Source organism: Gobius niger (assembly GCF_951799975.1).
Source record: "Gobius niger genome assembly, chromosome: 3".
Taxonomy (NCBI): Eukaryota; Metazoa; Chordata; class Actinopteri; order Gobiiformes; family Gobiidae; genus Gobius; species Gobius niger.
This window is the reverse complement of record NC_136854.1, coordinates 9554537-9626625: the sequence shown is the minus strand read 5'-3', so window position 1 is coordinate 9626625 and position 72089 is coordinate 9554537. Positions and strand designations below refer to the sequence as shown.

General features: G+C 43.0%; 1 protein-coding gene across 1 annotated transcript; it reads right to left on the bottom strand.

Moving 5' to 3' along the window:
• Positions 1-23745: 23745 nt before the first annotated feature.
• Positions 23746-67727, bottom strand: LOC306960258 (QRFP-like peptide receptor). Its single transcript, XM_079552634.1, has 3 exons — positions 67129-67727; positions 50544-50800; positions 23746-24780 (listed from the first exon to the last, which is right to left on the bottom strand). Exons 1-3 carry the CDS (start codon positions 67621-67623, stop codon positions 23838-23840), a joined length of 1695 nt encoding a protein of 564 aa, XP_079408760.1. The 5' UTR covers positions 67624-67727; the 3' UTR covers positions 23746-23837.
• Between the last annotated feature and the right edge of the window lie 4362 nt (positions 67728-72089).

The following is a 72089-nucleotide window of genomic DNA, read 5'->3' as shown; positions in this document are numbered from 1 at the left end:
TGACCAATGAAAATCTTGGTCGAGTACAACTGCATCGACCAATTAGTCAACTAAACGACGAAGTTGGCAGCCCTACAATTGGATGAAAAGCAGGCAAAAAGTCTAAGTACCGCACCTGCTGCGCCACCGTGCCGCCCTTGTTCCGTAAACCTGCCTATTATCCGTGTCAGTTTGGTACAAAGCTGTACAGTGGACCGTGATTCTCCGCCCACACTGGTCAGAAGTCCCATCCAGACATCTCCACTTTCCCTGCTCCAAAATAACTGCCTCTCCACCACAAACACAAGCCTGACATTTGAAGGAGTGGCACACAATAACGCATTAGCCGCTCGACACCGGGAAAACAAAAGATGGTAAACAAAAAGCTCATTACGGCCCTTGCTCCCGCTGTGTAAGTGTTTTCTTTCTGCCTCCCGCTCTGGAGAGTTAAAGCCGGAGCAGTCGTGCATGACAAGTGACAGCTCCAAAAAAACACGACATCCACAAGGGTTTGCAACGACTTCATTCACAATATTAATGTTGTTTTGAGAGGATCTGACACCCCCCCTCCTGCTGTTGATATTATTTGGTTATTCGGTTTAGAATAATGAGTAAACAGAGGCACTTAGAGTGACAGCATATTGACGTATTTTTTTTACAAAAGAAGCTGAAAATATTGACCTAATAATGCAGCTGATGGATTGGGGATGGATGGCAAGCATTATCTACTTTGGTCAATCTTAATAATCACGGTTTCTTTGGCAAAAACAGCACCTAGATTGAAGATTTTTGTGAGTTAAATCAAAGGGGAGGAAAGTATTCGTTTGTGTTTGAGCTGAAGTCTGTATAAAAGGTCTGTCCACGTTCATGAACCGGCTACATTACATCAGTAGAGCGATCAATATGTGATTCTGATATGTGATTTGAAATAAATGGGAGCAACTTTCAGGAACTTTTGCTAAGTAAGTCCTCCCTTTTGGTAGAAGAGTTAAAAATGACATTAATGTGTGTGGGAGAACGGGGATCATTTCTCATTCTGGGGATAGAATATTCCAAGCCCGTATAAGAACCACAGGAAAATGGACGTTCTTGATACGGACGCATCAACTCACTGTCAGAAGACGCTCGGAAGATTTTTTATTTTGCGTGGAAAATTATACAATAAAAATAATAATAATTAGACATTATTCATTCACTCGATATTCAGTGGTGGTAAGCTGTTGAAGCCACAGCTGCCCTGGGGTAAACTGACGGAAGCGAGGCAACCGGTCTGTGCCATCGGCCCCTCTGTGGTAGGGTTCTAGAGGAAACCTACGCAGACACAGGGAGAACATGCAAAACTCCACACAGAAAGGTCCTGTCCAGGTGGGAATCGAACCCAGGACCTCATTATTGGGGAAATAGCTCCACCTGTAGTTATTGAACGTGCTCAGCGAAACGGGATTAAAACACACATTGACGTCAGCAATAGCCGCTAGTAGATTAGCTGCTGAATGAACCATGTACCATTTGCTCTCATAAGCTACAAACTCAATGGGCGAGGAACGCGCTTCTGGTACTTATGGTGGGGGCCAGCGGCGACTCCAAGAGACACTTTCAAACGTCCCAATAACGACCCAACCCATGAGTGCAGGGCTTCCCGCCTTTTTGCCCTTTTATGGACCAGGCTGCGTAGGAGGAGACAGAGCGGCCATTAAGGTTCACACGCACGACTCTGGAACCTTTTTCAATGAATGAGGCAGAATGGGACCTGCTCATCTTTATTATATTATATCTATGTACAAACTATATCGTCGGCTGTTTGATTTTAATTTAATGACTATATAAATGGGACAGACTAAAAGCTGAAGCGTCCCACGACACTGGGAGGCACGGTAGTACAGTGGTTAGCACTCGCGCTACACAGTTAGAAGACCCAGGTTTGATTTTATGTTCTCCCCGTGTCTGCATAGGCTTCCTCCGGGTTCTTTGGTTTCCCTTACCACTAAAAACATGTACAATAGGTCAGGATGAATGAGAGGGTCTAAAAACGTTTTTCATTTGTACATTAGAAGTTCTCAGACGATCTCTGCCCATTCATGTCAAAGGTACAAATCTGCTGTTTTGACCCAAAGGGGGCGCTAACCTTTTGAGTGATGCAGATGTCGCTCCCATCAATGTCTCTTTTTTCTCTTTTTTCGTGTTAGCCATATTAGCATTTTTTTATGTGTTAGCATTCACTGTATCACTGTCCCATGTTCAGTAAATATTGGTCATGTCGTGTTAAAAAGAACAGGTAGGAAACAATTGTTATATTTGATATAAATAGAAGTGAATGATTTGAAGTGTTTGACAGAGGGAAATCCATGAACAAATGGAGCCAAAGTCTGTGCCTCCTATAAAACTGTATTGTTTATTGTTTGTTTATTTATTTAGATCCCCATTAGCTACTAAATAAAGCAGCTATTCTTCCTGGGGTCTTAACAATTTTAAACAAATATTAACATCAAGGCTGTGCAACAATGAAGACAAATACAGAAGTGCACACAAAACACATACCCCCCCCCCCCACACACACACACACACACAGCGAAACACAACGAAACATAACACATATATACTGAACATTAGGGCTGCAACTAACGGTCATTTTGATAGTCGATCAATCCATCAGTTATTTACACAACTAATTGACTGGCTGTAAATAGAGTATTAGGATGGTAAATGTTTTTTCTTTTTTTTTCTCTCTCTCTTTTCTTTTTCTTCTTTTTCTTTTCCTTTTTTTTTCTTTTTTCTTTTTTTCTCTCTTCTTTTTCTTTCCTTTTTAGTTAATTTTCTTTCATTTTTCCTTCTTTTCTCTTCCCTTTTTTTTTTTTTACAAATTTTTAACAGTAGTTGTCACCTATTTCAATAATCGATTATTAGTCGACCGATCGATTAGCTGTTTCAGCCCTACTGAACATGACAATATAACAACATAAGCTCTTCTATGATAACAAATATTACCACACTCGGGGTATCATATCAAATATAACAAAAACATATCAGCTGACATAGCTCATTGTAAAGTCATTACATAGATGATCCAGTTACTCCAAAGTAAGTGCATACAATCTAAGTCGTTTGGAAAAACTAACATTGTGAATCCCAGAAACCAGGAATTGTGGGAGTGAATTCCATGCCACCATTGCTCTATAACACGATGTTCTCTGAAGTTGATTTGTTCGACAGGCAGGTAGCAGAAAACGCCCTTCACTTGATTGGCGAGTGGAATAAGTATGAACATCACTGAAGAGAGTCAGTCTATTATAAATAATTTCAGGTGCTTTTGTGATAATTATATTTTTATAAAACTATTGATTCCACCAAAGTTTTTCGTATGCGAGTCGGTATGCATTTTCTGCAATGCCGAACTGCGGCCATACTCCTACCCATTTTATTCACTAATTGTTTTATGTGAGCGTTCCAGTTCAGCCTGCTGTCCAGAGTCACACCAAGCAGTTTGACCTCAGCCACTTGTTCAATGATCGACCCACCAACAAACAAATTCAGAACAGGGGACTCTTTTAAAAGATGATTAGATCCCAATATCATACATTTGCTTTTCGCAACATTAATAATTAACTTATTTTCTTTGATCCAATTTTCAATTAGTTTTAGTTCATTATTTAATGAAGTATTAAGTCTGGTAGAGTCATAATCCGACACATAAACAGTTAAGTCATCTGCATATAGGGCAATAGTGGCACACTCCAAAATAAAAGACAAATCGTTAGTAAAAATAGAAAATAACAGTGGTCCAAGGCAACTCCCTTGAGGCACCCCACAACACAGAACCTTTGTCTCAGAATAACTACCATTAAACAGTACATTAAACTCCCTGTTAGTAAGATAGCTGTAGATCCATTGTATTGCACCCTTCTGAAATCCATAACAACTAAGTTTTCCCAATAATAAATCATAATCAATTAAATCAAATGCTGCACTCAGGTCTAGCATTGCAGCTCCAACTAATTTTCTATCATCAATTTCATGCAACCAATCATCCGTCATTTGAACTAAGGCTGTCATTGTGGAATGTCCTTTCTTATAAGCATGTTGATAGGGTGAATTCAAGCCATTTTTAGAGAAATACAGATTAATTTGATCATAAACTATTTTCTCTGTGATCTTACTCAAAATTGGCAGAATACTTATAGGTCTGCTATTTTTCCCAGAGAAGTTATCCTTTTTGTTTTTAGGAAGAGGCACAATTTTAGCTTTTTTCCAGATAGCAGGAAAAACACATTTTTCTAAACTTAAATTAATAATATAGCATATAGGCATAGTAATCACATCAGCAACAATCTTTAAGAACTTGACATCAAGCTCATCAGAACCAGAAGGTTTATCTTTCATTGACTGTAATATGTTTTTTACTGTAGTCAGACTTACTTTATCAAATTTAAATGTACACGATTTATTCAGCATAATTGTGTTTTTAATTGTATTGAAAGATAAATCAGGGTTTGACTGTGAAATCATGTCTTTTTGTAAATTCAGAACTTTCTTAGTGAAGTAATCTCCTAAATAATTCGCTATATCAGCAGGTTTAGTCAGAAAAGTGTCACCTACATCTAAAAATGTCGGTACAGATTTATCTCTCCGCCCTGTTAATTGGTTTAATGTATTCCATAATTTATTCTTGTCTAATTTTACGTTCTCAAATTTATATTCATAATAGCTTCTCTTTTTTGTTCTGTTTAATTTTGTAACAAGATTTCTAAGTTGTTTGTACCTTTCCCATAATGCGTTATCCCCTGAGGAGATTGCTTCTGACTTTAATTTATTTCTTTCCCTCATATATTCTTTAAGTTCAGCATCTAACCATGGAGAAGCAATGTTTCTCACTGTCATTCGTCTTAATGGGGCATGTTTGTCAACAATTGGCAAAGCAAGATCAGGATCTACTTCCCGTAGTACCTGCGACCAGTCAATATTTCTTATATCGCTACAAAAACTAGTCTCATTGAAATGTTTAAAAATCCGTTTTATTATTATCTTCTGGCCCGGTTTGGGGACTTTAGTTTTTCTGTTAATTGCGATTAAATTATGATCACTAAAGCCAACACAAATTGAAATTGCTTTTGAACACAAGTCAGTTGCATTGGTAAAAATTAGATCTATGCATGTTTCCGTTTTTGTCCCAACATCATTATAAACAATTCTTGTTGGATTTGTGACCACTTGTGATAGATTGCAAGTGTCAGCTATAGATTGCAACTTATTTTTCATTGAACCATTGTTCAAACTCCAATCAATATTTAGGTCACCTAGAAAATAAATCTCCTTATTTAAATCACAGACTTTATCCAACATGTAACAGATTCGATCTAAATAGACTATTGGTGCATTGGGTGGCCGATAGCAGCAACCAACAAGAATGGGCTTTAAGTGTGGTAACTGCACTTCCAACCACAGCGCCTCAACCCCAATACAACCCAGGTCCTGTCTAATCTTCACTGGTATTTGATCCTGAACATAAAAAGCCACTCCTCCACCATTTATATTTCTGTCACATCTATATAATAGGTAACCATTTACGTGCAAAAGGGAGTCGTCTATAGTTGCATCTAAATGCGTTTCAGATATTGCCAAAATGTGCAAATTATTTCCTAGAATCCCAGTAATATCCTGAATCTTATTTCGCAAACTACAGACATTCAAATGAGCTATTTTTAATCCTTTATTTGAGAGTATTTTATCCATCACCATTTTTTATTTTACACAGATAGTAACTTCTGATTAAACACATTGAAGAGCTATCAAATAAACAAATTAGACAAAAAAGACACACAACACACAAAGACATACATACACACACATTCACACATATGCACCCCCATTTTGCCAACATTTGTCAACGACAACTAATAGGATGTTACGCCAACTCAGACAAACTTATATTTTACACATAACTTCTGTGGTCATTAAATCATAATCATAAATCAAGCCAACCACTTAGTCCCACTATTAGCATTTGAACTGATAATTCAATAATAATTTAAACAGGGATACTGAAAGCATGTACGTTGTATTTCGAGCTTCAGAAGCAGTCTTAAATATATCCGTAGACTAGGCTACATGCGCAAAGTCCATACCTGTGCTTTGCCATCAGTTCGTGCTTTGCATCTCCGGTTCAACCACAGTCTTATAGAATGTCTCTGCAGCTCGGTGGTCAGTAAACTTCATGGTCTCTTCTTTAAAAGTCAAAATCAAAGTAGCTGGGTGAATGATCCCGTGCTTCACTCCTGCGCTCCACAGTTTGTTCCTCACCTCACGGAAACGCGCCCTGGCCCTCGCCGTCTCCTCAGTGAGGTCGGGGAAAATGCGCAGCTTCATTCCACGAATCTCAAACAGCTTTTCCTTCTTGGCTAAACGTAGAATCGCATCCCTCGTTTCAAGCCTGTGCATTCTTGCAATCATTGCGCGCTGTCCAGATTTAGCCACGGGTCCGATGCGGTGGGCATTTTCCACTTCAGGTGCGCGAGGGAGTCTGTCCTTGAACAGCTCGTTAAGCAAAGCGGACACGAAACTTGTTGGATTTCCCTTCTCGGTATCTCGAACCAAGCCGAGAATACGGATGTTATGTTTCCGACTGTGATTCTCCAAGCGATCGGCTTTCTCTTTCAAGTCCGTGTTCTCTTTACGCAGACTTTCGTTTGCAGACTCCAGCGCCGTAACTCTGATCTCCATGCAGTTCAGCGCTTCCTCCATAGCGGCAACTTTGATGGAACACTCAGTCAAATCTTTTTTAACGACATCAAGTTGCGGTTGGAGTTTATCAACCGCTGCATTGATTTCTTCCCTAATTATGGTTCGGATCAGCTCAGACAGCTCCTGCGTGTTGATATCCTTTCCTGCCATGTCAATCTCAGGCACCTGTTCAGCGAGGCCGAGTCCAATTTGCTTTGTTTGCGACCTTGTTTTCTTCTTAGACATATCACAGCTTGCTCACCAGATCAAGTCCACCTTCATACTTGACTGGCCGTCATTATAAATCAGAAAGATCTTTAATTACCACAGTATTTTCGTGTTTTGTCCGCGTCTGGCGTTCTCCCGATATGCTCAGCCTTGACGCATGCGCAGTGTCCAATAAAAAAAAAGACAAAAAAAACATTTGAAAAACTGTAAACATTTTATTTTCTTGCCAGATTTGACATAAGGTCAGTCACAATTATCAAAGAGTCATGAAATAACTCAAAATAGATCAAGGAAATAAGTGGTGTTTCCATTTAATCTGCTCTGGGTAATGGGCTCGACACACGGGGAGCGACAGGCGAAATTCATGGCCTCTGAGATGGAACCCAACACACGGGACACGGTAAAACAGCGCCATAGGCAGCGTCACGCATCGCGCTGTTGATTCCAGGATTGATTCCAAGGAAGCACCTGCAAATAACAGTACAAGCTTAGACAGGCAAGGAATTTATTCTATTGATTTATCACTTAACTAACCTTTAGAGATAGATAGAGACAGAGAGACAGAGAGAGATAAAGAGGGAGGGAAAGAGAGAGACAGAGAAAAAGAGAGTGAGAGACATAGAGAGAGAAAAAGAGTGTGATAGAAAGAGACAGAGATAGAGGGAAAGAGAAAGAAAGTAAGAGAGAGACAGAGAGAAAAGGAGAGAAAGAGACACAGAGAGAGAATGAGAGATAGACAGAGAGAGAGACACAAACAGAGAAAGAGAGAGACAGAGAGAAAGAGAGATAGAGATTTTTTATTTTTAACCAAACCTTTATTTAGTCAGAAAAAAGGCTTCCATGTTCACATTTACACCTCGTGCTAATTACAAAAATGTACAACACATAGAGAGTACACACAAAATTATTTTTTTTAAAAAGGTCCAAAACAAAGCTGTTCAGCCCTGACTGAGGCTAGGACCCCCCCCAAGCCCCCAACCGTCCCCGAACTCCTCCAGCCTCATGGCCATCTGGGCGACCCCAAACTCCAGCAGGAGCCGAGCCTGCACCATCTTCACAAACAGCACCTCAGAGCTGACCTGACTCTGCACCTGCCTCTTCCTGCGCTGAGACACGGCCATCTTAGCTTGCCCAGGAGGAAATTCAGGACCCGCCCCTTCCTCTTCACTCTGCCACTAGCCAAGACCCCCCCCCCCCCCCAACATAAGTCAACGCATTAAACCATATCCGCACCTCCTATCCTGCCTTAAGCAGATCAAACAGCTGTGTCAGCCTCCCACACTCCCAGAAACAGTGAAAGACTGACTCCCTGACTCCACAGAAAGGACACCCCTCCCCCACTGTACAGTCTACTTTGCAAACAAAAGCGTTGACGGCTATCGCCCCATGAAGCAGTCTCCACTGCAGATCTCCATGCCTCATAGTCTGTGGTGGTTTGTAGAGGTGACCCCAGGCCAGACTGTCCTCAGTCTTCAAGATGGGGGCCGGACAGTCTTTGGTGGTTCAGGGCCTGCACCATCAGTCTGTAGAAGGTTTTTCCAGGGGAACAATCCAGTGAGGTGGAGACAGGGCTGGACAACAAGAGGCCTGAGGAGCTTTCCTGGTTAGGTCCAGGGGACAGCTCGCCGGAACTGAAACTCCTCAAAAGGGCCCAGTCTTGTCCTGTAAGTCTCTGTCTCCAATGGGTTAGAAGAGAGACAGTCCCCTGCCCCCAGCTCGCTCAAAGATGGAAACAGCAAATGGCCTCCACACCAGCTCCTCCAGACCTGCCACCAGCTGCTGGAGGAACTGCAGCCTGAAGGCAGCCCTTCGACTGGCCAGATGGATCAGTCCCTGTCCTCCTTGCTCCCTGGGAAGGAACAGCACCGCCTGCGGCACCCAGTGCAGTCCATCCCAGAAGAAATCCACCAAGATCCTCTGTGGACAGTAGAGAAGGAGGAGGGTCTATAGATAGAGAGAAAGAGATAGAGACAGAGAGAGCTAAAGAGAGAGAGGGAGAAAGAGAGACACAGAGAGAAAGAGAGATACTTTGACTTTGCACATTCATTTATTGTCATGTTCTTACTCAACACCTCATAAAACCCCCCAACTGCCCACAGTTCCTCAAAGTCCGCCAGCTCCCCCACCAAAGAGCTGTACAGGAACTCCACCCTCAGTCTCGCCGTCACCAGCCTCTGAAGCAGCAGTTTGGGGTCTGTGCATCCAGAACCCGCCATTTCGTTCCTTCTGCTCAGCCAGATTCCAATTTTGGCCTGACCCAGGACATGGTTCACTAGACCCACTTTCCTACGCTGCGTTACGGAGAACTTATGGGCATAGATAAAAGGTTCCCTGGTCAGAGTCTGTCCTAAGCGCTCCATCCAGTCCTTCAGGAGTGTGAACATGACGGTGAGGCGAGGGCAGGACAGCCACAGGTGTTCCAGTGTCTCCGGTGCACAGTGGCTGTTGGACCTTGGTTCAAAGTGGGCCACATGTCTGTTAGTGGCCACGGCCCCATGCACCTCTCTCCACTGGAGATCCGCACAGCGTTTCTCAATCAGAGGCCGGTACCTTTGGGAGAAGACCCTGGGGCCAACACACCTGACCACCTGGACTCTGGGGAGGCAGCCAGCTCAGCTCTGTGGTGGACTTTGGTCTGTGATGTACGGATCCTTCTTCGCCACTGTAGCCATTGTTGGCAAGATGGGGAAGTTCCGGCTGTTCCTTGCTGTGCTCCTACTGCCCACACCGACAGTGGAGGGAAGGGCAAAGGATGCACAGCTGGACTGACTCTGTACATCCCTAAGGCTTCTCTGGAGCGTGAGGGGGCCCCCGCTCTGGACCTCCTGCAGCAGCCTCCCAATCACACGCTCAGCTGGGCAGCACTCTTCCAACCCCTCTCAGTCCACAGGTCGGTCAGCCCGGTCACCCCTGCAGACACAAAAGCCCGTCTCACCTGAGCAGAGTCCAGAACGTCATTCCACAAGATTGTGGAAAAGTGGCTCTTCTCCTGCACGACCGTAAGGCTCCTCTCGGGAGAACGACAGCACTGAGCTCCACGCTTTCAGCACAGAGCGATAGAAACCCGTGCTGCCTGTCAAATCCAAGCCTTAAAGGTCCAAGAGGAACAGGTGTTTGTCATTGTCCAGGCCCCCACTCCATGAAGTAAGACGGCCGCTAACTCTGCCTCCAAGTAGAGAGGACATTCCCTTTCAAGTCGGGGAGCTGCAACTGTAGACTTGACATATATATATACTTGACATTTTGTCGATGGAGAGTTCCAACACACGTAGCACTGAGATACTGAGATATCAGTAAGTTGTTTAAAGTGACTGTAAAGACCTTTTCTGAGTGAAGAGGTCGGGCCACTTGCTTTTTCACTCTGGGGGAGCATTTATGCAGGTTCTCTGTAAATGGAAAGTTGTGCAAAGGCTGCTGAAATCACTTGGGGCATCACACTGTGTGCATAAGATTAGGTTAATGTAAACACCATCTCCTCCTCATCCTGGTCAAGTTCCACTGCTGTCCCGCTTGTTAAAATAGGGTTCAAGGAAGGACATGATGTTGTACCTCCATAGCCTCTGATCACCACCCGCTGAGCCACTTTTTATTTCTAAGTGCCTCTGAGATTTTTTTTTTACCTGTGAAAAACAAAAATGTAAATATATCATTGCCATGCACACACACAGATGTATAATATGAACATTAGACAAGAAGATCATTTCAATTTGGGTCAATCAGCATTTGTTACTGTGCCAAAATTGTTTGTATTTATTTCCTTCACGTTCCTTGCAACAGGAGATTCCTTTGCCACTAATGGGTTCAACTACCGTGTGGGAAACTCAACAACTGGAAAGTTCATGCCGGAGCCAACAACGAAACACACGTGTGCTTGAAAGAACAAAGAAAAACGTTTGGCTTTCTCATATCCGTCAAAACTAAGAAGTAGAGAGAGGGATAGCATAGTGTGAAAACATGAGAGATGCTGGATTGATGCTGCCTCTTTGCTTGAGTTGTTTGAGCCAGTTTCAATTCACCAGTTGGCAAGGTGCCATTGTTGCGGCGAAGTTCCCGTCACCCCCCTTCCTCTACGGAGCCCAGGCGGAACAAATTCTGCAATCAGCAGATCCTGCCCGGGCTGCGTTAAATGATGCACCCATCCACCTGTGGTGTCATGCACGGGGAGCAACAGGGACACCACGGCAGCTTAAGGCCAGCAAACTGCTGCCTAAACAAGGGACAGAAACGACTTTCAATCCTCTAAAACGCAGTGCAGGACAGGGCACTCGGGAAAGAGACTCTGGAGAGACAGCCGGTAAGAATCTGTTTGTGTACGCTCGAGCTTTGTCAATGCGTTCTGTGCTAAGCTGCTGTGCTGTTTACTTCCTCTTGTACACGGTTTTTGGGCACACATGTTTATTTGCTACTCTTAACATACACTGCGTTCCAAATTATTATGCAAATGACATTTTTCTCTGATTTTCTAAACTGTCAACTCAAATGAGAGTCAGCATCATTTTCAAGTCTTTAACTGGTAGAGGATCATTTAAATGTGGTTGAAAAAATATCCCAGTGATAACAGTATTTATTTCAAAAATAAATATAGTAAAAAACTCAATCTACTGCTCCAAATTATTATGCAACTCGTTTCAATACATTTGAAAGCTTGTAATTAACTAACTTAAATTAATTTGTAGCATTGCAACAGGTCAAGTGTAGGAGCCCTTCTTTGGTAGGAGCTTCAGACTTCTTAAATACATTAAACTTGTGAGTTTTTTGAGAGTTTCTGCTTGGATTTCTTTGCAGGATGTCAGAATAGCCTCCCAGAGCTGCTGTTGGAATGAAAACTGCTCACCCTCAAGGTGCGTACAGACCAAACGCTTTCCGGGCGTCAAAAACGCACCTACACTGCGTTCCAAATTATTATGCAAATTGTATTTTTGTGTCAAAAAGGTAAAAAAAATAAAAAAAATAATGAAACTTGTGGATGGTATCGTGTCTCGGGGCTCTATGAATCACTGACATTAATCCCAGAGACCTGGGATAATTAGTTGTCAGGTTAAGACCAGTTAAGGGAAAAACTACTGAAAAAGGGTGTTCCACTTTATTATGCAGATCATCATTTTCAAGCAATATGGTTAAGAAAAATGGACTCTCTGCTGATGAAAAGCTTGAAATAGTTGAATGCCTTGGTCTAGGTATGAAAACCTTCGATATTTCATGAAAGATTATGCGTAATTATCGTACTGATAAGAGATTTGTGGATGATTCAGACACACTCGGGTTTATGCAGATAAAGGCACAATATGGACGGTTTCTGCCAGACAAACACATCAGATTATTAGAACAGATGCTACAAAGCAGCATACAGGTATTTGAAGCTGTTAGGTGCCTCTGGAGTCCCCCGAACATCAAGGTGTAGGACCCTCCAGAAGCTGCAGTTGTGCATAAACCTTCTATCCGGGCCTCCCCTAAACTGGTAATTGAATGCTGATGAACAGAAACGGCTGTAACGGGCTCAGAAATACATGAGGACACATTTTCAAACAGTCTTGTTCACTGATGAGGCTGTGTAACCCTGGATGGTCAAATCAATTGAGTAGTGGATAGTTGGTGAATGGCCACAATGTCCCAACAAGGCTGTGACGTCAGTAAGGAGGTGGCGGAGTCATGTTTTGGGCCAGAATCATGAGGAGAGAGCTGGTCGGCTCCTTTAGGCCCTTTTAGGCTCCCTGAAGGTGTGAAAATTACCTTTGAAAAATATGTGAAGTTTCTGACTGACAACTGTCTTCTATGCTACAAAATGAAGAGCCGTGTTTTCCCTAACAAAATCCTCTTCATGCATGACAACGCACCATATCCTGCTGCAAAGAAAACCTCTGCATCACTGGCTGTTATGGGCATAAAAGGAGAGAAACTCATGATGTGGACCCCATCCTTTCCTGACCTCAACACTGTTGAGAGCCTTTGGAGCCTCAACAAAAAAAACTTCTATGATGGTGGGAGGCAGTTTTCATCCAAACAGCAGCTCTGGGAGGCTATTCTGACATCATGCAAAGAAATGCAAAGAAGCAAGCAGAAACAGTCCAAAAACTCACAAGTTTAATGGATTTAAGAATTTTGAAGCTGCTATCACACAAGGGCTCCTATGGTAAAATATAACTTGACCTGTTAATATTTTTTTGATTGAAATAGCTTCTGATTTCAGTAAATATGACCTCCTAGTGCTACAAATACAACAAATGACCATTTTCAGTTAATTATAAGCTTTAAAATGAATTGAAACGATGAGTTGCATAATAATTTGGAACAGTGGATTTTGAGGTTTTTACAATATTTATTTTTGAAAAAAATACCGTTATCACTAGGAAATTTTTTCCACCACATTTATTTGATCCTCTACCAGCTAAAGACTTGAAAATTATGCTGACTCTCATTTGAGTTGACAATTTAGAAAATCTTAGAAAAATGTCATTTGCATAATAATTTGGAACACAGTGTACATAAATCCCGTAGTTAGACGCTTGTGCTCACCTGAAGTCAGACGCTAGTCACAAATGTCACTGAGCGTCAAGACACTCTGGCCGCACGTCAGCGTGTGTTCGTAGCTACAACAGGCATCCTCGAGGCCCAAACTCATTCCCAGCGCAGATTCAGCCACTGGAATAAGTTTTTTTCTTGTCGCCGCTTTTAATCCTGGGTGTTTAAATAAAGAAACACTGAAGTGTGTCGGTGTAAAAGTCCCAGAGCTCAAAATGCGCCGCACAGGAGGCGCGTGACTCGCTGCGGGATGTTTTGACGCTCCCTGACGCGCGTCCTCCATGTATTTTAAATGTAAACCTGACGCTTGGCTGCGTTTGGTGTGAACGCACCTTCACATATATTTTGCTTGGGGCTCCAGATGTTCTCTATAGGGTTGAGGTCAGGGGAGGAGGGGGTCCACATCATGAGTTTCTCTCCTTTTATGCCCATAGCAGCCAGTGATGCAGAGGTATTCTTTACAACAGGACATGGTGCGTTGTCATGCATGAAGAGGATCTTGTTCGGGAAAGCACGGCTCTTCTTTTTGTACCATAGAAGAAAGTTGTCTGAACTGACCAGCTCTCTCCCCATGATTCTGGCCCAAAACATGACTCCGCCCCCTCTTTATTGACATCAGAGCCTTGTTGGGACCAATGGCCGCTGGCTGCCCTGCTTTTTGACCACAAACGTGGGGGCCGCCATTGCTCCGCCGTTGCTGCAGTACCTCCATATCGCCGCTAGGCCCCCATTGAAAAGCATTGGACTTTAGACACGTTAAAAACTACTTTAAAGCCTGGTTTCAATTGTTTCAACGCTAGACTAGGCTAGATCTTCCTCCTGAGATAACGCTGGGTTAATAACAATATATGAAACCAGGCTGGTTTTCGTAATATGATTTTTTGAAATCTCGTATTTAACGAGGCTCGGACTGTTAGCATTGGAGCAGCGCGAGCTACACGTCACGCAAGGGCCGAGTCTACGGTGAAAATCCCGCCCGTATGTCCTTTTTAGGAACATGCTTCGTCAGAGCTGGGGAGGGGGAGCCTGTAAATCCGCCATGAATTGCCCCACGGCCGTGGTCATTCTGGTAAACGGGGAGGAGTGAGCATAAGACGTCCATTATTTTCTACAGTCTATGGTTGGGACATGGTGGACATTCACCAACCATGGTGCCAACAATTTCCCAAGTTGCTGCTTTTTTGTTTACATTCCTAAAATCCTTGCGTAAATTATCAAAAAGAATCATAAAATCGGACACAGCTAAAATGATCTGCTCCTCCATGTTGATCGACGGTCAGCAGCACCACAGTAGAACAAGCTCCAGACTCATTGGTCAGTCAAACCCTCGCTGATTGGTTTGTTGGGGAGGGCAGGCGATTTTTGTCTGGTGCAAGCTCCATAGGAATTAATAAAAAAGGAGCAACCACCCGTGTGTCAGAAGGGCCAGGAACAAGATGGCCGCCAGAACTGCCATTTGATCCAACGTATTTCTACGGCCATGTCCTATCTAGAGATTTATTAAAGATCTTTGTCTTAACTGTCTAACACGCCCCCTCTCCTTCTCTCCATCTCTCTCTCTGATGATGTGCAGGTCATTATTAGTAAATATATTAATTCATTATTAGCTCTTCATGAGCATATTTGATGTGCAGACTATGTTTCTTCATCTTCAGCGAGTGCAGAGTCCCGTGTGCGTTTGGTCTGGTGTGGGGCAGAGTGCGGAGCCGGTCAGAGTGTCCTGAAGACAAACACTGCTCTGCGATGGATGAACCTGCCCAGTCAGCAGCTCCTCTCCACATGCAGCCCAGTGTCAGGGCCTCTCTCTGCCCGAGGGTGGGACCGGACTAATCTGCTCACTCCGCACATCAATTCATCCGCAGACTGCTATGAGGGGCAGAAAACCTCGGATACACCGCACAAAGACAGGGCCGCACGAAACCTGATAATAAATAGTCATTCAGATTTTGAAGTGAAAAAAAAAAAAAAGGTGTTTCTCATGAATCTGCTCAACACATTTACAGCTTGGAGTATAAGTATACTGATTCCGACATTTTTATTCACAGGAAGTGAAAGCATCGACAAGACTTGGTTCTAGCCGCTCTATAGCAGTATAGCGAGGCAATCTGGAGACTATCAAGTAGTGGACCTTGCAAAGACCAACATGTGCAACAGTTATGGAAATCTTTGTTGACTTGGATCAAAGTGACCCAGAGACTTTAGCTGAACCACTTAAAGCCTTGGTGTCCTCCTATGCCAACACAAAGTCACCTTGTCTTGGCCTTGCACACAGGTGCTGCCCTGTCCGCACACAGTATTTCTAAAACAGTATGAACAGTATTTGCGTCTCAGTTTTATTAATGCAGTTGACAAAAATGCAGCCCAGTATTCAATGAGATAAGGAGTGAGTAAGTAAGTAAAGTTTCTTTGCACAAGAGAATAGGTAAAACAATATAAAATGTATATGTAAAATTAAAGTGACAGTAGTGAAAACCCATCCACCAAAAGCTTTCTTAAATAAACGTGTCTTCAGATCCTTTTGAAAACAATCCACAGAGTCTGTCGGACGCAGGGACAGGACATTCCACAGTGTGAAAAGACATGTCCCTCAGGTCTTATACTGAGTCTTAGAGACTACAAGCAGGTTCTGGCCAGAGGACTGAAGAGTGTGGGCAGAGGAGTACGGGCTCAAAAGGTCCAGGATGTTCTGTGGGGCCTGACCATTTAAAGGGATATTTTAGGATTCGACATAGGGCCTCATTTCCTAGTTGTCCAGAGTGTTGTTGATTTCTGGAGATCTTTTTTTCTTAAATTCATGCAGTTCTTATATTTGAAGAACTTAGTGGCACTAGGCTTGTGCAAGGCTAGTGCATTTCTATGGTATCAGCGAGCCTCCATTAAAAACAGTCTGACCCGCTCCACAGTGCACCTGAGGCAAATCACTTATAACACCAGACTAGCCATATAAATGTCTATGTTAATAGAATCATGTTTGAAACATAACTGACCTTGCATCACATGAATTTCCACATTTTGAGGGACTATTTTCGAGCAGATCCCTCCGCCACTGCATAGCTTATACAACCACGAAGCTGATGCTGCAAATATAAGGTATTTTAAATGCTATTTTAAATAAAAATAGTTATTATGATTCTATTAACACAGACATGTATATGGTTAGTCTGGCGTTATAAGTGATTTGCCTCAGGTGCACTGTGGTGGGTCAGACGGTTTTTAATGCAGGCTAGCTGATACCATAGAAATGCACTAGCCTAACGCCACTAAGCTCTTCAAATATAAGAACTGCATGAATTTAAGAAAAAAATATCTCCAGAAATCAACAACACTCTGGATATCTAGGAAATGAGGCCCTATGTCAAAAATCCCTTTAAGGCTCTGAAAGTCAGCACTAAAATCTTAAAATCAATCCTGAATTTCACAGGAGAAACAGGAGTAAAAGAAATATGGGCCAACTCGGCCAGCAGTCAGGGCAGAGCTCATGCACAGGCATCGTCCATCTGTTCATTCATCAGGCAAAACATAAAACCATCAGCAAATATAAGTTCAGACGGCCAAACAGAAAGTTGGCGCCCTGTAGTGTCTGGAGCCGGTCACAGCGGAGACGGAAGGAAGGTGGCGGGGGAGGGGAAAGGACCCTTTATAAATAACTTTTAACACTATTGACCAATGATCACCAACTCAATTCTGCACCATCACAAACAGCGCCGAGGGGATGACAAGCCGCGGGTCGGGACATCAGTTGTGCGAGGTAGGTCCTACAGCTGTCTCTGTCCTGAGAGAGGGAGTGAACACGGAATGAAGCCGACTGTGCCCACCCAGGCATTTTTGCAAGTTTTAGCAGTATTTGTGGGAAGTATTCGATGTGCGAAATGTGAAAGACTAAAATAGGCTTCACTAATCAACTCAAGTGAAAGTAAATTTTACAAATGTGCGGGAGATGTCTGTAAATTTCATCAAAAACTCCGGCTCCGTTCATCCTCGTCCTCGTGTGGTCTCTCACTGAAACTAATAGTCGTGGTTGACCCTACAAGTTCACACCAGACCAATGTCCCCCATGGCTCCTCCAGCAAACAAAGCCTCTTGTTTATGCATGAATTGTAGCTAATATGCATTTGTCATCCCGACCTCCAGCACCGGGCATGTCCGGTCAATGGACGAATGACACTAACGGCTCTTTCCCACACGTATTACATGAAGACTCAAGCTGTCTGAGCGGTCGATGTGAGGAGAGAGGGGGATGATGTCAGACAGCTGGGAAATCTTAGGTAGAATGGTCAAATATTATACCCGCTTCAGATGCATAGGGGGAAACATTTAAATGTAGAAATATCAAATTGAAACTCTTGCTGAAAATTACTGATTTTGTTCATGTATTTGTAACAAAGCTTTTTCCTGAGGTTATCTACAAAAAAATTCAATTTTGTCTTGTTTTTAGGGGGTTCAAAGCTCAACAAATAAGGCTGGGAAGTAGATATTAAAAAATCTCTCTGAAAGATTCTGTCGGAGCTACTAAAGCGGAGATATTGTTGCAATTTGGATAACACTATTTTACACTACCCTTGATACACTGTACCTACCACACTTAGTACAATGTATTAGTTTATGTAACAATGTGTAATAACATGTACCTACACAATGGAATAACCTGGAAAACTGTATCAGTGTTTATTAGGTACATAGTGTAATAACGCAATCTTGTTACACATGTTCTAAACAGATTGTAAGTACATTATGTACAAAGGCATTATTGATACACAAGTAATTACACAACTATAAGTACATCTAGCAGCCATTAGAAACATGTACTGCCTACTTTGATACTGTGTAAGTACCTTAAATACAAAGTACAGATACTTAAGTTTTAAGATTAAGGATTAAAAGTAAAAAGTCTTTAGGAAAATACTCTAGTACAGATACTTAAGAACTTAAGTACACTTAGTACAAATACTTTTTCTTCCCACTTCTGTTTTGTTTTGAGTCAATGTATTTTAAAGTCACTCTACTTTTACTTGAGTAAATACCTCTCCCCTTGACTGAGGATTTTTTTGTCATTCCAGTAAAAAAATAAATAAATAATCAAAACCCCATAGGCGCCTTGTTTTGGTTGTTATCGCATCGCCAGATAGTTGAAGGTGAAACAAATGCTTGAGCAGCTGTGTTAATGCAGTTTTTAGTCACATGTGCACCTTCTCCTGATTATGAAAATCACCCATGTTAGACCGAAGTCCTTCACACACCTTCACTCTACTGGACCTGCCCAAATCTAAAGCAGTCCACAAGATAAAAGTAAAAACTACATTACTTATAAATTAAGCAAAACATTTTTGACAGAACATTTAAAACGGTGGTCTTACAAAAACTACATGAGAACATGACAAAAATAAACATTACAACTTCTGAAAAATATAAGGCGACATTTATCGATATATAGGCCCGATTGGCAACAATTTACCAGCTGTGCGTGGATCGGGAAGTCTTTATGAGGGGCAGGTGCTCAGCCAAGACAAAAGGGCACAACCGCCGGGGGAAAAAAAGTGATTTTTCTGTAACTAGTGACACTAACAGACCATTGATTAAGACAGTATAACATGTCCAATTATGTGGACCTAATAAAAAACTAGATGTTCTTTAGAGGACGATGTAAGACTATCACAAGGCTCTGCGCTTAAATCTAGCACACATACAAATAAATGATGCAAAGGTACTAAAGCCTAGACTTAAAACATCTGGTTTGTCAAAATCATTGCTTTGTCCATGTCAAAAATACCTTAAACAACAATAATCCTGGGCTGTTCATGTTCCTGTACTCCTCCCACTGACAACAGTGCCCAGAACCCAGGCACCTGTTCTCCCTTCTGTCTCCTCAGCTCAGCTCACACTGCTCTGACCCTGGTCTACGCTCAGCCCTGACTTAGTCCGAGTAATAGAGCTCATTTTCAGAACATTTTATAGCGCGACAAAACAGAACCGCTAAAGTGAGTGAATTCTTACCGCTGACGGTCTCGACACGCGGCGCTGACAGTCTCGCCCCGACGGCCCTTTCGTTTCCTTTCCCCTTAATAATCCAGTCATGTCGCGCTGGCTCATTCATAAAGTTATCGAATTTACAGTTTACTTTACTCCCGCGTGGTGGTGCAAAACTTCAATCAGGAACCTGGAATTCCTCAATATCTACATGCTTCCAGATTCTCCTGGCTTCTTTATCTTTCTTTTCAGCCATTTACTTTCTTTGTGACTGGAGGTGACAGAGGATCCACATAGGGTGTTCTTTCCTTTTATCTTCCTCTTAGCAGATGTGCTTGTTGAGGGCATCTCCTCCTCATCCGATTCAGTGGAAGGTTCGTTAATTATTTCTGCTTGTTTGGGCAGATAATCAGGATCCCCTATTATGTCATCATCATCATCATCATCATCATCATCACTCAGATCAGCCTCAGAGTCTTCTCATCTCTTCTCATCTTCTGGTACAAGAGCCAGAAAATTCCATGGCCTTGAACCATACAATGATTTAGTATCCATCGTTTACTTCTAAACCACAGAGATACAAGGGGGGAATAAGAAAATGATGCACTATTAAATATAAATGTCAGCATGTGACAAAAATCACACACATTAAACCAAGTTACAACTGCAACATATTGGTAACAATGCATGAACAGCACTGTTTTTATTCCATGGAAAATAATGCATTTTTGACATGTTTCTGTTTTGAATTAATTTACATTATTCTGTTAAGTAACATATTAGACGATATAAAATGTTGACAAAATGAACTTAACTTACTTGAAATTACAGCCAAAAATAGTCCACGTCAGGGGTGATTTTTCAGTTTTAAACTTGCTAGCAGCAGGATGAGTGAAAAGCTCTGCTGTCAAAAAATAGAGTGACCTCAAGTGGATGTTTGATAGCATGCCTCAACCAAGTAGTAGAGATGACCCAATCAGCTTGAGTTCAGTTCCACACATTTTTCAAGATATAGTGACTCAAAAGTGATCTACCAAATGGTTGAGCAGAACATTAAAGGGTTATGCTGAACCATAAAAATGGTGTGTTGTACTCTAAAAATCAGAGTGAGAAACGGAACGCGAAACCCCAATAAAACCACAATCTTACCTTGTTACTCGATCTTTCCTGGAGAACTGAATTTGCTTAACACGCTGGCGAGGGAGGGAAACGTGTGACTAGGCCTCTGCAGGTACGAAGAAACAGCATGTGGCGTGACCTCAGCTTAACGATACGATAAAACTTTGGTCATAGCGACGATTGTCTCTTAACAACAATTGAACAATTGAACAATTGCACAGCGGAGACAAGAGCAGCTCACGATGTTTCCATCCACACTACTGTAATGTGACAGTGACACCAGGCATAAGGGAGAACCCGCGTTCTCGCATGTTTCGGCTGTTGCCTAGCACGTTTCGGCTGTCGCCTAGCACGTTTCGGCTGTCGCCTAGCACGTTTCGGCTGTCGCCTAGCACGTTTCGGCTGTTGCCTAGCATGTTTCGGCCTCCTTCCCTACCTCAGAGTCCTCCACACTCTACAATACACATCACACAGCATTAGCTTGCTGTCCGTTGGGACACCTCTGTAAGAGGAAACCATTTGCCGCCTTACATGTTTCCATTGCCATAGTCTGTCTGTGCGATGGTAGAAGGAACGAGGGAGTTGCATAGCCTAAATAACGATTTACACACTTGCTTCTCCTTGTCACTGTTATTTGCCGCTAACTCTCTTTTGTTCTGTTTTTCATAAAGTCTGGACTTGGAGCACAGTAGTTCACCTGTAGCCTGGCCTTAGCCATCCGTAAACTCCGGTCAATGATCATTTCCCTACTTGTACGTCTGGGTTTGATCTCAGTGGCCGAGTTACATCAGTTGAATTTCTACCTACCATTCAGCGAGCGGGGGAGGCGGGGCTTGTAGGTTACATCAAGCATTTGCACCGCATTTGCTGGTTGTAGTTTGGCAATGGGGCGGATACGAAAGTAATGGAAGCTCTTCAATCTGTTCTGGCTCGGCTCCCAAATATCCAGAAATTAAAACTGAAGCCTCGGAATGGGCAAGGAATGTTCCCAAGAACATAGCTGACAGCTGCTTCACTCACTCGGGCGGAGCCTCGGTCTGCACCTGAGGGAGAGGCATGTTGGTCTTAGTCCTGACTCCTGGTTACATGTGGTTTAAGCCTGTGTTGGTCTTAGTCCTGACTCCTGGTTACATGTGGTTTAAGCCTGTGTTGGTCTTAGTCCTGACTCCTGGTTACATGTGGCTTAAGCCTGTGTTGGTCTTAGTCCTGACTCCTGGTTACATGTGGTTTAAGCCTGAGTTGGTCTTAGTCCTGACTCCTGGTTACATGTGGTTTAAGCCTGTGTTGGTCTTAGTCCTGACTCCTGGTTACATGTGGTTTAAGCCTGAGTTGGTCTTAGTCCTGACTCCTGGTTACATGTGGTTTAAGCCTGTGTTGGTCTTAGTCCTGACTCCTGGTTACATGTGGTTTAAGCCTGTGTTGGTCTTAGTCCTGACTCCTGGTTACATGCGGTTAAAGCCTGAGTTGGTCTTAGTCCTGACTCCTGTTTACATGTGGTTTAAGCCTGAGTTGGTCTTAGTCCTGACTCCTAAATTTAGCAGAATAAGTTCAGACTCAATTCAGGTTTCTCATGTGGCCCCTTATGAAAATGAATCCACAAAGAAAATCCACGCAGCAATGTCTTTTTATTTCACAAACATTTGCAAACACAATACACAGCATGGGGCAGGATAGACTTTACTCTCCTTCCAATAAAATGAGTTTGAAAACGGAGAATACAGTGCCTCATTTAATCGTAGTGTGACACTAGTAGATTTGGTCAGTCACTCTCCATGACCATGTCGACCATTTGTGGATCTTCAAGTTGGAGACTGTTTCCCAAAGCCTGCAGGTAGCTCGCCCTGCCTTTTGTTGTGACTAGCAATCAAGTAATTGTTTTTGCCGACAAAAAGAAACTGATGAGTAAATCTGCAGATGTTTTTGTTTCAAATAACTGCTAAATAAAAGAAAAAATGAAAGGTGGACTAAAAACACCAGTAATAACAGCCTCATATTGAATAAATGTAATGCCCCAAAAAACAGATCCATGAAGCAGTGCAATATGTTTCAATAAAATGATCTAAATGTTTTAAGTTGATTTTAGCTTGTGTTAACATGGCCTGTAGGACACTTGTGGGCCAATTGTTTTTTAGGGTTTCTGGTAGGTTTTAACTGCTGATGGATCTGTCTCCATAGTTGCATATACACATACATATCCATCTAGAAAACCTACCAGCAACCCTAATAAACCTGAAACAACATTGATCCTGGAGCGTCCTCGAGGCCACCAGGATGGAAAGTACAGCTGCTGGGTCACTGAATACACATCTATTGTTTCCACATAAAAAGAATGATATGGATGGCTCAAGCTCAGGGCGATTTCAGTCACGATTTTGAACAAGGTAAATGAATCATCAACCCACTCCGTGCGTCTGAATCGCATACGAGGAGTATACGACTGACCCTGCGACCGTGCGATTTTCAGTCGGACATTCGTCGTGAGCTGCTAATCGTGGCTCGTAGCCCCTGGACGCAGAACGTCAGAGGCTGAAAGTGCAGATACTTTTTTACTCGGTATCAATACTATGATCGATACTTAAAAAGTGTCCGTTTATTATCGAAATATCAATGTCATGGTATCGATCCGCCCATCCTGAGAGGACCCATGTCTCTGGAGGACATGAACATTGGAACAGTGATGATGCTGTGGGTTCCTAACCGTGCTCAGACAAAGGCAAAGAACCCAGGCTTTGGGAAACGGCCTTAACACTTAGGGCTGGGTATCGTATAAAACCCAAAAATTCGATACCAGCGCTTAAACGATACCGATACCTGAAAAATATTTTAGGAAAGGTATTGGAAAAAAGTGTTGGTCGTCTAGAACCAGAAAACAAAACAATAATGTGCAGAAGATCAACAAATTTACAATATCGGGTTCATGCCCAAGAAATGTGTGAAAAATGAGGTGAAATTGAGAGAAATTGTGGCAACAAAAAAAAAACAAAAAAAAAAAAAGTGTGTAAAATTGAACAAATGGGCAAAAAATAATTGGAAATTTTTTTATAAAAATTGGGCAAAAATAGGGAAATAAATTGGTGGGGAATAAAACATTTATTTAAGTCACTTCCTTTAATACTTTAACAGTATCAACACTTGGATCTAAAGATATACCATTGTACCTGCTTTCCATGCTTTCATCTTTTTGATACTAGTAGTACCTGAACTTTTTTCTGAACTGTATCGTTTTACGGTACCCAGCCCTAGACACATTATCAAATCCAATCTCGAACAAGAAGGCAATTCAGTAACAAAACGTCATTTGAAGTCCTCAGATTTCACAGGCTGGTGGTGTCGGCGCTCTCCTCCCCGCCGCCCCCCACCCGAGTGTAGCTGCCGCGCACCGACTTCCTCCTGTGCTCCGCGTCCCTCCCCGTCAACACCGCATCCCTCTTCCCCGACCGCGCCAACAACCGGTCCCCGGAATGTCTCCGCAAGGGAAGCATCTCCGCCGACTCTATCTGCGAAGGCCACGACCCGCCGTCCTCGTTGGCCGAGTGCCGTCTCGCGTGGACAGAATCCGCGGGATGTTTGCGGGCCCTGTCATATACGGGGCTCGAGCGCCCCCAGTCCGAGATGCTGTGGTCCGAACTTCCGCGGCTGAGCGAGCTGTCCCGTACCCGCTGCCCCACGCCTTGCCCCTTGGCCAGGCTTAGGAGTCTGGGGATAGTCGCCATGGAGGTGGAAGCGATCATCGCGGCTGCGGCGAAATGCTGCTGATCGCGCGCGCCCCTCCTGCTGCTGTCCGTAATCCTCGCGGACGGTGACCCCGGGCCCGTCGACTTGGAAAACGTGGACGACCCGAAAAGAGCCGCCACTTTCTCGTAGTATCGGGTCCGGATGACTTTGGCCGAACGGTACAGGTCCCCGATGAAGCAGTAGCAGATGGGGTTAAGGCTGGAGTTGGTGAGCCCGAGCCACTGGGCGAAGGGGCGGGCCTGCAGCAGCCACGAGGGCGGGCTCTCCTCCCAGTCGATGAGCAGGTCGGCCAGGTACAGCGGCAGCCAGGACACGGCGAACAGCAGCACCAGGCATACCACCATCTTGGCGATCTTCTGCCGGGTCTTGAGGCGCGAGTCGTGCAGGGCCTGGCTGCGCGGGTCCAGGTCGGAGAAGGCAGACTTGCGGCCGCCCCACAGTCTCCGCCCCGTCAGGAAGCCGATGGTGAGGTTAAAGGTCACGGGCAGGCAGTAGAGCATGACGAACAGCAGCACATTGTACCTGCAAGACACCAGGAAGGGATTGTTAGGGTTGTCGTGTAATGAAATTGCACTTGGTAATAACATTTGGTAATAATCAGCCATATTCTGTAATGAACTACCTTAAGGCAAGACACTGCAGATGAACAGGAAACAAGATATTTTAAGATATCCAGTTGAAATTTGACTGTAGATTTGTAACAGAAGTACAAAGAAAAAAAGCTTCTGAAGTAGAGATGTTGCTGCAAGAGAGAAAAACCTAATTTTAGAGAGAACTGTCCCAATATACAGTATATATATATAGTTTATTTATTTAAAAGGGACCATGTACAATTATAACATAACTCCAGAGATTTCTCGCTTTCAAATATACCAATACTGTTATGTAAAACATGGTGAGGCTTCTTCGTGATCTCAACTAAAAGAATCAGCAAATCGATTTGTGGGAAACTGACAAGTCAGCCGACTTGTGTCCCTGGTTCTCGCGACGGGGCACACATGTTGCCATTTGATGCATTGTACCAGAGTTAGCCTGAGGCTAATTTACATCTGCAGTCCCTGGCAGGGAATATGACAACCCATAACAGAGGACAAGACCAAGAAAGACAAACCACACATACAACTAACTAATTACAGATTGGTAAAAACCCTTCGCCCTCCACACATACAACCAGACAAGACACATCAACAATACAAATACAAACAAGTCAGTACCATAGGGAATGTGAAACCAAAGAGAGTTGATATGGCTAGTGTGTGCAAGGCTGGCTACTTTTTAGTTGTTTTAGTTCAGTTTTAAAGCCCTTGATGGTCGTGCATGTCTTTATATAGTCAGGTATGTCAGGTAAGTGGACTGGTGTTCAATGTTTTGAATAAAGACGGGAGCATGTGGCTTATATATACTGTGGGTCAGATTTCATTATCAGGCCAACACTGTAAATAAGTAAATGTTCTTAATGTTTTGCCCGATTAAATTAAGTAAGTAAGTAAGTGCTTTATTGTCATGGTACAAGCGTACAAAGAAATAGTGTTCAGGTGTTAGTCCTGAGCTGCTGCAGCTGAGCCGCGCTGCCACTGTGCGTCAACCTGAGCCGCATGACCTTGGAGGTCATATTTGTTGTGCAGCATAGATTTTCTGTGAGCAGACGACACGGCGATAGCAGTGCGCAAATGGTCAGCACCCTCTGCAACCAGATGGGGAGATGTTACATGACGAAACTGTGAGTAAAAACCTTCACTTTTCAGCTAACGACATGTGAGCTTCAATGGTGTCGTGATGAACACTCTTTTAGGGTCATGGACTAAGTAATTCTTCATGGCTCAAGGGTCATAGCAGAAAGGAGGAGCAGGACGCAGCGGAAACGGTTTAAAAGTTTTGAAACAGAATGTGCAACGCGGCAGGCACGGTGTGGCATGTCCGAGGCCAGGTAGGCGGCAAACCAGAAACACCGAGCCCAGTTGCATCCGTGGTCACCTCAAAACAAGACAATATTAGTATAGACAAACCCAGGCGGCAGAGACTTATTATTTATTTGAGTGGAACTGTTGAACGATCAGGATTCATTGTGTAAAAGCAGCGCATCTATGTTTACATATGGTAATTAGCCACATGTTTTTTCGGCTTCCCGACGGAACGTCCAATCAATGCAGCGTAAAAAGGCAGGAGGAAATGTGCGTTTCTTGGGATGCATTAAAAGTTTTCTACAGTGAGTAAAGAGATGAGGATTCATAATTTATTAAAGACAGGAAAACATTCGAAACATTGGACTGAAGCTACAGGGCAGACAGGAGCCTCCAGAACGACAATGCGTACGAGCTGGAGCTTTTCGGTGTTTTAAGGCGTTCTCTCGAAAGTTACAGCATTTACAGCCATTTTCCAAAGCCACACAGAGCCCAGTGCGGAATGTACTTTGAGCAGGGGCGAATCCGAGTATACAGGGGCTGGGGCATTACAGGGGAACCACTGACAGAAACTAACTAAAATAAAAATATTATTTTATATTTAGCTTTCTGATTGCAAGGATAAGCAGCTCATGTTTAAAATACTCTGTTTGCATTTTTTTTAAGTCGGCCCCCGGGGGCCCCTTCATTAAAATGCTGTCCCAGTAATTTTGTACATAGACTGGAGCATTTAAAATATAGGTTAAATTTGTAGCGATTTGAATATTAATTAGACTTCAAATCAAAATCCATTAGATATTAAAAAAGTTGTTTCAATTTTCAAAATTGCTAAATCTTGAGCACTTAATATTTTCAAGTAGATTAAACACATGTTGAAGAAGAATTAGGCTTGACGTTTGCGACTTGAGGTGACTTTCCGGCTAAAGAAAGACTTGACTTGACAAAAGCTATGACTCAACTTGACTTGACCCCATGACCAATAAACTTGGACTTGCTTTGGACTTGGACCTTCATGATTTGGACTTGACTTGAGACTTTTAGTGACTTACTCCCACCTCTGCCAGACGGCACCCCCAAGCGAGGGCCCGTCACAGATTGCTCATGTGCAAAGCAAGTCACATGCATTAGTCGATCCGCAGCAGAGTCATTTATATATTTTATAGGCACAAAACTGTTGGATATGTTTGAAACCCTACTGGAACCAAAAGGTCCACCGTCCCCATAATTGAACCCAAGACATCCTCACCACATTTCCGCTTTCTTTTGTCTATTAAAGAATGAAAAGCTGCGCCATAAATTAAAACATGGCTGAATGTTTTGTGCCAGAGACCTTTTCCATGACCTTGTAAAATGTTATTCTCCCGGAAGAATGAAGCGCATTGTTGTGGCGGGCGCGTGGCTCTGGGGACGGCTCATTCTGTCGTGTGGTGAAAGACCTGCTGTTCCCGCCGAGCCACGACAATAATAACACACGCGCCGCACAGTTGCTCCGAGTGCCCATGGGAGCTTTTCATCCCATTTTACAGCGTGCACACGCCGACTGACATGAAGAATGTGCTAATCAGGGGGCCGAGGTGGAGCGGGCCCTGGAGCGCCGAGATAAGGGCCACTCGCCGTACACACCGCCGCCTGCGATGCCCCAGCATGTAACAGCCTGCCATTAGCACGCGGTAAACAAACAGCGCTGTCGCTAGGCTAATAAAGCTACGTTTGAGACACAGCGGTTACAAGGGCTCATGTTCCCTCACACTGACAGACCTCAAAGAGAGAGTGTTTCCTGATTATGGGCCGGGAAATGAGGGAAAGTATGACATGTTTTCTTTTGTTTCTTAATGTTTGCATGTGAGTGATTCCTTCATGTACAGCACTTTGAGTCAGATGACATCTTCACAGTTTCTTGAGTACGGACGTAATTATTATGTTCTGTGTTTTTGTCGGGCAGAAGTGAAATGGTTGTGGTTCACTCACATTTGCACCTTCAAATTGACATACTGTACACCGCGTTCCAAATTATTATGCAAATTATAATTTTCTCAACCGTCGACTCAAATGACAGTCAGCATAAGTTTTCAACTCAAAATCTGCTGTTGCAAATTATTATGCAACTCCTCGTTTCAATACACTTTAAAGCTTGTAATTAACTGAAACTGAAAATTTGTCATGGAAGTCATATCAGTCATTTACTGAAATCAAAAGCAATTTCAATCAAAAACATCTTAACAGGTCAAGTTATATTTTAACATAGGACCTAGGACATTTTTAAATCCATTAAACTAATGAGTTTTTGGACAGTTTCTGCTTGGATTTCTTTGCAGGATGTTAGAATAGCCTCCCAGAGCTGCTGTTTGGATGAAAACTGCCTCCGACCCTCATAGAAGTTTTTTTTGTTGAGGCTCCAAAGGTTCTCAATAGGGTTGAGGTCAGTGGAGGAGGGGGTCCACATCATGGGTTTCTCACCTTTTATGCCCAAAGCAGCCAGTGATGCAGAGGTATTCTTTACAGCAGGACATGGTGCGTTGTCATGCATGAAGATGATCTTGTTAGGGAAAGCACAGATCTTTTTGTAGCATAGAAGTCAGTGGTCAGTCAGAAACTCCACATATTTTTCAGAGGTAATTTTCACACCTTCAGGGATCCTAAAAGGGCCTAAAGGGGCCGACCAGCTCTCTCACCATGATTCTGGCCCAAAACATGACTCCGCCCCCTCCTTACTGATGTCACAGCCTTGTTGGGACATGGTGGCCATTCACCAACTATCCACTACTCCATCCATCTGACCATCCAGGGTTACACGGCCTCATCAGTGAACAAGACTGTTTGAAAATGAGTCTTCATGTATTTCTGAGCCACTGCAGCCGTTTCTGTTCATGAGCTTCAATTAACAGTTTAGGGGAGGCCCTGATAGAAGGTTTATGCACAACTGCAGCCTCTGGAGGGACCTACACCTTAATGTTCTGGAGACTCCAGAGGCGCCAACAGCTTCAAATACCTTTTTGCTGCTTTGTAGCAGTTGTTCTATTAATCTGGTGTATTTGTCTGGCAGAAAGCGTCCTCATTGTGCCTTTATCTGCACAAACCAGTGTGTGCTCTGAATCATCCACAAATCTCTTTATTACGCTTAATCTTTCATGAAATATCGAAGGTTTTCATATCTAGACCAAGGCATTCAACTATTTCACGCTTTTCATCAGCAGAGACATCCTTTTTCTTTCCCATATTGCTTGAAAATCATGGTCTGCTTAATAAAATGGAACATCCTTTTTCAATAGTTTTTCCCTAACTGGGCTCAGCTGACAACTAATCATCACATTCGTCTGAGCATATGGATTCAAAAGAGCCCTGAGACACAATACCATCCATGAGTTTGATACCTTTTTGACACTGAAATACAGTTTGCATAATAATTTGGAACGCGGTGTATGGGCAAAGTTAACAGTGTTACAAATAGGCAGCATTGCTGTGGACAGTAGGCAGAGCAAACAGGCCCCAGTCTGTTGCTGTGAGCGCAGGCTCTGAGTCCACACAGCCCTGATAAAACAGAGCCCTGACACAGAGGAACAGACCAAAGCACAAACCTCTATTTATTTCACACATGCACATTGAGCTTTGGCTCCAGTTCAACAGAACTGTGACTCCTTCAGTTCTCGCAGCAAAGAAAGCCCCAGCCCCTCACACAAACGCCACTCCATCACAAGGGGAAGAAGCGATTATGAAAGCCTATCGCCTAAGAAGGTAGCAGAGAAGGGGAACTTGTATAGAGGAAGGAAGGAGCACACAGCAGGGCCCTTGTGGCTGTGGGGGCCCTACTTAACTTGCGTTGTCTGCGTGTAAGAAAAAGTGTCTCTGCATTAAGACACAATTGAAACAACGTGATATCCTGGATCCCGATGAATCCTGGATGGTCTGAATGGGGGCTGCCTGTAGCTAGTGTAGCACCGTTGAAACAAAACAAGAAAAGGACATCACAGGTGGTATTATTTTCACTATTTTCAGTTTGTGAAAGAAAAGGACTAAAACAAAAGTGCATTTTGTGTGAAACACAGCGGGAGCTTTCAACTTCACAGAAAAACACATTCAGTGTCATACGAACACGTCTCCAAAGCTTCTATACCCACGAGAGGTTAGGCGGTTCATGGCGGAGTCCATCATCACAGACATGCAGCCGCTGTCAGCTTTAGAAAGCCTGTCATCAAGAGTCCCATCACTAATGACAAGGTACGCTCATGTGCTTTATTTAGATGCTTTAACAATATGAATGAGTCATTCAGTGAGAAAAAAATCCACTTGTATAGAGCAATACTTTCTTACTGAACGAGAATCACAGGAATCTTGTGTCTTTCATGTACAAAACACTGACCTGGGAAACAATACGCATGATTTTCAAGATAAATGGGAGCTGAAATTGAATGTTGTTATTGAGGATAAGACATGAAAGGATACTGTATGTATTTGAAACTGTAATCCACGCCTTCATCACTACCCGGCTGGATTACTGTAATGCACTTCATTTTGGGATGAGTCAGTTATGTATTTCCCAACGGCGGCTTGTTCAAAATGCAGCCGCACGTCTTTTATCTGGCACACGGAAATTTGAGCACATCACCATATTTTATCTTCTCTTCACTGGCTGCCTATGTATTTTAGGATCCATTTTAAATTGCTTTTATTTGTTTTTAAATGTTTAAATGGTGCTGCCCCTTTGTACCTCTCTGAGCTCCTCAAACCTTATTCTCCTTCTCGGTCTCTTCGGTCGGCTGACTCGCTCCTCCTCAGCGTGCCAAGGACAAATGGGAAGCTCAGAGTGGACCGGGCTTTTGCAGTGGCAGGACCTAAGTTGTGGAATGACTTGCATTTGTACATAAGACAGGCACCGTCTGTACCTGTTTTTAAATCTCTTCTTAAAACTTGGCTTTTCAAGTTGGCCTTTGGTACAACCTAAGAAGTTGACATTTCAAAATCTGCTTTTAGTGTAATTTTAACTGTTTTAAATATGTTTTAAATATTTTAAGATATGTGTATTTTGTAGCACTTTGGTCAACCTGGTTGTTTTTAAAGTGTGTTATAGTTGCAGTTGCAGTATGTGTTTGATCAGCCACAAATGTATCAATAGCAACCTAAAAAAAACACTCACATATACTCTGTGATTGCCCAGGACTTAAGTATTGGCAGGATATTCAAGTCGTGATAGAGATTATATTGACTGTCAAAATCCCTATGATCAATGGAAATATAATATATGTAGAAAATCAAAATGAAGACTTTATATTCAGTTTAAGGACAAATATAAAACTGAATCATACTCTCTTTGCCCCTTGGCAGTGCAGGTGGGCAGGTTCTTCCTCAGGAGGAGAGCTTGTACTTTGTGTGATCTAAAAGTGGTGGAAGATGAGTTTTGTTTTGTATTGTTTGCGTTACTCTGATTTGCGAGAAATTGTGTTCCAACAGGTGCAACATGAGAACTCAGATGTGTTCTGAGGCAACTTCTTGAAAAGCACATTTTTGCTTTAGGCCACTATATCTCCAAAGCTGGGACTGAAGACAAATGAATGTATTTCCTCCTGTGTGATGTGGATGTTGTTCTGTTATGATTGATGTACAGTTTCTGTGAATTTATTTTGGCAGCCATCAGAATTCTGTTTTGAAATGTGTCTTGCAAGCTCATGAGGGCACAATAATAAAAATAAATCAAATCATAAATCAAACACATCAGTTGCTTTGAGGATTACGGAGGATGTGAGACGTTGTAAGAAGCTTCTGTACTCAAAGTATTTGATTTGTGTTTTACACAGTGAAGTCCCTCTCCTTTTGTGTGCGCCTCCATCATTACTATACAACACCACAGATAGTTTCCCTATAGCGGGTGGGCGTGTGGAGTAACAGCCCCACCCTGCTACAACAGTATCTGAATATATGAATGTAAAAAGTTTTTACACTTGAATGAACTTCGAATAAACTAAAAACAAAAAAAGAATGTGAATGAATGTTTCACTTAGTTCCATCTCTCTTATGTTTGCAGTAAATCTGATTTATATGAGATTAATAAACAAGTGTACACATGTGTTATTGTTTCATGTTAAATATTAACAATGTATAACAATATTGTTATACACTAAAAATGGTAGTTTTATATTATGTGTTGAATAAGGACTTTTCTTTCTTTTCAGCAGGAAAGCATCTGCCAAAGAGTTGGATAAGGCACATGCTGCAAAGGAGCTGAAGAAAACAATGGAAAAATCAAAGTGCAAATAATCAAAGCTTTTCAGACTGATGCAGAGGCCTTCACAGAATGAGAGGAGGCTGATGTCGCCTCAAGAAGATCCAGGCGTTGACGGACATTTTTCTCCAATATGGACGAACCCATGACTCAGTGACAGACAGGTGGAGTTTGAAGAGGTGGATGAGGAGGTTCAGATGATGAAGATGTACAGCATATTCTTTGTCACAGATGATCATTTTCGAGAGCGAGGACATGTGGACTCGACATCTGACTTTAGCATACTTGCCAACTCTCCCGATTCACGCGGGAGACTCACAGGGTGTCCGGGGTCTTAAAATGTCTTAAAAAGTCTAAAATTCAAGAATCCAAATTTAAGGCCTTAAAAAGTCAAAAATCGGCCTAATTGGTCCTAAATCCATGGTAAACTGGTCTTAAAAATTAACGTTAGATAGCCTTGTCTTCTTCTCCTTTCTCTCTTCCTCTCTTTTTTTGAAAACAACAGCGAAATTGCCTTGAAAAGTTTGTTTGAGCACAGGCTTTCTTTGATACTGTAGATCAACGCGCTCACCCGTAACACCAAAACAACAACAGTTTTCCATAAATAAACCACACATGCCTTCAAGTGCCACAACACCAGGTCTGATCTGTGTTTTAAGAAGACATTTCCATCGTGTGTCAATGTTTACCTCCTGATGATGCTCCTTGTGTAGCCACAGCTCAGTCCAAAAGAAAGAAGTGGATTTTACAGGGCGCAGAGCAACTTTCTTTTTTTCCAATTCAGCCGCTCCAAGAATCCTGCAGCTGTAGCGCAAATGTTCCAATACGCTACAGTTTTCTTGCAACTGCTTCATAACTCTGCAACTCCTCCGCAGCCGATATGACAGTTTCTGATCAATTAACTCCTTTACATTTCGTAACTTTGCGCATTCGAATGGTGCCAAACGCGAGGCTGCTGCCTCTCTGTCCCGCCCGCTCATCTTGGATCTGCAGTGAGTGGCTGCAGCAGCGGAGGGACAGTTTTATTTCTTTAATCTTTATTAAACATTGCGCGCTGCATCATGCATGTTACGCGTTTACAAGAGAACCTTCCGCAGGTCTGGGGAAAGCATGGGGAGGGGGCGGCACCACAACATCACAATGCGAGTCTGTCCCCCCTCCTGTCCTGCCCACTTTTTGCACCAGGTATGACACTGAAGATTGCAAGGAGCGCCACCCGTCTGCGCACTCATCTTCTCTACAGCCTGAGCTATGAACCACAAGATCTGGCCCACTGAGTACCCAGGGCCCAGAGCAGGGTAGGGGCCCTCAAAAATGCTGCAAAAAGCGTTCTGTATTGTACTTTCTATAGTTTCCTCATAATTGATGCTGAACTGAACAACCGGGCTAAAATAAAATAGTTGCTACACAGAATTTTGCACAAACAATAATGATTGATAAAATCTCAGGGCCCTGACACCCCTTTAAAAATGTGCCAAATGGTTCAGCCCACACATCGGTGTTCAGCACCGTGCGCTTCAGCTCAGCAGTGACTTTGATGAGGTGGACTCTGTAATGTAATGACACAGAGCTATGAGAAAAGACAGATATTAGTCTTGCCTCGCTCTTATGTGATTTTATTTAACACTGGCCTGTTCTAGCCGACCTTAGAGGAAACTTTCTTCTCATAAATGACACTTAAACATGAGGTGAGGCGAGTCCTGTCTCTGCCTGCTCTGAGAAGAGGATGGTGCAGAGTCAGAGCTCCTTCTCTCCTCGTTTTAACCTCTAAAGTTTCTCTTTCCTCATGTTTATTATAGTTGAGCCATCAGGCCAATACAGTGACAAAAGCCACAGGTCGCGCACGCTATTTTCGCCAAATTAATTATGCTAATTAGCCGCGTGCATTTGGATTCAGGCATTATAAATGCGCAGCTTTGGAGACGAGTCAACCTGGTTCTAGTGAAAGGTGGAGCTCGAGCCATTTAGCCTATTCCAACGTAACTTTTTACAACAGCAATTTACTGACAATACACTTCAAGGTATAGGCTTTAAATATGGTGAGAGACTAAATCAGACTGAAGCCCTTGAGTTTTTTGTTCAGGCCTGTGGGCCACAGAGACATCATATAGTATCATCATTTTTTGTAAAATAGCATTTTAATGCCTATTTTAAAGTCACAAATGTGTTATTCTCAGCACAAATATCCCATGTCCCTGGTGCAGCCCTCCTGTTTAATGTGGTCTGATAATAATCATTATGCTCTACCCAATGAAAGTAGAATATTCCAACCTAATCTAAATATTTATGTCACTACAGGATTACAGGTTATTCAATTTCTGTAACTGAAGCCAAATCACATGCAATTTCAAGTCAAACACTGACTTGAAACAAACAAACAAACAAACAAACAAATAAACAAACAAACCATGAACTAAGTACTCATTGGATTGGATATGTGTTTGTATATGAAGCACTTTTTTGGCCAACCCATTTTTCACTTAGTTAAGTTATATATAATAAAGTTATAATAGAATATAAATGAACTGCACTGTCAAACCACTAAACCACTGTTATGTGGTCAAAGAACATAGAATATGAAATGTGAATTTCATATGGGGGGGGGTCCAACCAAGATAGTTTGTACCCAGGGCCCAGAATTACAAAATTAAGGATTAAGGCTTGGACATTCACACTCAAATGCAGTTTAGTGTCTTATTAATGTTTTTGTAAGGCAGCTTCTGCACATTGTGTACAACATTGTGTTTATGTACAGAGATGGTGGTACACGTTTTGTATTTTAAGTTGATGATGCAGTAAATATTGCAAACTAAAAGTAATGCAGTGCAACTAAAACTACTTGTTTCATTGAAATAAAAAGTGTTCGCACACTTGGCAAAGAAATCTTGTTTCTTGGGCCGATACGCAGATGTAAAAAAAAAATCTCTCTATTTTTCACAACCCAATGTTGGCAAGTATGTTTTAGACGTTCTGAGAGGCAGAACGACTAAAGATGACCTCATACAGATGTCCATTGGCTGTTGGGGCAATAAAGAGTTGATTTGCAAATGTAATGAACACTAAAGAGGCCCTGCTCTCAGCCGGTGACAGAAGATTGCACCAGTGTTTTGAGGAACATGAAATAAAAGAATAATAAAGTTGCTTCATTACCATTCAGCACAAGAAGAATCGCTTATTGAGTTAGTTTTAATCTCTGCAATTGTATTTTTGATCGCCACGAAAAATGCCGAGGCTAGCAACAGTGTGCTAAAGCTAGCGGCAGGATGCTAATGCTAACGTCAACTAATCAAGACTGGGAAACTATAACTGGATCACTTAAGTAAATACAATACAATGTTCCACTGCTGCAGTGGTCAAGTGTTTTCCTATTTTAGTTTATGAAAACTGATCTGGCATAATATGATCAGATCACTTTATGTGAGTTAATATTAATGCTACCTAAAGCCTGCCATTTACCCAAGGAAATTTAGTGTGGAATAGCACAATGATCATTTTTTCTTGCAAACGAGATGTTACCATTTATCAATTACATAAGTTATTAAAATAATGTAATTTAAATGAAGATTGTACTGATGTGACTGTGGAGAAAAGAGGACCATTCACTTTTTCACTCAGAGAAAGACAAGACAGGAAAGTTTTTAATAAATTAGCTTTACTTAAAGGGGCTAGATGCAAGTTGGTAATTTTATGCTCACTACTGCCACCTCAGGTCTTATACGTAACTGCAGACTCTATATTAAGCTCGTGCATGACGGCACTTCGGACCCGAATTTACACCTTTCTGAGTGACAGTGCAGGATTTTAGAGGCAGTTGTGGTGAACAGGTCTGAGCTCATTCTACACATTAGGACATGGCTGGAACATGTAGGGGGAGGAAAATACTTAATTTTAACATTTTTAAACTCTGTATAGTCCCTTTAATCCTTCATATACAGGATTATGGCGAGAAATTTGGGAAAATTGGTCTAATATATCGGTCAAAATTACCGTCTGTGCATGTCAGCATCAGCCAACTAAAATCTCCATAAATCGGCACCGGCCTTAGAAAAACCCATATCGATCGACCTCCAGTTTAAACACACGACAGGCTTCACAGAGAACAGTGCGACGGCTCTGTGGAAGGAACTGCCCTCCTCTGTAACTGCTTTCATGCATAAATGCTACTTTAAAAGGAAAATGCATATCCTGAATGTTGGGACAATGTCAGCCATTTAAAGGAATAGGCCACCGTTTTTACATACTAAGATATGTTCTTACCTCACTTTAGACGTGTTAATATATCCCCGTCTGGTCTTTGTCCGTGCGCTCTGTCACGCAAACGGAGCACATACGCAGCCTCTCCCACATGTCATATAGCTCCGAAAAAGCTCACGATAGAAGCTACCAAGCTCTTCCACGTGTTCCCTATTTAAATAAAGTTACATGAAGGTTATTCATAAAGGTTATTGACGGAAGTGAGCGGGGGAAGTCTTTAGGAGTTACTGCGCGGACGTTTTACTCCTCGTATCATTACGCCTCACAATATAGTCCCCCTTTTTATTTGCTTATAAAATCGACATGTCACATTTCTGTGTAAATATACTTCGCATGAAAACACTTCATGTAACTTTATTTAAATAGGGAACACGTGGAAGAGCTTGGTAGCTTCTATCGTGAGCTTTTTCGGAGCTATGTGACATTTGGGAGAGGCTGCGTATGTGCTCCGTTTGCGTGACAGAGCGCACGGACAAAGACCAGACGGGGATATATTAACACGTCTAAAGTGAGGTAAGAACATATCTTAGTATGTAAAAACGGTGGCCTATTCCTTTAAGAAATGTAATTATGTCGTGATACGTTAAAGGTCTGTGAAGCTTTGTTGTTGAAACCTCATGTTCTTGTGGTGTTCAGGAACAGAACTGTTGAATTACATTTGTGGCACATTCTCTCTAAAAACCTACCTGTGTGCCAGTGCTGACCAAACTGGGAGCTGTGTTTCTATTATGTTTTAGTATTGTATTTGTGTGGACCCCATGAAGAATAGTCTTCACCAAGGTAAAGACTAATGGGGATCCAATAATAAACAATAATGTGTAAAACATTTTTGTTCACCTGTTACTTGTATTTGTGTTGGTTTATTTGGATTTCTCTATTTATTGGCCAAGTATTTATTTATAGCTTTCCTTTAAGTCCTGCCTGTATTTGTTGTATGTTTGTTGTGCCTGTGTACATTCTCCCACTTATTACTGATGAATATGGAATGTCCAATGTAATGCAGATTTTGTACATTTTGATTATTATTATTATGGAAATAAGGGAAATAGTGTCTTCTGATAGTGTATTTTTTAAATGTCCTTGCAGAACATACCACTTGGTCATATATAATGTAAAACAGTGATTCTCAACTGGTGGGTCGGGACTCAAACGTGGGTCGCGAGCCTGTAGAGAACCTTTTTTTTCAATATTTTCCATCTAACTACACAGAAACACACTGGAGTCTGTTAAAATTAATATTATTGGGTGGTTTTGATCATAATTTCAGTCTGTAAAGCAAATCTACGGCTTGTTCAATAAAAACATGTGTGGTAAATACAATATTTTATACGATATATAACAAATGACAGTTTTATTTGGGTCGCAGCTTGTCATTAAGGTAATGGCGGGTCTCGGAGCCGGACCAGTTTAGAACCACTGATGTAAAACATTGGCATTTGCAGAAAATGGTTCCTAACTTTAGGCTACAATGGTGAGGTTCGGCCCCCCTGGCAATGATGAAAATCGGCCCTCCATGACGCAAACTTGCCGACCCCTGCTGTACGTAGTCATACAGACTGTATTTCAATTTGAAAGTAACTTGGCCAACAGTAAACCCAAGATCATCCACGGAGGCCAGATACACGATGACTAAATCAGCTTTTTATAGAAGTACAGATGACAATCCATTTACACAGCGCTTTCACATGCTGAAATAAAGAGCTCTTTTGGAAAGTTTTCTGCCTGTGTTTTGTTTGGCTCTTCCGCTGCCGCATGACATTTCTCCACTTGGTAAAGCAGCTCTAATAACTCTGCTCTTTGGACCGACGCCGTCAGCAGTTCAGGGTCGCCGCCAATTATGAGCACGCTCCTGCGCTCGCTCCGGCACCAAAAAGGTCAAATCCTTTTGGGACTGAGTTAGCGCATATCGAGTTTTGTATCAAAGTCTGATTATTAAGGAAACAGATTTATTCCAACGATTATGGGAAGTGACAGGAATTCCCAGGAACGGGATTTTGACCTTTTTAGAAATGATTTTGCTGAGATGGAAGTAGAATGTACAGATCTTTAGGTAATTGGATGTGTTAAGCATGACATTCAGGAACGTTGACATTTTAAATGGTAAATGGACTCAACTTGTACAGCGCTTTTCTACCTGTATCAGGCCCAAAGCGCTTTACAGGAAGGAACACACTCATTCATGCACTAGTGTACGCAGACACTTGGCAGCACGGTAGCGCAGCGGTTAGTGCTCTTGCTTCACAGCTAGAAGGTCCAGGGTTCGATTCCCACCAGGACGGGGCCTTTCTGTGTGGAGTTTGCATGTCCTCCCCGTGTCTGCGTAGGTTTCCTCCGGGTACTCCGGTTTCCCCTACCACTAAAAACATGTACAATAGGCCAGGATGAATGATGTGTGTGAGTGAATGTCTGGTGGTGGTCAGAGGGTCCGTTGGCGCAGACGTGTGCAGTCGCGACAGAGCTTCTGACGGTCTCCCCCAGGGGAAACTGAAGCTACAAATGTAGTTTACCACCACCGAGTATGGAGTGAATGTACAATTGTGTCATGTAAAGCGCTTTGTGACTATATGTCTGTGAAAGGCGCTATAAAGATCTTCTTCTTCAGACACTGGAGGCAAGTAAGGTGAAGTGTCTTGCCCAAAGACACAACGACAGTGAGCATTTGTGGGAGTTGGGATTTGAACCGATGACCACCGACATTTTAAAGCCGCACTGCAGAAGGTTCAAGATTTAATGTTACCACGTCACAAGAGAAAATGGAGCCGAGAAATGAGACTGTAGACCAATGGGCGCCGGCTGTTCTGCTTTATGACCACGACACTGGGGGCTGCCATTGCTCCGCCATTGCTGTAGTACCTCCATATCGCCACTAGGCCCCATTGAAAAGCATTGGAGTTTAGACACCTTAAAAACAACTTTAACGCCTGGTTTCTATTTTTTCAACACTAGACTAGGCTAGATGTTCCTCCTGAGATAACGCTGGGTTAGTCACAATTTAAGAAACCAGGCTGGTTTTCGTAAGAAGAATTTTAGAAATCTCGTACTAATGAGGCTCGGACTGTTAGCATTGGAGCAGCGCGAGCTACACGTCACGCAAGGGCCGAGTCTACAGTGAAGATCCCGCCCTTATGCCCTTTTTAAGAACATGCTTCGTCAGAGCTGGGGAGGGGGAGTCTGTAAATCCTCCATGATTTCAGTCTATGCTGTAGACAGGACAGTAACACCAGCCATGAGCATCTCTATTAGCTGCTGACGCCTGATAGGAAATGTGGGCAGTTCCGTGGACATCCATTGTTTATTTCATCTATTTATGTATTTATTTGACAGGGATGTTGTAGTTCAACAAAGGGCTGTATCCACACGAAGACAAAACGCTTATAATTTCAGAAACTTTTTCTTCCATGCCTGTGTGAGGCGCTGTGGCGCTACCAAAGAATAGTAGACTATAGTAGAGTAAAGACTGTAGGTAGCGCATGCGCCATACAATTTCTGAGTAAAAACGAAAACCTGTTTGAAACTTCTCAGTTTACGATCCATGGAAGAATTTCCACTGAATTTATTCTTCAGGCGTGATGGGACTAAAGCAGAAATACTGTCAGTGACCGGAGTTTCGTTGTCAGTCCAAAAACACAGACTAACTCTGCCATGTTCTCCGTGTCGCTTGTGGCTCGCTGTGGGGCAGAGGAGTGGAGGATTGTGCTGTAAAAGTCATTATAAGGTTTGTAGATTATGGATAACAGACACCAAGCTGGTGCTGTGTTGTCATCGTTTTGAGATCTCTCCACTCTGGAATCTAGTTTGGAAAATGTTCGTTTACAGACCCCCAAAACTATGGTGTGGATGATACGCTGGATTGGTAAAATATTTTTTGCGTGTAGTGCCGAGCTTGACTTTGTGTGGAGAGGCTCATAGTTGAAACAAGCTTGTTGCTGATGCTGTGCAAAAAGACTGTATAGCTAGTGCTAATTTTCAACTCCATTTCCTGTTTTGGCCTTCCTACTCTACATTATATTCCTTATGTATATGCATATTCTTTCTAAGAATCTACCTACTGTATATACCACTGGCGCAGCCACAGTTGCCAGTGTTGACCAAACTCAGAGCAAACATGTTTTGGGAGAACAAAGGTTGTTAAATTGCTTGGACGTATATCATGAACTCGTGTCTCTCTCCGTTCCCTCTCGGCTCTGCCTCTGTTATTCATCTCACTCGTCACATTGTCACTCGCGCTGGGCCGACCTGAGCAGTCTGTATCCCTCCGGCTTGTCTGAGAAATGATTAAACCCACACAAGTGCTCTCCAGTGCGGGAGGATAAAAAAACAAAGCATTCAATAGTCTGTAGCGGTGACGTAACGTAAACTGTCTGACTGAGGCCGAGGCACGCGGCCTTATTTTGGGGCACGAAATGAAAAGAAGGTGATGACAGAGGGACGAGGATGTGTCTGAGCGTAAAGCCAGGACAACGTCAAAACGAGAGCAGTAAGAAGAAGAAGAAGAAGAAGAAGAAGATCTTTATTTATATAGCGCCTTTCACAGACATAGTCACAAAGCGCTTTACATGAGACAGTTGTACATTCACTCCACACTCGGTGGAAGAAGTAATGAAACTGAAGTTTTAAACTCTATCAAATCACTTGTTGAATGAGCCGTGTCGACAACCGAACTACGGGCCCCGCGAGGGCCGAGTCTACAGTGAAGATCCCACCCTTATGCCCTTTTTAGGAACATGCTCCCTCAGAGCAAACCGGAGTAAGAAACCACGCTCGAAGTGTTCCTTGTGAAAAAGGGCGTTTTTGAAAAGGCCTCCTGCAGCTTGGACCTGCGACATACCCACCGTTGCTTTGATTGGTTGATGCTGTCTTCACTACAACTACATATTTTTGAAAAAGCATGTAGTTTGGCAGACTAGACAAACTTAACGCAAGAGGTGAACTCTTCAAACTCAAATATGCTTTTACGTTCCACAACTTTACACTTTTGTAGAAAAAGGCACTGACCAAACGAGGACTTGTACAGTTGTTATTGATGGAGCCTCTGTGACTCTGGTGCTGTTTTGTTTCTGGATAAATACACTGTGTCTCAGGTGCAGATTTTTTATATGTTTGAATCACTAAAGCTTTCAAAACTAGCAGTTCATACTTGATGGTAGCAGGTTGGCTTTATATCCATAATCTTTGTAGTTTGATCGAGTGAAGTGGAGGTGGTCCCTTAATTCAAGTCTTGGGTCAAGTCCAAGTCGTGAAAGTCCAAGTCCCAAATAAGTCCAAATCAATTGGTCATGGGGTCAAGTCAAGTTGAAGCTTTTGTCAAGTCAAGTCACACTATAGTCGGCAAGTCACCTCAAGTCACACACGTCGGAGTCAGGCCGAACTTTCTCACTTGTTTTTAAAATCTGCTTGAAAATATAAAAATGTGCAAGTGCTTCCTTGAAATGTTGCACTTTTGAAAATGTAGGTTCAAACATGCCTTGCCTACAAAATCTAATGCATATGAATTCAAAGTTTAGCCAGCATATATTGTCACAAATCAAAGAACATCTATTTTGAAAGCTCCAGTCTGTGTACCAAATATACTAGGATAGCATTTAAAAACGGGGGGCCCTGTAATATTTTAATAATAATATTTAGCTTATTCTGACAGTTTCTGAGTCAGGGGTTCCCCATAACGCCCCAGCCCCTGTATGCTCGAATCCGCAGCTGTTCAAAGTACATTCTGCACAGTCTTCAGTCCTGCTGTAACAGGGCTCTGTGTGGCTGCGTAAAAAACAGTCACCAAATGTGGTACAAACTTGCACGTGTGTTTGTGCTCAGCTAAGAAAGAAAAGAGATTTGCACCGGCAGTCTGGTCACCCACAGCTACGACCGTTTTCCGGTCCTCGATATTCTCTGAAGTCTCTAACTCATCAGCTCTCCAGTCACTGCTGAAAGTGTTGTAATGCATACGAAGAAACGCTCATTTTCTACGGCCTTTCCCCCTGTATTGATTTGCCGCGCTGTGTCGGGAAACCGAAAAACATGTGGCTAATTACTATATGTAAACATAGATGCGCTGGTTTACGCAATGAATCCTGTTCTTTCATCGGTCAAACTCAAACCAGTCATGAATATAGTGTTCAGTAAGTCATTGGCCTCAATGTCATTGGCCGCAGTAATCTTCACTTTACTGTGCGGATGCCAAACTACTCCTGGTATTATTACGCCTTACAATATAGTCCCCCCTTTTATCCACTTAGAAAATCCACATTGTTTAATTTTGTGTAATTATACTTTGTAGTGTAACACTTCACGTAACCATATTTAAATAGGGAAAACGTGGAAGAGCTTGGTAGCTTCTATCTTGACCTGTTTTGGAGCTATAGAGGAGAGAGGGAGAGGCTAAATGCTAACGCCGTCTGCGCTGTGTTTATGTGATTGAAGGCATGGGGGAAGACCAGACAGGTCCTAAAGAACTCGTCAAAGCTAAGGTAAGAACATATCTCAGTATGTAAAAACGGTGGCCTATTCCTTTAAGTCTCAAGTCACAAAAGACAAGTCCTAAATCAAGTCAAGTCTTTCTGGAGCTGGTAAGTAAATCTCTGGTGGATAGAGCTCAGGGGCCAGGGCCCTTGTTGATGAGAGGGGCAGCGCTACATGTGCACTTTGATTGCTCTTTCTTTTGTATATTTATCAGTTTGGTACAAAAATATGCATACCCTGGCTGGAGAGATCATTTTAGAGAACCAGACTTTCAATGACAGTAATGTAAAATGTTCACCAAATGGGACTATGGTTTTACAATAGCTACAAATAACAGATGGTGAAAATAATAATACAACAAATGTGCGAAAAACAACTTTACTGGTTTGAATGTGGGCCACGTTGTAATGAATCTTGACTAGAGTTTCAGAGTTAAAAACAGAGGTAAGGATGAAAGGATGCAAAGGGTAAGTGGATAAATTTAGACCTTACCCGGAAGCCATCTGTTCCCAAGCACACTACCTCTCAAGTTGGAAAAAAAGAGTTCCTACAAACAAACAAGTAGTGTACTTATTTGGCTACTACATTTGTAACTATTCCTGAAGCGAGACAAACGATGGTGCATTCAGGGAGAGTGTGTGTTTCTGTACATGTTCAGCGCCTGATGGCGAATGAGCGGGATACAAGTACAATAGCTCAAATGACCCGGGGGAAGCCAGTGCTGTTATCGAGGGGGAACTCTGTTTCTGTCAGAGCTGTCTACACTTCCTATGACAGATGACACACTGCTTTGTGAGACTCCTGCAGCAATGGCCACAGTCGTCAGTCTGGAACCACCCAGAGGCCGTTCTACAAATGGACGTATCGGTCAAGAACTGCTTTCCTGAGCTCAAGTTCTTTGTCATTCTTTCTAATACGAGAACGATATATATAGTTATATATCATTATATATAGTAAGAGCTTACTTCACAACTTACAGAGATATAACCAGAACCGATGCCTACCTTCCTGGGGCCTTAAGCAAAATTTCACACATAGGGATTTTCCACCAAAGTGTTGGTTCTGGGCTGGTTCAGAGCTGGTTCTGGTGCCGGGTTGGTTCCATACTGACTTGGTTTTCCACCAAAATGAGAGCTGTGTCTATTGTCAGAGCTACGCTTTGGGAAGTCAACATCAAAAATGGATAGTAACATCTTACTACAGCCACTTCTGGTTATAAAATACAGAAAAATAAGTTTATGTTTCAGTCACAGCAGCCGTTAACGTTTTGATTTCTTCTTTCTAACTCTTGTTTTAGCTAAAGAGCATAAAGCAAAACAACAGTTTCCTCCACAGAGACTGTTTTGGCTTTATCCAGGAAGTTCTAAGCACAAACTAACTAATATTGATTGTTTGTTGGAGGAGAGAGCCACGCCCCCAGCTGCTGACATCACTGGTGCTCGTTTCTTGGTCCAGCTTTTAATTGGTTCCAAACGGGCACCAGATTTTGGAACCCAGAGCCAGCGTTTTTTCAGTGAAAAACGAAAGAACCGGTTCTGAAACTGGAACTGGCCAAGAACCAGCTTGGTGGAAAAGGGCTCTCAGGGGCCACACAGTACACATGCGAAGGCCAAGCGACAGAGGGTCCACTCATGGACTGTCAAAAGAAGGACCCCTGCTCCACTGTTTGAGAACCACAAGCCTATTCACATCACTGTCACGCTGGTGTTAAGAACCGGTGAAATTATAGACATGCCGTCCCTACAAACGCATACGTAATATGTAGCTGAGCCGGATTGCACAGAGCACGCACACCACGCTGAAGATTCCTGATTGGTTACTTTCACTTAAGGGCATTTTCACACAGGCAGTCGTGAGGTCGACTTAAAGGTCAGCCCGACAGCGGCACTTTAGGGTCAGTGTGAATCGAGCCACAGCACTTTAAGCCGGTCTAAACAGCCGCTCTGACTGGAGCTGATCTCAGAGCGGGTGTGGTGTGAATGTGGCCGACCTCTGGTGAACAATTCTCACTTTGATGTCTCTTTTTTGCATGAAGAAAGAATGACTACTCGCTGACTGAGGATTATTGCTCTGACGAGGTAAAATGGATCAACTTTAAATCATCAGGTACGCCTCTCTTTTCCATCTTTCCCTTCCTCCTGCTGCAGTGAAACTATCCTCTCCGTGTGCTGATTACATGTGTGTAAACAGCCTTACACGCTCTCTCTGTAAACACTAGCTGTAACACTTGTTTTTGGACCAGTCCTCGCATCGGGACTTTTCGCTGCCGCCACATGATGAAGTGGGGAAGCTGCCGTGTGTTTATGGAGTTTTAATGAGGCTAAACAGACGTAAGGACGAGATGGTTTTCAATGCTGCGGGTGAATCCATGTTTACACCACGGTTCACATCTGTCCGGGTCCAACTATTGTTAACTTTAGGACAAAACTCAGGACATAAACAACTCCTTTGTGGTCTCATATCATTGTGCTGAGGCTAAATGCACTGTTAGGTAGTCTGCTGTTTAATAGTCTGCTGTTTAAATTATGTTTTGGAGCTGTTGACTGCCGTCTATAGAGTAAACGTTTCTGCAATAATGCTCTGGGAATAAGAGTTGCAGTGGCGGCTGGTCCATTATGGGCGGTGGGGCCTATCAATTTTGCAAATAAAATAAAAAGGTGTTTTTTACACTGAGGGAGGGGGAGCGGAGGTGAAGGAGCGTGTCAGTTTGTCTGCCTGGTTCACCTTGTGCTGTAACAGCATCATAAATGTGCAGCATCTAACCAATGGCGCTCTTATATGGTATAAAAACGTCACCAAATATCATTAATTCAACCAATCAGAGATGCGCAATAATAATTCCCCGATGGGCGCTTGGCCTCAGCGCCCATCGGGGAATTAATAGGTGAAAGACGAGGAAGCGTCTCCAGTAAACAAACGCGAGTAGCTCGTTGTTGGAGCAGCTCTGAGCTCACGGACGATCGGAGGAAAAACTTCTCATTTGAGAGACGGAGAAGCTTCGTGTTGTTCCCTGAGAGGAGGTGAAAGGATTTAGTCAAACTAATGGACTTGGAACAACTTTCTTCAGTCAGACGTCACGTCTAAACGGACTTTCCTGGAGGTAGCATGACGATGCTAACTAGCTCGTCTGCTTTAGCTACTGCTTGTTTATCATACACTTTGGGACAACCCTTGCTGACTTGGACAGACAGTTCTGTCCCAGGACGTGGACATTTGATGGAGAGAAGATTCAGGACCGTGAGGGGAGCGTCATTCATTCACTGAGGGAAACAGAGGTGGAGCTCCAGGTGCTAAGGAGGAGGAGGAGGAGGAGGAGGAGGAGGAGGAGGAGGAGGACTCTCTTCTATACGTGAGCTGCACATTATTTCTGAGCGGATCATTTGTCTGACGGTTTATACAGGTTTAAACCTGTGGCTCTGACGCTCATAATGAAATCACAGCAGGTCTGGGACTAAAACTGTACATGAAATCAAAGAGGAAACACCTCCTGCCTTTGTTCTGGTTCTGTGGTACAAAACACATATCAGTGGTGCACAAAACAAATATGTATAGTGACTATCGTTACGCTTTAGTCAGATTTTGTTGTTGTTGTTGTTGAATAAAACTAAACAATAAGTTTTGAATATATTCTACATAAAATAATAATATTAAATGCCCCAAAGATAACTTTAACTTTTTAAGTTAAAAACAATGTTTATAAGTATCTTCTAAAATATAATTGGAGGTAGGTAGAGGTAACAGCCCCCCCTGGTTTTCACATCACCAGCCGCCACTGTAGAGTTGTCTGTATTGCTGTTGTTCCGTGGGTATTTGCTGATATGTGGTTACATGCTTCTTATTAGTCTGACAAGTGGCGGTAAATGTGTTTAGTAGATCTGATCATAAAAAAATAAAAACCCAAACACATAAAACGGCCTAAAAGTGGGGACCTCTGTTTGGCTTCAAAACATCAATATAAAAATGAGTCAGACTTTTGAACAGCGCTTTTATATAAACGGATCACAAATATTGGGCTCCTCGAATGCTGTGAACCAAATAACTGTTACTGTTGTGTCGAGTCAGTGTGTGTGTGTGTGTGCGTGTGCGTGTGCGTGTGCGTCTGTGTGTGTGTGTGTGTGTGTGTGTGTGTGTGTGGACATACCCTGTGTGTTATGGCTTGGCCTTTCTTATCAGTGTGCTCTGTAACTGTCTGCCCTCTCCCCCTCTCCTCTCGGGGGCCAATCTGCTTTCCCCTTCTCAGAGTCTCATTGACCCCTGGATCGCCGGTGTCATGACCGGGCTTTATTACGCTCCATCTCTGCAGCCCGGCAGCATAGAAAAGCAACAAACGCAGGAGATTGTGCTACATACATATCCGGGCCGAGATGAGTTCCATCCATCCATGAAATTACAGTACCAACCTGCTTATTTGCAGTGGGGCGGTAACATAAAAACAATACACAAAACTATACATAAAGAGAAGGTTGGAACTGTGACAGATTCACCACAGCTGATCCATCTCAAAGGTCTACGACAGTGAGGGCTGGACTGGCAGAAAAAAAAAAATCCCAAGGGCCAGTCTGTTTTTTCCATGTGAGGACCATCTGCTTTTGGGAGGATCATGTAACTGAATCCAGAAGGAGACATAATTTATTTAGGCTTTGGATTGGGATGAGAAAAGTCAGGCCGCGCAAGCGAGGTCATTTCAGGGTAATTTTGATTTTTTTTTTTTATTGGGCGAATAAAAACAGGACACTGGTCATCCTTATATTGTTTTTAAGTCCATTGTGAATATTTAAAATGAGGCACCGCTATTCCGACAATAGATCCTTAAGGCTAGGGCCAAGGTAAGGTTAGGGTTAGTTCATAAACTCCACTATCCTTAAGGTTAGGGCTAAGGTAAGGTTAGGGTCAGTTTGTAAACTCCACTGTCCTTAAGGTTAGGGCTAAGGTGAGGTTAGGGTTAGTTTGTAAACTCCACTATCCTTAAGGCGAGACACGGCAGGTGAAAGTATTGATTTTTCACGTAGTGGTCGAAGTGGAGATTTTTTATCTATTTTCCTCCCTTTACATCTTAGTTTTCATGTCAGAGTATAAAAATAACAAAAATCACCCCGCATGATGTTTATTTTATGATATTTTGTCCGCCTGCGAGGTGGGGGCAACCCGGAAGTAGCTGCTGCGTAAAAAGTCCGTCTTTCAAGCGGGTTTTCATTCATAAATATTGACAAATTTTACACCCACGTGTCCTGCTAAGGGTCCCCGTGATGACGCTTTCACCCAAATATGGTATTATTCCTCCTATGAGAGGCCCGGTGCGGAAAAGTCGGCGAACGGGCCGCGCATGCGCATTTGTTAGAAAACTTCAGCGCTGGTGTTCACAGAATGAAAAAAAGCCGCACTCGGGCAACGAGGAAACCCTTATAGAAGCTCCAACAGACTCCAAACTTTCCAGAGACCTAACAATATTTTGAAGGTTTTTTCAGACAGTTTTTTTAATATCTAATTCCTAGCCTGATTTATTCAACTTTGAAACCAAAAAAACAGGCGGAATTTGAGTTTTTACAGATTTTTTCACTGATGATTAGTTTATTGAAAAACTAAACAAAATATCCAAAATCCCCTCTGAAAAAATCTTAGTTACTAATATGTCAATAAAATAAAACCATAAATTTTAATCTGGCTCAATTCATTATTTTGATTTTGTTGCCCAAAATATAGACAATTTTGGCCACTTTAATGCTCAAAATGCCTTATTTTTATGTGAAAACATAAAATGACAGAAAAAGTGCAATACATTTTTTCCTCATATTTATATCTGTGATGTTCAGCAAAAGTTTCAAATTGATATCTCTACATTTATTTTTTTCCCCTATTCACCTGCAGTGTCTCGCCTTAAGGTTAGGGCTAAGGTGAGGTTAGGGTTAGTTTGTAAACTCCACTATCCTTAAGGTTAGGGCTAAGGTGAGGTTAGGGTTCGTTTAAAAACTCCACTATCCTTAAGGTCAGGGCTAAGGTGAGGTTAGGGTTCGTTTAAAAACTCCACTATCCTTAAGGTCAGGGCTAAGGTGAGGTTAGGGTTCGTTTAAAAACTCCACTATCCTTAAGGTCAGGGCTAAGGTAAGGTTAGTCCTTTTCCTAATGGGGTAATTTTGATTATCAGTAAACATACCAGCGACACAAACTGCCATTAATGTTTTATCAAAATGATTGTAGCAACCAAATAAAGTGACCAAAATAACAATATAAACTTTAAATTATGATTCATACCTGAGAAAGATCCTTCTCTGCTATTTCATAATGACTGTCCTTTTAAAACAGTCCCAAACTACACAGGAATCTTTGCTCCTTGAGCCGTAAAGCTCCTGCTCCAAACCCCATAGTAACTACATATGAAAAGTGAAGGCAGCTACAGTACGGCCAAGTGTGATATTTCACAGTATTTATATACTTTTCTGTGGTTTCTTTATGTACATGTCATAAGATGATGTTTAATGTCCATTAGATACATATTTGTGAATCAGACACATGATAGCCAAAACTTGAACGTGATTTAGCATGTAACTCGGAGGACACTTTTTAAAAAATTATCTAAAGGTCTGTACATTTATTAATGATTTCTAACTAGGCTTGGGCGTCCCCTTAATGTGGACGATGGGTTGACAACAGCTGAAAACATCTGAATCGTTCATAATTTGAGATGTTTGGTGGCTAATGCTAACGGCTAGAGGAAATATACATTGAGGAGGCTAATGGAATCTGAAAAGTACACCGGAGTAGCTTCTTTGCTAAGTGTTCGAATGCATAAGGATTAAATGACACTCCTCCTTTTTATGTCTATGATCGTTCCGATAAGTTTCCAGTGATTTATTTTTTAAATTTTTTGCCCATTTCTCAAAGAACATGAATGAAAACACAACACAGCCTATTGAATCCAGATTATTGAGATCAGTAAAGCATCTAGCACCATACCGACACATGGAGGTGTTTCGCTGGCTCCAGCAGAATAAAATGAAGGTCCTGTTAGTGTCCGTCTCAGTCTCCTGACCTCAATATCATTGAACCACAGTGGGGAGATCCCAAACGTGCAGTTCATGCAAAACAGCCCAGGAATTAACAAGAACTGGAGGCTTTTTGCCAAGAAGAATGGGCCACTTTACCATCAGAAAAACCTCATCCACAACTACCACAAAAGAATCCAAACGGTCATTGATGCTGAAGGGTGTTTTCATTCATATTCTTATGAATAAAAAAAAATATATAAAAAAATCCACCAGGGTGTGTAAACTTATTGGCACAACTGTATATTGCCATCATGCCATTTTTCTTTTATATCATTTGAATCCATATTGCCCTGCCCAACTAACCATCAGTCCAAGTTAGAATGTATGTATTACTTCTTACTACTTCCTAAAAGACCACAGTGCACATACGTATATATTCCATGCAGTTGGACGGTGCCCAGAATCTCAGTGGCCACTCACCCCTGCTTAAGGCGCTGCTCGGGCCACTCCTCGTGGCACACCAGTATGGCGAAGGTCTCGAAGTTGATCTCCCGGCGGCGGTTCATGACGGCCAGCGGGGCGCACATGAGCGAGGACACGGCCCACACCACGGCCACGGTGAGCAGGATGCGGCGCCGCGTGAACATGGAGCGTGCACGGAGGGGGGAGCGCACGCTGAAGTACCTGTTCACGCTGATCACGGTTAGGGTCAGGACGCTGGCCGACACTGAGATGGCCTGGAGAGAGGAGGGAAGGCTGGGTTAGTGCGACAGAACCCTCCGACACCACTCACAAAAAAGGTCACACTTATCGTAGTAGCCAATAGGGTCACACACATGCTCAGTTACCCCAGAACACTGATTTAGCTGATCATAAAGTCAATCAGGAAACATATATGTTATAACACATTGCACTGTGCATAAGATTCATTCATTTCAACCTGAAAAGACTCACAGAAATGGAATGACGGTGTGAGTGTTTGATTAACGAACATGAATCATTATTGGGGCTCAGACTGAACGAACGATATGGAATGCATGGCTTTGACGAATGATAGCCATGATCTTCCCCCGGAGCCTTGAGCCTGGTGGTGGTGGTGGAGGAGACCTGGGTTGGCCACTTGATGAGCGGAGCCAAGGAGGAGCCAGGCGGAGAAAGGGGTGGAGGAGGGTCTTAGGACGGCTGGCAAACAACTGAGTGATTGACCAGGGAGTTTAAAAAGGGGATCCTGAGCGATGAACGGCTGGTGAGGGGATGAGCAGCTGCGGTGATTGGCTGTTGTGAAGGTGCGGCTTGAGCGGGGTCCGTGATTGGATGATTGGAGTGCGCTGCCGGTGATGAATGAATGCAGCTGGTAGGTCTTCCAGGTTGAATTTGCGCATAAGCTCCATTTGAAATTACACATGCAGCCTACTATAGCCTACACTAAAACACTCCACTAAACAGAGAGCCCGCTCAAGAACCCCCCCTTCTCACAATATAGTTCCCACGTCCCTGGGTGGGGCAACATCTACGCCACCGAGAAGGTTAGCGCCCCCTTTGGGTAAAAAAACAGCAGATCTTTTCCATCGACCATTGGCAGAGATGGTCTGAGAACTTCTGATTTACATATGAAAGATGTTTTATCTTGCTGATATTTATCACATGCGGAAAGGAAGCCATGGAAGTGACCTGTTGCTTCAGATATTTCATTCAGAGAAGATGGTTAATGTAAACCCACTGTGATCATGACATGTCAAAGATATTTGCTTGCATAATTTTTTCACTGGTTGCTTTATAATGTCATTACAGTCTGTCCCTTTTATATTGTCATTCAATTAAATGTCTGCAGCCTATGATGTAGTTTTGATACTTATGATTCGGACTCAGCAAAAGTTCCTGGGTGTTGCTCGCATCAATATTCACCAGACTAAGACTTTTTCTGACTTTCATTCAAGCAAGGAATATTCAATAAAACATTTCATTATCTGTGTAACAGCTTTTGGCACCTACAGGCTGGTATGCAACAACTGTTTTACATTGGGATGACTGAGAGACACCTTCAGGAAATATTGGCAGAGCATAAGCACGGTATTCGCACTGCTAACCCCAATTACCCAGTGGCCAGACTTTTGATTTTGGCTGGTGTCCAAATACATGGAATTAATCGTATACCAGATCCTATACGAAAAGGTAATCATTTGAAACATAATACCTGCTGCATTTACACGCTGTAAGCCACAAAATATCTGGGACTTGTTTACACTGTACTATTATCATTTGGATAGTTTTCCAGGTTGTAAATTCTACTGCCATCTGTATGTCATTATTTATCACAATATAAATACTATTTGTTTTTTATTTTCAGCTATTCTCCAGGTTTCTTTTTGTCAGTAGCTGTCAGTAGTAAACCCTGCTCTGTACCTCACCTGCGGGACATGTGAGAGGTGCGTTGGGACAGGTGAGGGGTGTTTTGGGACAGGTGAGAGGTGCGTTGGGAGGGGTGTGTTGGGACAGGTGAGGGGTGCGTTGGGACAGGTGGGGGGTGCGTTGGGACAGGTGAAGGGTGTGCTGAGACAGGTGAAATTAACAATCGATTTTTCAGACGATGCTGACACAGGAATAACATGCAAAGCCCACACAGAAAGGCCCAGTCCGGCCTGGAGATCAAACCCAGGAGCTTCTTGTTTTGAGCACAAACCGCTGCGCATGAAACTTAACTTCCATAAACTTGCCCTGTACCTACCAAATGAACCGATAAATAAACAAAAAATTAACCGCTGCTCTCTGTTGTGTTGAAAGGTCAAAGGTTTTCTCATCTCGAGAACTCAAGCTTTGAAATTATCTCCCAGTTTCGCAGTGGAAAATACGAGGAGGTGGTGTTCATGTGCAATTTTCCACCCGACAGTGGTATTTACCATAACTACGAGACCACATGAAGTCAGCATTATTCCGAGATACGTTCAAACTCCTGGGAGGAAGTGCTCACCTCTGCATCAATCTCTTTTATGACATGAGAGGCGCATTCACCAGGCTATCACGGAAATGTTTGGCCTTTATTTGAGACGTGAGGAGAGGAATGACACAAGCCAATAAATGGGTAAACGTTATAATGCTACTATTCAAAGCTGAAGCTGGCGTTTTACTTTCACAAGACCCACACTGACTCAGACATGAGTGCTCCACTTTTTACGTCAACTAAATACAACCTCTGAGTTGCACTGATCCAATAATAAAACATTTGTGTCAGAAATAGATATCATTTTGTGCTTGCTGTTGGAGAAAAGCGCAGTGTTTTTGCAGAATTGAGATCAGGCTAAGTTCTCTTCTGACTACATTACCACAGTAACTGATCCAGAGTCAGCGTGAGCCTGGTTTATGAAACAGAAATGACCACGAAATAAACCAGACTTGACCAAATGAACCAAGCCTAGTTCTGAGCAATCCATATCTTGCACCGAAAACCCGTCCTTTCATTCATGTGACCCTTGTTGTTATGGCGGCCATTTTGGACACCGAAGTAGAATTATGCAGTACTACAACATGCAACAATATCTCTACTCAGGATATAAATGAAAGACAACTGATTGACCGTGGCATTTTGATGTACTCGTAATTATTGCTCAAGAAGATAACAGTTAAAACTTGGCCCTAGAAAGCACACGTTTATGTGAAGAAACCAGTAAGTCTGTGTTTAAGATGCTCAAGACGTTACCATGCTACTGGTTAGCATTTAGCTTCAACAGCTTGGCTCTGACCACTCCAAACATCTAGCCTTGGATACAACATGTGACAGAGCTGAGCTGTTACTGTACTATTTCCTCGGCGTTCATAGATCGAGCCACACATGTGTTTATCGTGTTGAAGCCATTGACAGTTGATTGATGACAGTTGCTAACCATTAGCATGCTAACATCTTCAACAGCTTAACACTGACTCAGACTGAGACTTTGTTGACCTGACAAACTGTAAAAATCACAGAGAAACAGAGCTGCTATGCCTGTGCCACATTTTCTGGCTTTATCACATAAACGTGCGCTCTCTGGGGCTGTGTTGTTATTGTTTTCTTCTTGAGCAATGATTACGAGTACATAAAACTTCCACTGTCATTCATTCGTCTTTCATTTTAGAGATATTGTTACCTGTTGTAGTACTGCACAATTGTATTTCGGTGTTCAAAATGGCCGCCAGGACTATGGGTGATGTCATTGGAAACGCATGTATTCTCCAGGTCACTGTCCTCAGATGTCCTCATGTGGCTGCAGTAGAGCCGCGAGGGCCCCACGCGCATCAAATGCTCGGCCCGTGTTTGCAGTTGAAATGACCGGCAGAATGTTTCCCTATTAAATGGTCTTTGACAACAAAAGCATCTTTTGCAAAGGGCAACCGGTGACATTACAGTTTTTAGATTTCAAAGAAAAAGCATAAACATAAAAGCCCGCAGGAGATTAGTTAGTTGAAAGATAAAATGATGAAAGGCAGAGGGACCCTGGATTTGACTGGAAAGTAAATTTAAACACAGCTGGTGCAAGAAACCAAGGTGCGTTTCTCTTGCTTTTTGAAGCTTTTTCATAAACACTGTAGCACATTCAGCCCACTCCCCTGACTCTGTGCCTACACATCTAAACCACAGAGACGAGGAACAGGACGCCACTAAACCTCCATAGAAAAGACTTTCAGGAAGTCAAGCTCAGGAGGACTAAACGCTAAAATATTCTATCAATCCAGCGTATCATCCATACAGTTTTTGGGGTTAGTAAAACGTTTTCACACTTTACTAAAACACCGGCGTCGTGTCTATTGACCATAATCTACTGACCCAATCATTCCCTTTACTGCACAGTCCTCTGCCCCCCTGCCCCATGGCGAGCCATAGGTGACACGCAGGGAAAACACGGCACAGTTTGCCTCCATCCAGTCTGTGTTTTTGGACTGACTGAATGTGTTTCTGCTTTAGTCCCGCGAGTCTGAAGAAGAAATCCACCTCATCGTCTGCTCTGTAGATCGTAAATCCATTGAGAAGTTTCATATTTACCAGCTGAGTTTAGTTTAGAATTCAGAAAGCTAATGCTATCTACAGTCTTATTCTTGATCTCAAAGATCTTTAGTAAAACTCTAGAGCAGGGGTCGGCAAGTTTGCGTCATGGAGGGCCGATTTTCATCACTGCCAAAACACCGAGGGCCAAACCTCACCAGTGTAGCCTAAAGTGAAGAACCATTATCTGCAAATGCCAATGTTTTACATCTGTGGTTCTAAAGTGGTCCGGCCCCGAGACCCGGCATTACCTTACCTTACCCTATGACAATCTGCGACCCAAATAAAACTGTAATTTGTCATATATTGTGTAAAATATTGTATTTACCGCACATGTTTCTATTGAACAAGCCCTGGATTTGCTTTGAAGAAGGAAATTATGATAAAAAACAACCCAATAATATAAATTTTAACAGACTCCAGTGCGTTTCGATGTAATTTCAGATGGAAAATATTGAAAAGTTCCCTATAGGCTCGCGACCCACTTTTGAGTCCCAACCCATCAGTTCAGAATATGACCAACTGGGCTGTTCTGCAAGGACATTTGAAAAATACACTATTAAAAGTACTTTAACAGGTATTTAATCCCTTATTGGCATAATAATATTTCTCAAAATCATATTGGGGGCCAGAGGTTCTGTGCTGGAGGGCCGGATTTGGCCCCCGGGCCTGACGTTGCCTACCCCTGCTCTAGAGGAAGTGGCCATACGTTTGTTAAGTGGTGACGTCACAGCTCTACTTCCGTGTCCCGAGATGTGCGAGAAACTACAAAAAAATCTTTAAAGGGATATTTGAGGATTTTTAACATAGGGCTTCATTTCCTAGTTATCCAGAGTGTTGTTGATTTCTGGAGATATTTTTTTGGTAATTCATGCAGTTCTTATGTTTGAAGAGTTTCGTGGCGCTAGGCTAATGCTAGCGCATTTCTACGATATCAGCTAGCCTGCATTAAAAACAGTCTAACCCGCTCCACAGTGCACCTGAGGCAAATCACTTATAACGCCGGACTAACCATATAAATGTCTGTGTCGATAGAGTAATTTTAACCATTCTGCATTTAAAATACCTTATATTTGAGCAGCATCAGCTTTGTGGTTGTATAAGCTACGCAACGGCGGAGGAATCTGCTAGAAAATAGTCCCTCAAAATGCGATTATTCATGTAATGGAAGGTCAGCTATATTCCAAAAATTACTCTATCGACACCCTTTCTAGATTTTTACAGAAGCTTGATAATACAAATAATATTATCCACTAACATTTCTGTTTTCCTTATTTGAAACATTATCTTGGTTATTATCTTCGTCTAAGCCTCTCTGCTGTTTTTTATTTATAAAAGAACCTCACAAGGAGCTTTTGAAAGTGTGTGAATGCATATCTGTTTCTCTCACACATCACACAGACACACACCTCACCATCAGAGAAAATAATAGACAGGCTACAGCTTAGGATGAAAAGGAATAATAACAACCACAAATGCGTGAAGGCCGGCTCAGTGTGTGATCATCATAAAGCTGCTCTATGTCGTTGCGGCTTCATTGACGTTATTAGTGCATAATACTTGTTTTCATGGGAGAAAACCGGACCTCAATGCGAGCTAACTGAGCTAACAAGCTATGGTTTTCTCCCAGAGCTAATTGTAGATGATGTGAGTAATAAACTACAACATCAGCCAGCCAAGCTCAGTGTGTGATCATTGTTCTTTATTGACTTTATTTGTGCACATTTCTTGTTTTCACATGAGGACCAGAGGTTTAGCCTAGCATTAGCTTTCTCCGGTGGTAATGTGGGCATCCTCGAGGCCCAAACTCATTCCCAGCGCAGATGCAGCCACTGAAATACGTTTTCTTGTTGCCGCTTTTAATCCTGGGTGTTTAGATAAAGAAACACTGATGTGTGTCTTTGTAAAAGTCCCAGAGCTGCTGTAGCTCCAGTTCACAATGAAGCTAAACCTCCGTGACTTGTTCGCGGGCCGGCGTAGCATCTGCCCCGGTGGCTCAGCTACAACGTACGTCACTGTGGGGGGAAAGCTCCTGATTGGTCGACGCTCGCAAATTTCTCCAGAAAGTTTAAAGGTCCTATATCATGCAAAATCGGCTTTTTACAGCTTTTAGCCATGTTGTTATGCTATTTCCTTATCAAAAACACCCCCAGAGTGGTTTGTGGCTTCATTCACGCAGCTCTCCGCAATCCTCCTGAATCCTGCTCTCTGAGCAGCTGCTCCTCCCTCTCCTGGTGAACGACTGAGTGTTCAGTTGTGTCGTAACAGCGGAACGGAAGTGCTCGACGTCTGTAAAGCAATGTCTTACAGCCTGATTTTAATTTGTAAAACAGATTTTGCATTATTTCTGTCGTAAGAGAGATGAAAGAGGAAAAAAAAAAAAACACATCCCCTGAGCGTCTGAACAGATCAGCCATGTTTGCGCTGCAGCTGAAGATGGAGCTCGTTATAACTGGACACACCTGTTCTTTATTCTTACCTAACGATAATGTCACAGAGAAAAAGAAGTGCGTTTGGCTACGAGGACGGGAGTTTGTTCAACTTTTTTCAAGAAGAGGCCAATCGAAGTAGTTTTTTTCTCCGGGATTCAGCGACTATCACCAAAATGGTGTTTTTCTGTGACTGTCTCTGATGGATGTTTGGGGAACCTTCGCCTGAATCAAAGTGGATTAACTTTTATAACCAACGCGAGTCCCATAATGTAAACAGCAATGGACCAGAGCGGTGAGTCAATCCAAACGCGTGTTAGCTTGTGTGTTAGCATATTAGCTTGTGTGTTAACCATTTGTGAAGCTGTGTTGCAGATGTCAACTCCGTATAACTGCATCGTGAAGTAACGTCACTTATTGTTGTTTATTTATATTACGGTAAAGTTGTATGTGCGGAGAGAGGGGGCGGGGCTAACTGAAGCGAAGCATTTTGTTTTCCGGGTTTGAAAGATACCTCCAGAAAACACTTATATTTATCAAAAAAATGAGTGCTCCATAATGGTAGAGGTACAATATGTCATATACATGCCTTTACTTAACTTTGGAATGGCTAAAATAGCATGATATAGATCCTTTAACATTTCCCAACTCTAGCACCGGCCGCGCTGGACACCCTGGAGGCGCGTCAAACGTGAAAAGCTTCAAAACGTGCCGCACAAGAGGCGCCGGCCGCGTTTGGTGTGGACGCAGCCTAAACCTTTTGGAGCCGTGACCCCATTATAACAGAAAGAAACATTAACTATTTATATTTGTTCATGACATTAAATTTAATGAGACGGTTGTGTCTGCTTCTTTGAACAAAGTAGTGGTATTCTTGGCTTTATTTCAGACACTGCCACCAAAGGTCAACTTCAACTCTCCTCAGCCTAGATCTATATTTGTGTCTAATAAACGTCAGCGCAGAAAATGTCTTTTCACACGTTCATGCAAACGGACAAAGTCCACTAGCTGCAGCCTGTGCTAACGTTGGGTACGGATGGGCAAATCGATACCATAGTATCGATATCAAACGGCTACTTTTTAAATACCGTGTAAAAAGTACCGATACTACTTTGCAAAAACAGGTGTCCCCCAGGGATCAATTCTTGGGCCTCTCTTTTTTGCACTGTACATAAAGTATTTATCAAACATCTGTCCGGGCGCAGGTTTCCAAATGTATACAGATGATACAGTTGTTTTTGTGAGTGGCAAAAGTGTTGAAGCCATTACTGCACAGCTGCAGCAGCACCTTAACTCTGTGTCAGTATGGTTTCAAAATTCAGGACTACCCCTAAATCTGAGCAAGACAGTGTCCGTTTGTTTTGCTTTCTTGGACTCCCATTTATCATTTGAAAGTCAAGTCAAAAAGATCATAAGAACAGCCAAGGCAAACTTGTACAGTTTCAGAATCATACAGGACTGTTTACCGTTTCATGCAGCAAATGTATTTATGCATGCAATGATTTTCTCTCATGTCAGTTATTGTATAATAGAGATGCGCGGGTCGGCTTTTTTTCTGACCCGCACCAACCCGACCCGCTGTAATTTAAGTTACACCTGAAGTTTGCCATAATTTTGAGGTACCCGACCCGACCGAATCCGCGGCCCCCGCAGGTTGACCACGGGTTTCGGGTCGACCCGCGCATCTCTATTGTATAACCTCCTGTCACAGGCAACAACCACAACAATACAGGCGCTCGGTCTACAGCCCCAGAGTCCGATCGTTTTCCACACTCAGAAACGTGTTTCCGTTGCATCGGCGCAGTATTCTGCACAAACGCGAGGCCCTGCTCATTCAGCTGCTTTTGAAAAGGACCTCACTCTCATAAATTCAAGTCTGAGTAGAAGGATGTGTTGATGAGGAGATTCAACTCAGAGAAACGCCACCTGCAACTGTAGGCCTACTGACGTTTCCACCACGAGGACTCATGTTACAGCTGTAGTTGGTCTGGTCATATTTGCTTTCCGCCGGCTTCAGTGTCGCTGCCACAGGGCCAGGACCGCACGACTCGCAAAAAATATCAAACATGTTTGAAAACCTTGAGACCGTGCGATTTTCACTCGTACGTTTGTCGTGAGCAGCTTTTCGTGGCTCGTAGCCCCCTGTACACTGCACGACAGAGACGCACAGTGTCTGCCCAGCTTTTTAAGGTTGTTTTCCAAGCAGAATCTCCTCACGGATATTTCTGAGCAACCATTCCCTCCGTGGTAATATAAAGCATCTCTGATCTCTGCATGTGTTGCCCAATTTTTTAAAAGTATATGCATAAAAATTTCCAAACAAGTGTAGGAGCGGCTCTGAGCTGAGGTCTCTCCTCACTTCCGGTGTCGCAAACAATAATAAAACGAAATAATAGTAACGTCATAATTTGGGGGGGAATTTAAAACAACTAGAGCCAAAACAAACACATTGACATTGACATATACAATATTTCTTTTTCTAATTCAAGTTTAGAAAGGGAAAAAACAAAAACAAATGGAAATGTTTTCTGATTTTATTTTGAAACGGGATAACTAATGATCGAAGGGTACACGGATTTACTGTAAATGTATTTTCTGTACTTTCTGTGTGCATTTGAAAAGCCCTTCTTGCAAATTAGCCTTGGTTATAAATGTTGTTGTGTGGTACATGTTTATTGTTCACACATGTCCCTATCAAATCAATCAATAAATAAATAGAAATGTGCATATGTAAAAAAAAAAGAGATGAAAGAACGCTCCACAGCCTAGTTTACGTTCTGTTTGTCATGAAAGTATTCATTTTAAATTAGTTTTACTTTATTTATGTATTTCATTTCACATTGTCACTGTTTAACCGGTCATAGAAAAGTAATTTTCCTTTACATATTAATAATATAAAAAAAACAGTTTTATATATGTATATCGATAGAAATGCATTCACCCATATGAAATTACCAGTATTGGTATAGATGAAAATGACCCCAAAAGCTTTGATATCATATCAATTCCAATAATGGGCGATAGCCATCCATCCATCCATCCATCCATCCATTTTCTTCCACTTGTCCGTTGCCAGGTTGTGGGGGCAGCCGTTGGAGCTGCCCAAATCACATTGCACCAGCCCCTTATGGCTCCTCCTGCAGGTGGTGGGTCCACGGGAGGACGGCCTCATGATTAACCGGGCCTGTTGGTCTCTCATAAGGGGCTTCTGAACCGCTCTTTGTCTGACCTGTCACTTAGGACTTGTTTGCCCTGGGAGACACTACCAGAGGCACGAAGCCCCCAACACCATTGCTCCTAGGATCATTCGTGTGCTCAAACAACTCCACCACGTTAAGGTGGCGGTTCCAAGAGGAGACAGCCAAAAGCACTTGTTGAAACTTTAGTATGAGAACACCTTTAAGTGTGCCAGTGCTTATGTCGTAACTGTCCATGAAGTCATCCAGCTTGGAAAACAAATCAGTGAAGCCGTGATCCATGCACACGACCCATCACCACAGTTGTCTTTAAATCAGAAAGTGTATAAGGACATCTGCATTTGGGCCTTGAAGAGACATGTTTAAGCTGTTCAGTCGGTCACAAATACTGGCTAAGTATGCGAGGCTTGTGACCCACTTGGGGCCAGTAAGATGTTCAGCGAGTGGGGAGCCGCAGTCAGATAAAAATGGGCGTTCTTCACACAGCTCAAACACTTTACTTTAACACTTTACCACAAGAAAGCCATCAAACTTCTGTGTGGAACAACTGAGCTTTGTGTTCTGATCCCATTTCTTGACAAAGTTGAACAAACAATCAGCTCGGCACTGGCCTCGCTGCTCTGAAGTTAACCTTCCTTGTGGATCATGCGGTGTCGAAATTTGACATGAGGAGCAACCACACGCAGTCCTGCCCTCTCCAGGTCGCTGTCCAGCTGCTTTAAGACCTGAAAATGTGCACCTGATGAAAGTTAAAAGCTGTGGGGCTCCCGACACATCTGTGCACTCATCGATTTGAGAATCTTTCCCCTCACTCCGATCCTTCGTGTCCATGTCTTGGATTCAGCGACCCACGGTGTCCTTTGCTCATGGAGGGTTTGGGATATCTTTTCCCACATGCATATAGACCTCGTCTTAGCAAAAGCTGCAGAGCCCAGATACACCCCCTCATTAGAAGCTGCCAGGGCTTTTGCTGGGACTGCCGTGTTAACTGTCGCCGCGTTTTTTTGGCTTTGTGCTGAAAAAAATTGTAATGACTTCTCTTTATATTTGCTGTGTTTGTCTCTGAATGTCTCTTAACCTTAGCTGGTTTCAAGCTCTCGTGTGCCAAAACTTCAGAACAAATTACACATTGAGGATATTCAGTGTTATTTTTCACTGTTTATTTATTAATTATTTTAGAAAGTCCCTGTGATTTTTGCGAACTTTACCAAGGGCCTTGACGCGTTCCTCAGCCCCTGGTGCTGCTGTCATGGTTGAGTCTTTCCCTGAAGCCAATGATCCTTTTTTATTATGCTAGGCTAGTAAATGCTGTGGCATTCAGAAATGCTGCAGGTTTGTTTGCTAATGGCCTAAGTCTGCCAAATGTGTATTTATTTCCGCTGTTTGGTCAAACCTAGCCTGGTCTTGCCAAACCCTCGTACTCATTTTGTATTCTGGATCTTCACAATTGAGCTCCGTTTTCAGGTTTCCGTTTTAAATTTCTGTATATTTGGGAGCCGAGCCAGAACAGATTGAAGAGCTTCCATTACTTTTTGTATCCGCCGCCAGAGACGAGCAGAGTCTTGGTCTCTGAGAAGCTTGAGTTCAGAGCCAAAATGCTGAAAACCATCGGCAAAGCAGCCGCCAAAGGCCTGCTGATGGAGTTGGGCTCTTCTTCCACACTTTTATCACAAAGTGAGGAAGATTTTATCAAGGCTGCAGATCCACCTGAAGAGTTCACTGAACCATCCTCCCACTGCAAAACCATGGCACAAAGCATTCAAGAGAAACTGAATTGCAGCAGGCACATTCAGCGACTACCTGTCATCAGAGCCGAAGGTCTGAATCAGACCACAACACACACCATCTCATCTCAGCCACACTTCTAAATTTAAACACAAACCTTATTATAATTTTACATTTGTATTATTTTTGAAGAATTGTTCAGACGAAATAAATAACACTATAAAACATTGGATTATAATCGCAATGAATCTTAAATTGTCGACTGGACTGGTTTTGGTTAAGTTGAGGATTTTTTGTTTCTATCCGCAGAAGCTTCTTCTTTGTTCTTGTTGTCAGAATGTGACACTACACCCAATCTAGAGTGGTCGCGTGACAGACTCAGGAACCAAAGCTGCCAACAGCCACCTCTTCAAGTTGTTTAAAGTAGCACTCAATTAGGAAGGGATGCTGTTATGAAGTGAACTACTTGAATAGGAGGTTGTTGGCAGTGTTGGTCTCCTCCTTGGGTGTAGTGTCACATTCTGACCACAAGACAAGAAGCTTCTTCTGCGGATAGAGGCGAGACATCCATAAGTTAACCAAACTCAGTCCAGTCGCTGATTTAAGCTTCACTTCGATTCATACTTTTTGGACGAGAGCCCACACGAATATAGGAATATAAAGTGAGTTTGAAGCATCGACCCTGGCTGACTCCTAAAATCCACATGAACTTATCTAATTTTTTTGATGTGACAGATACTTGTGTAAGGATTATAACGAAATCTGAACAAGCCTCTGACTCATGCTTTGCTTACACGCTACAGAACAAGAAGACCATGTCAGTGAGATGAGCTGATAGACAATGGTAACACCATAATCATTCTGAACATAACGCAAAGTACAGATAATATACAAACACATAGACACAAAAAAATGACTCACTGATAGGCAGTCACCCTCTCTGCGTAGAGAAGTGCAAGACTAGGATTAAAGGGGACTGTCAACGGAGGAATGGACTTCACTTCTTCTCTTTCTCTGAAGTCACCAGCTGGTTATACAACTTTGTAACTAGGAACAATGGCAATAAAAGCCTTATCTTTGGACAACTTCTATCTCCAGTGTCTGCTTTGGCTATATCCAAATAACTGTTCTCGCGTGATACAAAAGAACCAGATCCTAACACTTGGGCCTACCTCTCTAAGAAAGCAAATTTCTAACGCCAAAGGCCAGATTACAACATGTGACCCAGGGCTTCTTCAGGCTGTGTACTCCCTCTCTCTCTGCAGCCTTTGGCCTATCTATAATTACTGAGTTAATGCCTTTATTTGGTTAAATTACCCGGAAAATGTGTGCAAAGTCAATTCAATTGGTTTCTGTGGGTTTTAGATGAGGTTTAAACACATTGAGCTGGTTTGGGTTACATAAAACTGGCAAATTTTAATTGACCTCAATGCAATAGATGAATGAATGAATGAATGAATGAATGAATGCAAGAACTAGCCTACAAGGCTAAAATAATATAGTTTTATTGGTGCTGGGGGACAAGTGGGTTTAGATTATTTAGAAGTTTCTACTCGCTATCGTTTGCCAGGACTTCAGAACTATTAACATGAGCTTCAAGATCTAGCGTTAGCATAGCAGCAATTAAGAAGCACACTAACTACAGAAGAATTGCTTCTATCTTGAGTGCTGGCTTCTGTGACCATTGTTAGTCGCTGAATTGTGCCAATCATTGAATAAAAACATGAGAAATCTTATGTAGGCTGGAGTTTTGGGTTTTGACATAATACTAGCCTTATTTGCTTATGGCCATTTATTTACAGGACACAGATGTTTCACATGTGACACGTTGCAGTGATGCAGTGCGTTTTGAGGTTTGTTGCTGGTGAGAAACTTGTTGTATAGCCTCCAAAACAAAGTAAATGTGTAGCGGAGATACAACGCCCCCCTTGTATCTACAGGGGCAGTGCAGCAGAGACAGGTCTTACCTTGGGTATTTCAAAACGCAAGTTAAAGTCAAACTAACAGGTTAAACATCTTTTACATAACAGGTGCGTAGGAGAGGTTGTTCGTAGTGCTCATATCATGTGAATCTTGAATGTAAATCTTGCAAAAAAAGGGAGATTTATTTACAACGTTTCAACAGCTGGGCCCTTTTCAGGCAAATGGCTGTAGAGTGGTGAGGAGCCATCTCAAAAAGGAGTGGCCGATGACGCAAACATGTGTCCAAAATAAAAGGTACACTGGCCATATAACATAAACACCCAATACAGATCATCCATCCATCCATCCATCCATCCATCCATCCATTTTCTTCCGCTTTACCCAGGGCCGGGTCGCGGGGCAGCAGTCTCAGCAGAGAAGCCCAGACTTCCCGATCCACCACACCTCCTGGTCCAGGAGAACATGGTCCACTCGGACTCCATGTCCCCAGCCTCCCTCGGAATCTGGGTGAAGCTCTTCCGAAGGTGGGAGTTGAAGACCCCACTGACAGAGGGATCCACCAGACGTGCCCAACAGACCCTCACAACACGCTTGGGCCTGCCAGGTCTGACCGGCTTCCTCCCCAGCCAGCGGATCCAGCTCACCACCAGGTGGTGATCAGTTGACAGCTCAGCCTCTCTCTTTACCCGAGTGTCCGAGACACACGGCCGGAGGTCAGACGACACAACTACAAAGTCGATCATCGACCTCCTGCCTAGGGTGTCCTGGTGCCACGTGCACTTATGGACACCCTTGTGCTCGAACATGGTGTTCGTTACGGACAAACTGCGACTAGCACAGAAGTCCAATAACAGAACACCACTCGGGTTCAGATCGGGGAGGCCATTCTTCCCAATCACTCCCATCCAGGTCTCACTGTCGTTACCCACGTGGGCGTTGAAGTCCCCAGTAGAACAATGGAGTCCCCAGTCGGAGCACCATCCAGTACCCCTCCCAGGGACTCTAAGAAGGCCGGGTGTTGGGCCCGTCGGCCGAGACAACGGTGAGAGACCTGTCCCCGACCCGAAGACGCAGGGACGCGACCCTCTCGTTCACCGGGGTGAACTCCAACACTTGACGGCTGAGCTGGGGGCTACAAGCAAACCCACCCCGGCCCGCCGCCTCTCCCCGCGGGCAACTCCAGAAAAATGGAGAGTCCAGCCTCTCTCCAAGAGGAGGTAAGGTGAGCCACACCATATCTAGCCGGTATCTTTCAACCTCCCGCACAAGCTCAGGCTCCCCCAGCAAAGTGACGTTCCATGTCCCGAGCGCCAGAAGCTGCGCATGTGGACCAGGTCATCGAGGCACCCGCCTTCAACTGCCACCCAGTCCTCTCTGCACCCGACCCCTACGGATATCTCTTTAGGTGGTGAGTCCGCAGGAGGGCGGGCCCGCGTCGTCACTTCGGGCTGTGCCCGGCCGGGCCCCGTGGGCAGAGACCCGACCACCAGGCGCACGCATTCGAGCCCCAACCCCAGGCCTGGCTCCAGGGTGGGGCCCGGTTGTGCCATACTGGGCGACGTCACGGTGCTTGTATGTTGCACGTCCATATGGGTTTTCTGAGCTGCTCTTCATTTGACCCGTCACCTCGGACCTGTTTGCCATGGGAGACCCTACCAGGGGCATGAACCCCAGACAACATAGCTCCTCGGATCATTCGGGCACTCAAACAACCCCACCAAATTAAGGTAGCAGCTCACTGGGTCCAATACAGATCAGTGCACACATAATATACACATTATATCACTTTATTAATATATATACTTTATCTATACTTTGAGGGAGTTAAAACACAGAATGGGAGAGAGCGCTGAGGTCAGTGTGTGCGGAGACACCGGAGACTCGTCTCAGCTCCAATATCAACAACTTATAAAAATATTAGGTATTTTTAAGCACAAAGTTGATTAAAATCATAGAAATCCCTATCATCATTGGAAAAAAATACTTGTTTTTCTTATAATAAGCAATAATAAGCAAATTAGCAAAATAAAGCTGTGTTTGTCACTATTAAAAGCACTGTTCTTCTTCACAGGCTACAGTATAATGAAATGATTTCATTATAGTCCTGTGATGATACTGAAAGGGTGTATATTGAGCTATTTAGACCTTTCCAAGTTAACTACTTTAAGCACATATTGCACATAATAATATTTACCGTTGGCAATATGTAAAACTTATTTTTTGTAACTTTTCCTTCCTTCCTTCCTTCCTTCCTTCCTTCCTTCCTTCCTTCCTTTCTTTCTTTCTTTCTTTCTTTCTTTCTTTCTTTCTTTCTTTCTTTCTTTCTTTCTTTCTTTCTTTCTTTCTTTCTTTCTTTCTTTCTTTCTTTCTTTCTTTCTTTCTTTCTTTCCCACCTGGACATAAGACTCCTGCCTTCTCTGAAACTCCGGCTCTCCCCAATGGGACAACCATTTGCTCAACACATTATAGCAGGAATATGACAGAGCCGGTCTACGTCTAATATGAAAGGCAACAAAGTCACCTTCCTTACTTCATTTGTTAAAGAACAAACTTAAAAGAACAAAATGAGAGTCACATTGTAAATAAAATACTCTGCAAATTCAGAGTGCCTCTGCCCCCCCTCATTCCCCTCATGAGCCTGAAGAGCACCTGATTTGTTAGTTTGTTTGCACTTTTTAGCATTTCCGGTGCTACTACGGTAATCCAGTGAACACTCTGCCTCTCCTCTTCAAGTAAACAAAGACTTATTCTTGCAATAATCATAATGCTCAAATTACCTGTGTGAACGGCACAGCCCGGCACAGGAAGTCGCCGTACACCCACGCTGTGTAAATCTGGCTCCCGAGGGTGATGGGCATGCAGACGCACACAACGGCCAAGTCACAAATGGCCAGGTTGACCAGGAGGTTCCTCGTGGCGCTGACCCCGGCCAGGCGCCGGCTGTGCCTGCTGGTCAGCACCCGCAGCGACATCAGGTTCCCGATGAAGCCGAGGATGAAGGACACGCAGTACATGGCGGTCAGGGCGATGGTGCCGGGCTCGTGGAGCGTCCACAGCAGTTTGCTCTCGAGATCTGCCAAGTCATGTGGGGAGAACGTGTAGGGCGGCGAGGCGGACGGCAGGAGAGAGACATTCTGCAGAGGGGATAAGGTGGGTTCGGTGGGGGTGATTGTAGAGGGGAGGGATGAGCTGCTGTTCCCCCCAGGGGTGTGAAGCTGCAGCAGGGGGGAGAAGCTGGGCTGGACTGATAGACTGTTCAATGCTTGGTCCATACTGCTCCACTGTCGGAACCCACGCAAACAAAAAACATGCACTGTAGGCTTATCCTCCCGTTAGGTATCCCCAAAGATTCTAGCTTAACATCTGGGGAAAGGTCTTCCAAATGCTAAGAACCAACTACCTTTGAAAAAAAAGTCATGTCGTGTGGTTTGGAAATCCGTCAACAGTTCCTTTGTTTCAATTGCAGCTGGTAAAAGATGACTTCCGCCTCAGACTTGCTTACAAAAAAAACGGAAAAAAATAAAAACTGGAGAAAAAGTCCAAATCAATCTAAAAACCAACAGCAAACACCTCATTGCAAACAGTTCTGTTACGGTACGTCTGCTCCGTCATCGGCCATACTGTTCAGAGGGCAATCCATAATGCTCCGCAATCTGGACCAAAGACTCAGCAGCAAAAGTTTGCGTGAGATTCTGTGCAAGTGTGTTCCAAAGATCGTGGAAGCAATAAAATTATATTCCCAGAAAAAGGGTCTGTCGCCTCTTGGGAAACCAGTGGGATTCAAGTTCCATTTGTGTCCACCGATGTCCAAGGCCAAGGGTTTTGATTTGGATCTGAAAAGGATAAAAGAGATACAGTTACTTCATAATGCGGCACACTTGTGTAGCATAGGCACACTAATTGTACGTGTGTGTAATATATATAAGTATATATGTGTTACGGTTGGTGACTTCGGCCCCAGTTACACTCCCGTTATTTCTGTCCGCAACCTGTGTGCTTTGTTTCTTAAATTATGCACACCCGCTCGGCGAGACCCGCTGCACCATTGGTTCGCTCCTGTCCCGCCGGCTCGTTGCTGATTGGAGAACCATCCCACGGGGCAGACCAATCAACGGAACCGGCCATCAACAAGCTGCCCAACCGTGCCACTGCACCTGGCTTGCCACGCCTTTAAATGCATGGACTGTTCCCCTGTTCGAGGCGGCTGGAAGTAGTGGGACCCAGTACCCATACCCTTTGTGTGTCTCTTGGTTTATGTCACCAAATGCTAGCTATGTTTATTAGTGACTAGTTTATTTTTTGTTGAGACGCTTAGTTTGATATATTAGTTCCCTAGGTTGCTGTTGGTTATAGGAACTCGTTTTTGTCATTTTTCTAAGTATTTCTTGTTTTGTTTGTTTGCTTATTCTGGATTTTGTTAGGGCTAATTTTGTTCCCATTTACCTTTGCTTTGTTAAAATTAAAACCTGCCGTTTTAGTTAATTTCCATCTCCTGTGTTCCTTTTTTGTACCCTAGAGCAAAGAGGACGTAACAATATGTAAGAGAAGGATGGCAGTGGTCCATTGGTGAGTGGACCATCTCTCCACAGACCAGAGTTTGTTCGTCTGTAGAGCTGTGTTTCAGACACCATTCTCAATAGCATGGGTCCCACAGGGAACAGTGTTGGCACCATTCCTCTACACTTAATACCGGGGGTCACCAACGTTTTTTCACTCTTTATCCCGAAGACTTAAACATACACTGTTTTCTTATAGGAACAACAACTCAAGACCATGAGGTAGTGCTTAAAATGACCCCATCTTTCAGTTTTATTTATTTATTTTGGACAATCCAGCAACGATTTGAGATGATATCATGGTGTTCTGGAAACTGGTTTTGGCCTGTTTCCCGACTCCATCACATCAATCTGAAAGTGTTCCTGAAACAACTAATTAACAAATTAAGCAATGCCTGGAGGTGATTAACAGCAGTGCCATTAGTCTCAGACTGACATCACCAAATACCAGTCTGAATGTTTCCGAAAGACCTTCATTCCAAGGGCTATGAGACTGTTCATTGCATACTGATAATGATGTCCACTTTTGTACTAATATGTGTTCAATGATAAAATAGATGCCAAGGGCGCCAAAGTGTTTTTAAACCCTGAATAGGAAAGGAAAGGGAAATGTCAGGCAGATTCATAATTGCTCACACAGAACTCACATTTTGTCATTAAGAGAACTGCGTATGCTCCATTGCTCACAGATGATTAATATCTCTCTAAGGTTTGTTGCACAGGCTCATCAAACTGTTCTAACCACTCTGCCACAGTGAGCTTCCTACACTTTCTTCTTTTTGGTGGGCTTTGTTGGATAGGACAGTTCAGGGTGAAAGGAGGCGAAGAGCGTGGAAAGATGTTCAGCAAACAGTTGGAGCTGGGATTCAAACCCACACAATACTGCAGCCTCATCCAGTAGATCCGTGGTTCACAACCTTTTCAGCTCTGGGGAACCCCTACATGTGCCTCTCCCAGTCCGTGGCCCCCCAATAAATAGTTATGCAATGGGTTGCATAAGTATCCGCCCCCTTTAACTTTTTTGACATTTTGCCACACTATGTTCCACAAACATAAATACATTAAACTGACATTTTCTGTAAAAGACACACACTAAGTGAAATTAAATGTATACATGATTTTGAACTTTTTTTCATAAATAAAAAACTGAAAAGTGGGATGTGCAAAAGTATCTACCCCTGAGTTAATACTTTGTGGAAACGCCCTTTACTGCAATTACAGCTGCAAGTCTGTTGGGGTTTGTCTATGCCAGAGAAATGGTAAAAAAAATCTTAAGACTGGATTTTTTTTACCATTTCTCAAGCTCAGTTAGATCAGATGGAAAGTGCTTGTGAAGTGCCATTTTCAGATCTTTCCACAGATTCTCGATTGGACTTTGACTTGGCCATTCTACACACGGATATATATTTTTTTCAATCATTCCATCATTCATTGTAAGGTGACCTTCCGCCCCAGGTTCAAGTCTCCTGCAGACTCCAACATGTTTTCTTCCAATATTGCCCTGTATTTGGCCTCATACATCTTCCCATCAACTCCAACCATCTTCCCTGTGCCTGCTGAAGAAAAGCACAGCCAGAGCATGATGCTTCCACCACCATGTTTGACAGAGGGGATGGTGTTTTCAGGATGTTACTTTTACGCCAAACATAGCGTTTTTGCATTTTGGCCAAAAAATTCCATTTTGGTCTCATCTGACCAAAGCACCTTCTTCCACATGTTTGTTGTATCCTCCAAACAGGACTTCTTATGGTTTTCTTATAATAAAGCCCTATAAAGGCCAGATTTGTGCAGTGTTAGACCAATAATTGTTCTGTGGACAGTTTCCCCCACCTGAGCTGTAGCTCTCTGCAGTTCATCCAGGGTCATCATAGGCTTCTTGTAACAGCTGTGGTCAGTGCTGTCCTTGTTCGGTCAGTAAGTTTAGGAGGACGGCCGGGTCTTGGCAGGTTTGCAGTGATGTCAGACTCTTTCCATTCCTGGATGATGTGTTTAACTGTACTTTGAGAGATGTTCACAGCTTTGGAAATGTTTTTATAATATAACCCAGCTTTAAATAAGTAAGTGCTTTATTGTCATTGTACAAGCGTACAACGAAATAGTGTTCAGGTGTCAGTCCTGAGCTTCTGCGGCTGCTGCGGCTGCCCCGCATGACCTTGGAGGTCGGGGAAACTATAACATCCGGAAGAAACCTGGCTGGCTGCCCACTGTCTCTACTGATCCTCTGAAATGGTGCACGGCCTCCAGGGTTTGTCCCTGTTTAAGAGCGTGGTGTCCTGCACTGGTCAGCTTCCCCACCTCCTACTTCCTCTTCCTCCTGCAGCTTCCTCCACTCCACAACAGTCTTTCACCATCTTTATACTTCTCAATAACTTTATCCCGGACCTGTCTGGTGTGTTCTTGGACTTCATGATGCTGTCCATCTCCTAACAGACCTCTGAGACCATCACAGAGCAGCTGTATTTGAACTGACATTAGATTACACACAGGTAGACTCTATTTAGTCATTGGTTCAACATGACCCAATGGGGGGGGGGGGGGTCATGCAAACTCCACTTTTCAGTTTTTTATTTATATAAAAAGTTGAAAATCATACATGAATTTTATTTCACTTCACGATTGTGTGTCACTTAGTGTGCATCTTTCATGTCGAAAGGAGCCAGCCTGCAGACTGCTGCCTCTGTGACCCGGCCTCGGATAAAGCATAAGATAATGGATCGATGGATATTTGCTTTGTGAAAATCCCAAATAACGGCAAGTCATCTCCAACTTCCCAACAAATAACACAAGGATTCCTAAGGTCATTGGTACAAATTGCTGTCAATAATTGTGTTGAAGATTAATTACATGTCATATTAGAGTGTACAAACAATGAGATATCAGTTTTTAGAGAGAAATAGCTGCCGAAATATTATTGTAGTTATCCATCTTTGTTTAAATTAGTGCTCCTGTTTCAGTCTAAAAGAACAAAGAGCATCTGTAACCATGGTACCTTCTTAAAGGGGGCTCTCCCGCTGTATCAGTGAAGTATGTTGTTTTGTTTTGTATATTACTTTGATATGGTGAAGAGCAAAATAACAATATATATATATACATACATATTTTTAAAATACCTTTATTTGAAAGCATACATGTTTTTTATAAAGTAGTGACATCACGTTGTAACTTTTCTAACATGACGCAGA

Bases quoted from the DNA above. Each gene is read 5' to 3' on its own strand.
- LOC306960258 (XM_079552634.1), bottom strand. From the start codon at position 67,623: ATGGACCAAGCATTGAACAGTCTATCAGTCCAGCCCAGCTTCTCCCCC. The intron at 50,801-67,128 runs GTAATTTGAGCA...TCCTCTCTCCAG, and splicing joins GGGCTGTGCCGTTCACACAG to GCCATCTCAGTGTCGGCCAG. The intron at 24,781-50,543 runs GTGAGTGGCCAC...GGTGTCTTGCAG, and splicing joins GAGCAGCGCCTTAAGCAGGG to GTACAATGTGCTGCTGTTCG.